This window comes from Miscanthus floridulus, chromosome 3 (assembly GCF_019320115.1).
Source record: "Miscanthus floridulus cultivar M001 chromosome 3, ASM1932011v1, whole genome shotgun sequence".
NCBI lineage: Eukaryota > Viridiplantae > Streptophyta > Magnoliopsida > Poales > Poaceae > Miscanthus > Miscanthus floridulus.
In genome coordinates this window covers 1,451,547-1,523,331 of record NC_089582.1, presented here as the reverse complement: position 1 = coordinate 1,523,331, position 71,785 = coordinate 1,451,547, and the positions used below count along the sequence as shown (strand labels likewise).

Genomic DNA, 71,785 nt, shown 5'->3' with positions numbered 1-71,785 from the left:
TCAACATCCGTCACACTTGATATTGTAAAAAAAATCATGAGCTAAGTCTTAGCTCTTCAATTTTGACCATCAACAGTGGTGGTTGTTTGTTTGAACCGTCGTTTTGCTTCGTTAGAGTAAGTCCAATAATAGAGTCAAAGTGTTTGGTTATTGATAAGTTGTAAGGGATAAGATATACAATAGTGGTTTTTTTAATTATTTATCTATAAGAAACTTTTTATTGTTACTTTTGCCCATGTTCTACTTTTTTTTTCTAATCCTCCTCATATTCACTTGATGTCGGGGCCCACCAATATATAGGTTCCCGTGCCCTGCTTGTGGCTTGTACGAGAGCTAAGCTCTTCTCTCTCTTTTGACTCTTCTCTCCTCTACATCGGTATTTGTTTTGCTATAAATCTATTATTATCCTTGTTCTTAGATAGGGTCCCGGGATCTATTGAATTTATTTATTCCAAAATAGTAATAAATGTTGCTAATTTTTTTATGGAAAAAGTCTACTTTACCCCCTCACCTTTCATACTTGGTCTACTTCACCCCCTCAACTATGAAATCGTCTGTTTTACCCCCCTCAACTTTCCAAAACCGTCTATTTTACCCCCTGGTTTGCTACAGTAACGGTGGGTTTGCTACAGTGACGTCAGTTTTGAATTTTCTTTTTTTTTATTTATTTTCGGTGAATTTTTGAAAAATCATAGTAAATTATAGAAAAATCATAAAATGAAAAATCTAATTTTATTGGACTCCACATGAGTATATCTACACAATGAATATATAATACAGTATGCTTTAGTACAATTTTTTTTTGTCGCTTTAGATTAATTGGAAAATCCAATTTTGTCTGTAATTAATTAGAATTTATCTATAACTAAGTTATACATAGTCTAATGAGTACGGAATTTTTACTATAGTTCAAGCATACAATAATTAGCGTAGCATAAAAATTTCACCACAATTGGACCATAGAAGCTGCAGCTATGAATTATTCCAATTAATTACAGACAAAATTGGATTTTCCAATTAATCTAAAGCGACAAAAAAAATTTGTACTAAAGCATACTGTATTATATATTCATTGTGTAGATCTACTCATGTGGAGTCCAATAAAATTAGATTTTTTAGTTTATGATTTTTCTATGATTTACTATGATTTTTCAAAAATTCACCGAAAATAAATAAGAAAAGGAAATTCAAAAGGACGACACTGCAGCAAACCCACATTACTGTAGCAAACCCGCTCTTACTGTAGTAAACCCGTCGCTGAAAAAACCGCCCAGGGGTAAAATAGACGGTTTTGGAAAGTTGAGAGGGGTAAAATAGACGGTTTCATAGTTGGGGTGAAGTAGACTAAATATAAAAGATGGGGATAAAATAGACTTTTTCCTTTTTTTTTATAAACCTAGTCAAACTTAAAACGCCGAGTCAATGACTTTTCTTTGTGGGAACGCTTTTTTTTATGGGACATAACGGGCAGATGCTCTGGGTTTTCGTTTCACGTGACAGCCTCAACGAGGCACCGCACATGGCGTTAGGCAGAGAGCTCGAGGCACCTGCCCTCGATCTAGTCGCCGCGGCCTTCGGTGCTCAAAGCAGGCGCCCGGCGGAGACATATGACAAGACACCAGGACAGGTGCGGGGGCCTTGACTTGCGAGTCCACGGCCAATGGTGCAAGTTGGATGCGAGCCAAACAGGCCTTTATTTGGTTCTTCAACCTCAACTGTCGCGCCGCCGCCGCCTCTGTCGGATTTCTGTCATCCCTCGCCGGCTAAACTCCACGGTAGTGGCCAGCCCTTCTCCGTCCGCCGCAGCATGTCGCGGGTGAGAGAAGGACACACGAGAAAGCCCTTTGATATTGCTTGTCTGACTCGCTTTGGTGGAAAAATCCAAGTCTCCGGCCGGCGTGTCTTGCTTTGATTTAGAATGAACGAACGCGATGAAGAGAAAGTTATTAAGCCGTGATTCGCTGAAGGAAAAGTTAGTGAATCCGGCTCCGAGTGGGAGAGGCTGGAGGGCATGGCTGCAGCGAAACACGTGCCGCGCTTTCCGTCGCCTCCGCCGTGTCAACGCGATTTTTTTTAAATATTTTTTTAAACTATTTTTAATTCTAACACTGTTTTTTTCTTCAAATCTAGCACTTTTGCCGCGTCTATTGCCACGGCGTGGACAAACAACGCTGCCGCACCATGCATGACGCCGTTGGCAGCGGCAATGACGTGGTACTTCCCCGGGCCATGGCCGCTAACGTGGCAGGAGGTGCCGTGTCACGCCACGGCCCACGGCACGTCCCTTCATCACATGTTGTGCGATGGCGCACAGTTGAGTTTTTCGTTTACACGTGTACTTGCATGTATGCGCAGCTGCGATGGTTATTTATTCGCCGAAAGTATGCATGGGCTCGCACCTCGCAATAGCTAGCAGTATCCTCCAAATCCAATCTTCTGCTGAGGGCTGAGGTGAGGTGAGGTGAGCCCGTGTGTTTAGTCCGTGAAATAAAAAATTTTTGGATATCACATTAGATGTTTCGGAGGATATTGAAAGGGGTTTTTGGATACTAATAAAAAAACTAATTACATAGCTCGTCTGGAAACTGCGAGACGAATTTATTAAGCCTAATTAATTCATCATTAGTCATGTTAGTTACTGTAGCACTTATGGCTAATCATGGTAAAATTAGGCTTAAAACATTCGTCTCGTGATTTCCAACCAAATTGTGTAATTAGTTTTTTTTCATCTATATTTAATACTTTCTGCATATACCGTAAAATTCGATGCGACACTTCGATGAAAATTTTTGGGCCTCATTTACGGTTTCGAGAGGTTGGTGGCCTGATCACTCACTGCTCCTTGGACGTCGGTGATGATGGCACGTCCGATCACTCACTTCACTTCTGCCTGACAGGCTTGAAATTGTCATAAACTCCGATCCCCGCCGGTTGTACTGACTGCTCAACATTACTGTTCTTAAATCTTGTTAACATTTTTTAAGATAAAAACATGGTTCAACAGTACATCATGACCATCTTTCCCTGACATATGGTACTCCGTACTCCGTATGGTCGATGGATCTGGGCTGAGGTACATTCGTACGGGGCTCAAATTGAAGCCTCAGCAGCCAGGACCTGTTTGTTCCTGCAGTGCCTTTTAACATTTCTGTCACATTAAATGTTTGATACATGCATAAAGTATTAAATATAGATTAATTATGAAACTAATTACACAACTTGTGACTAATTTGCGAGACGAATCTTTTAAGCCTAATTAGTCCATGATTTGACAGCATGATGCTACAGTAACATATGCTAATGACATATTAGTTAGACTTAAAAAAATCGTCTCACAAATTAGCCCTCCATCTATGTAATTAGTTTTGTAATTAATTTATATTTAATGCTCCTTATTAGTATTTAAACATTCGATGTGACATGAATTTTAGGAGCGACTAAAGAACCAAACACCCCGAATCATTCTTCGTGTGCCCTCCAATCCAATCGTGTCCTTGGCTGCTCCACTGCTACAGTATATATACAGACGCGGACACTGTTGCCTGCAGACCAAAGAAGGGGAGTTGGTGAAAGTTATTAGGACCGGACCAGAGATTGAACCGGTGAGATCATCGGTTCACTGGTTCACTAGTCTAACCGTTTAGAACCGGTTGAACCGTCGGTTCAATTGTTTTGGACCAGACAAATTGAACCGACCACAGTTACTTTGAACCGGTATATATATATATATATATATATATGCTATAATTAATAATTGACAGATGATAAATAAACAACACAAATTTAATTGCACAAGTTTTTAGATTCAAAACAAAAGTGCATGATAACTGATAAGAAGTGCAGCTCATCTGTTACTACTTTAGCCATGTCGTAGAAAACTTAGAAATCAATCCTAAATTAATCAAATCTGGAGAAAAGAGATGCCTAATAATTAATATACTCTAACATGAACACGAGCTTCATATATTTATGAATCTTCACATTGACAGATCATAGATGCATAATTTAATCTTAACTCAGGCTCACCATTAGCCATGTCGCGAAATTCTGGCATGGTCGTCTGGAACTGGAGAACAGCAGGGAAGTGCCTGGAGGCCTAGAGCGGTGGAGCCTAGAGCAATGCGTTGTTATGTGACATGATCATAAACAACAATGTAGCTCCAAACAATGCGTTGTTATGTGACACATAGATTAATTCTCTCAACAAATTATAAAAGAATATACTCTACTTCTAAGAACTAATTATAGCATCATATACTAACAATGATGATCTTGACTATCATGGAATAATTAGCTAGGAATTTAAATGTGTTCATAGACACCAACCTTTTGGATGATGGATTCACCATAATTTGAGCCTTACACAAATGTCTAATTGGAAAAGTGCTCTCTACAATGGAGAAAGAACTAGAATGAGAATCAAGCAATGTAGCCATCAAAACAAAGCTAATTAAGCAACAAAATCAAAGAAGTGGATGTTTGTTACTAACCTTAAAGCAAAAAGATCAAGCCATTCTTCAAAATCCAAACGCTAGCTTCATGGTGAAGAGCAGCCGCAACAATGGAGGGAAGGACGCAAACGCGCACCACTGTTCTCGGGATAGAATAGAGGAGAAAGGAGAGGACAGCTGCAGCCTTTTTGTGCTGTAGGCTTATCACCGTCGGTTCTTGGCTAGAACCAACAGTGATAGAGCCCAATCATTGTCGGCTCTTGGCTTGAACCGGCAGTGAAATATGGCTGTCAAGCCATTGCCGGTTAAAGACACAAACCGGCAGTGATAGTTGTCATCATTGCCGGTTCGGTCACATTCCAAATCAATTTTTGGTTTTTAGAGCCAAGAACCAGCAGTGAGGGGTCAACACTACCAGTTCTCCTAATTCCGGCAGTGATGAGGCCGACAGTAAAGTGCTATTCTGTAGTAGTGCTCGTTGGAACTGTTTACGCTTTTAGTAGTTTGTATTAGATGGCGTAGAATTGTGGGTGGCTGGTGATGTGCCTAGTCCACGCCGTAACCACCGTGTTGGTCTCCCCCGTCGTGATGTCACGCTGCGCATGCCCATGGTCAGCGATTCGGTAAAGCAGGAGATCATGGAGCTCGTCATGCGACGGGGTGGTCGGGCTTCAAGCCCGTGTATCCCTCTACGTAATGCAATGAAAAAGTCTAAGAAAAAGCTACGGTAGTTGCACATTACAAACTTGTTGTGTTCATCTAGTTTCGTGTGTGTGCGTTCCAGTGTTCGTGCTCTCGCTGCAGTGACCACGCTCAGTTGCTGCCGCTCCACCGTCGTTCCAGGGACCGACCACCATGGCTGGGTTCCAACAACTGGTATCGGAGCCAGTTGATGTTCTACGGTGGGTCGATCAGCCCACCGCGAGAACCTCCGAAGAAGAAATTGGTGATCCCACGATGGCAATAGAAGGAGGAGATGGGTGACGGTCCGAGCTCCGTCACCGGCGGCGTCAAGGAGAGCTCCCTAGTCTGGCCGATGCTCACTCGCTCCAATTATGTGGAGTGGGCAATGTTGATGCAAATCAACTATGAGGCGATGGAGATCTGGAAGGTAATTGACCCAAGGACCAACGTCAAGCGGTCACAGGACCGACCGACCTTGGGTGCTCTGATGAGATCCATTCCCAGGGAGATGTGGGGAACACTTGGCACGAAGAAGACGATGAAGGAGGCATGGGAGACGGTGCAGACGATGAGGGTTGGAGCAGATCAGGTGAAGGAGATCAGTGTCCAGAAGCTTCTCAAGGAATTCGAGAACATCGAGTTCAAAGAAGGAGAAAGCATGGAGGATTTCGGCATGCGGATCACCAACCTCGTTGCCACACTCAAATCCCTAGATGAGACCGTTGACGATCCTCATGTTATCAAGAATTTTTTGTGTGTGTTGTCGTCCTATTTCAATCAAGTTGCCGTATCCATCGAGATGTTCTGTGATATGAAAACCTTGTTGGTGGAGGATTTGGTGGGGCGGTTGCGCACTGCAGAAGATCGGTTTGAGGACAAGGTCGACCAGATCACTAATAAAGCCAGGCGGTTGCTGCTCGCTGAGGAAGATTGGCTGGAGAAGCACAAGCACCAATTTCAACAATCGGGATCGTCGGTGAAGAAGGAGAATGGAGGAGCAGGCGGTCAGGGCAAGGGCAAGTCCGTGGTGTGCTAGGAACCACAAAAGGGCGGTGTCAAGCTCACTTCAGAGGGCACTCTATGTCGTAAAGGGAGGTGCTGGAATTGTGGCATAAATGGCCACTGGGCGTAGGGCTGCAAGCTCCCAAAGAAGGAGAAACGTGAGGAGGCAAACCTTGCTAAGGCTAACGTTGATAAGGCGACGTTGGTTTTTGCCACAGTTCATGACGTCGGGCCAAAGCAGCCATAGATGGTGCATCTCCAAGAGAAGAAGGTGAATCCTGTTGAGTGCGAGGCTGGTGTTTGGCATCTTGATACATGAGCAAGCAATCACATGACTGGCATGTGGTCTCTGCTGACAGGCCTTGATATGTCAGTGCATGGCACAGTGCATTTTGGAGATGACTCTAGTGTCAATATTGAAGGCCTTGGCTAGATGATCATGACAGGTCGCGGAGGAGAGCACAAGGTATTAACAAATGTTTACTACATTCCTAAGTTACAGAGTAACATTGTTAGCCTTGGTCAGTTAGAGGAAGCTGGGTGCAAGGTAGTGCTGGAGAATGGTTTATTGTAGATTTTTGATCGAATTGATCAGGGAAGGAGACTGATTGTCAGTACTCCACGCACTGGCAATCGGTTGTACAAGTTGCAGATCAAACCAGCAACACCAGTATGCCAAATGCTGAGTATCACTGACACAGCTTGGCTTTGGCATGCTAGATATGGACATTTGAATTTCAGGGCTCTCCAAGAATTGGGTAGAAAGGGTATGGTCAATGGAGTGCTAGTGGTGGATCATGTTGAGTAGGTTTGTGAAGGATGCACTTTAGGAAAACAACATCGAGCACCGTTTCTAAGGGCATCATCCTACCGAGCTCAGAAAGGTTTGGATTTGTTTCATACTGATTTGTGTGGACATATTTCACCTCCAACACCAGGTGGCAAGGCCTACTTTCTACTAGTTGCTGATGATCATAGTAGATACATGTGGATTGAGCTCCTCAGATCAAAACATGAGGCTTTGGCTTACCTAAAGAAAATTAAGGCAAGGGCCAAAACTGAATTAGAAGGGAAGCTGAAAGCAGTTAGAACAGATCGAGGGGGTGAGTTCAACTCCAGTCAGTTCATATAGTTTTGTACTGAATTTGGAATCAAACATTACACTACTACACCATACACACCTCAACAAAATGGGGTAGTAGAAAGAAGGAACCAGACTATTGTAGAGATGGCAAGATGCATGATGAAAAGCAAAGGAGTGCTAGCTCAATTCTGGGGTGAAGCAGTCACCACAGTAGTCTATGTGCTTCATAGGGCTCCAACCAAGAGTTTAGAGGGAGTCACTCCCTATGAAGCCTGGCATGGCAAGAAACCCAGTGTTGGACACCTGAGGGTGTTTGGGTGTGTTGGACATGTGACGAACAATGGGCCTGGGGTAGGAAAACCGAGTGACAGATCAATGAAGATGGTGTTTCTCGGGTATGCAAAGGGAACCAAAGGCTATAGGATATATGATCCAGAGTCAAAGAAGCTGCACATAAGTAGAGATGTCATTTTTGAAGAGAACAAAGGCTGGGACTAGAGCAGTTACTGTAACAGTCAAGACAGACCTAAATTCTTCATCACTGAATTTCAGTCTACTATAGCCCAACCGACAACAGAGCAAGGAAGTCCATAGTCTAGGGGGCCTGAACCAGCATCGCCATCATCTGCACAAGTGTTTCTAGTGTTTGGGAGCCCCCAAGAGTCAGCCACACACACTGTATCAAGTTCACATTCACCTAGAGGAGCTGGAGCTCAGTGGGTAACACCACCTAGAGAGCAAAGCTCTGAAAGTGATGAATTGACACCCAGATTCAGGTCACTGTCCAACCTGTATGATACAACTGACGAAATTCAGAATTTTGAATATAGTGGGTTGTGTCTTCTTGCTGCTGATGAGCCTCCCAGTGTAGAAGAGGCTCTTGAGGAGGAGTGTTGGAGAAAAGCAACGGAAGCTGAACTTCAATCTATTGAAGAGAACAACACCTGGATGCTCTCTGATTTACCCAAAAATCATCAAACAATTGGTCTGAAGTGGGTTTTCAAACTTAAGAGGGATCCAGATGGGAGCATTGTCAAGTACAAAGCTAGGCTTGTTGCAAAGGGCTATGCACAGAATGAGGGGTGGATTATGAGGAGGTTTTTGCACCAGTAGCTAGAATGGAAACAGTAAAGGTACTATTGGCTTTAGCAGCACATGGCAACTGGGAAATTCATCATATGGATGTAAAATCACCCTCCTTAAATGGTGTGTTGCTTGAAGAAGTTTATGTTAAGCAGCACCCTGGTTTCATCAACAAGGAATGTGCAGGCAAAGTGTTCAAACTCAACAAGGCTTTGTATGGTCTTAAACAGGCACCCAGGGCTTGGAATGCCAAGCTGAATCATGAGCTAATCAGTTTGGGCTTTGTGAGGAGTAAGGTGGAGCATGTTGTGTACAAAAGAGGTGACGGTGATTCACTCTTGTTAGTTGGAGTGTATGTTGATGACTTGATAATTTGTGGTCCTGACAGTGGCAAGATTGCTGAATTCAAAAGACAGATGATGAAACTCTTCAATATGAGTGACCTTGGCTTGCTCAGTTATTACTTGGGGCTGGAAGTGAATCAACAGGGCTCTGAAATCACTATTAGTCAGAGTGCTTATGCCAAGAAAATAGTTGAGCAGTGCCAGATGAGGGGATGTAATCCAGTTGACACTCCTATGGAACAGCGTGTCAGACCTATGACAGCAAAGCCTAGAACTGAAAAAGATGTTACAAGGTACAGGAGCATTATAGGCAGTTTGAGGTACCTTGTGAATACAAGACCTGATATTTCATATGTTGTGGGAGTTGCTAGCAGGTTCATGGAAGCACCAGACAAGGAACACTGAGCTGTGGTAAAGACGACTGTCAGGTACATTGCAGGCACAATCCATCTTGGGCTCAGATACAAGGAAGAAGCTCAGAATTATCTCTACTGGGGTATATAAACAGTGACCATTTAGGTGATCTGGTACACCGCAAGAGCACATCTGGAATGGTATTTTACTTGGGTTCCAGTCTGGTGACTTGGGCTTCACAGAAACAGAAGGTGGTGACCTTGTCTACTTGTGAGGCAGAATATGTTGCAGCTGCTGCAGGAGCATGTCAGGGTGTTTGGCTCAGTATGTTGGTGGCCGATCTGACAGGCAATGAGGTTCAGAAGTTCAGACTTCTTGTTGATAACAAGTCAGCCATAGAGCTGAGTAAGAATCCAATGCACCATGACAGGAGTAAACACATTGATACTCGATTTCATTACATCAGAGAGTGCATTGAGAAAGGCGTGGTTGGTGTTGATCACGTGGGGACTGAAGATCAGATGGCAGACATCCTAACAAAGCCACTGGGCAGGATCAGATTTGTTGAGCTGAGATCAAGTCTGGGCGTCGTTCAAGTCCAACAAGATTAAGGGGGTGATTTGTTAGTTTGAATAAGTCTAGTGTCCTTGATGTAATCTCGTTGGAACTGTTTACGCTTTCAGTAATTTGTATTAGATGGTGTAGAATTGCGGGTGGCTGGTGCTGTGCCTAGTCCACGCCGTAACCGCCGTGTGGGTCTCCCCCGTCGTGATGTCACGCAGCGCATGCCCACGGTCAGCGATCCGGTAAAGCAGGAGATCGAGGAGCTCGTCGTGCGACGGGGTGGTCGGGCTTCAAGCCCGTGTATCCCTCTATGTAATGCAATGAAAAAGTCCAAGAAAAAGCTGCGGCAATTGCGCAGTGCAAACTTGTTGTGTTCATCCAGTTTCGCGTGTGTGCATTCCAGCGTTTCGTGCTCTCGCCGCGGTGACCGCGCTCAGTCGCCGCCGCTCCACCGTCATTCCAGGGACCGGCCGCCACGGCTGGGTTCCAACATTTATATACCGATGGGTGCTAGACGAGAAAGTTTAGCTAGGGTGGACCGAATTGTTGATTTTATATGTAGCAGCCCTTTTCTCTATGAACAGCAAAGATGACTAGACTAATCTATCATCCACAAATTAAATCCCGGGTAGTTCGTAGGCCTCGAGAGTCGTCTCTCGCCTTAGTAAATTTTATAAGCTTTCGTGCATCAATGCATATACTGGTTAACGCTAACAGACATAAAAGCAGTCAATCATATAACATACTCCTAGCTTAATAATACAGTAATATATACATGGCCGGCTCGCTCGAGTGGATTTTTTCTTGTTTTAATTTGGGCCCACAACGACCTGCTCCATGAATGAATTAAACCCATTTGCAGCCGTGACAATCCAACATATATACAGCTGTTCTGGCGGATTCCCGCGCCAAACACGCGATGCCATATATATGGACTTGTTAGGCGCTCTGATCTATGTATATACGTTAGCAAATGGTTTTATACTACATCTAGCTTGGAGAAGATCTATGATGAAGGACGATTTTAATATGTATGCACGCTTGACGCCTCTAATAAGGACGACAAATTTATTTTTCTTTAATTTACCTAAAGCAGGTCAGATGGAGCTTTCATTCACCAAATTAAGTTTCCATTTGAACAACTACTAGACACGCTACAACCAAACCGAGGATAACTATTCAAATTATAGTCTTTACTTTATGCATATGATGTCAGGATTGGTAAGAAAAATTTTCAGAGATGGTTCAACACCGTGCTGCATGCAAACAAGCTATTTAGAACATGAGAAGCGTTGGATCCATGTTCGAATGAAAGGAGTTAACTAGTAGGGATTGAATGGGCAACACTTCCAACCAAATCAACAAACTTACCTGCCTGGCCGGTTTCAGGCAGTTCGGGTCGCTTCTGTTGGTCCTCTGAGTAGCTAGTACAGCAGCTTGATGCTTTGCATGTAGCAAATTGCATCTTTGTAAATCACAGTCTCGTGTGCTGTTTGGGTCGCTGGTGTCGGTAATCGTGGGATTACCGTGAGCAGCTAAGGTGTAACAAACTCTGCTTTTGCTTAATGACAAACATGTCAAGGCACGGTCGTGAATGAAAAACAACACTTTATACCCAACCACCTCAGACAGTTTCTTAACCACCTCTAGGAGCTGATGTGAGGAGTCCAAGGAAGGCTCTGTGTATCCAAGGGTCTTCAGTGTTCCATCGTCACAGCAGCACCCATAAATAACTTTAAATTAAAAAAAAATATTATCAGAAAAAAATGTGGATCAGGTCGGTCACTACAACTTCGGTATTGACTATATGAACATTCAAAGTCGTTTAGAAATTCTAAATTTTGAATTTCAAAATATATGAACTAACGACACATATTTGGGACTTTAAACGACTTTTAATAGAAAAAATTTCAGCCACAAAGTTGCAGATTGTATTGAGAACTACAACTTTAGTATAAATGAGTTGGTTTGAAAATTTTAAATTTCAAAATTCGTGAACTTAAAACAATATTTTGGGACTATAAATAGTTTGAAATATAAAAACTTTTCAACTACAAAGTGTTAGATCGCTTGAGAACTACGTTTTGATCTAAAGTTCGTCTGCATCCTAATTTCAATAGAAAAGTTATGTGGAAGCAACTATTTATACATACAGGTTCATGCGCCTTGGTTTCTTCGCTCTCCTTTCTTCCTCCGATCCCTCATGCTGCATTCCACGTCTTTTGGTGCCTTAGTTTATTTTATATTTTGCCGCCGCCGACTTGGGTGGAGAATTGAAGATAGAGCCAACACGGTCTCTCGTGAATCCCTAGCCTCAAGGTGAACGCGGGCGATGGTAGAGGTGCGTACGGAACTCGGTGGATTTTTTCTTGTTTTTATTTGGGCCCAACGACCTCAACCTGCTCCATGAATGAATTAAACCCATTTGCAGACGTGACAGTCCAACATATATACAGCTGTTCTGGCCGTATTCCCGCGCCAAACACGCGTATATATCTATGCATTGGCCTAGTTAGGTTAGATGTCCGATTTTTTCTTGTTTTTATTTGGGCCCAACGACCTCAACCTGCTCCATGAATGAATTAAACCCATTTGCAGCCGTGACAGTCCAACATATATACAGCTGTTCTGGCCGTATTCCCGCGCCAAACACGCGTATATATCTATGCATTGGCCTAGTTAGGTTAGATGCCCAATGCAAGTTGTGCAACCAATGCCAAAATGATGCCCCATATATATATATATATATATATATATATATATATATATATATAATTTCCTACTCCCATGTGTATATCTCTAGATTTAGGACGTATATGGCCCGATGAAATGTATGTAGATGGAGTATATCATTGTACTAGACCATTTAGGGTACTACGTATGACAAGTATGTATGTATACTTATAGTATATGGTTATACTTATTTTATATATTACTATCATAGTATTATATAATATATTAAAAAATATGTGGTCTTTTAAAAACAAATTCACATAGTAAAGATCTGGAGTATCTTAATATTAATATGTCAACATACTCAAACTGATAAATGAGTATGTACACATACGCAACGTGATTTATTGATTATGGGAGTAACTACTCCTGGGAGTATATAAAATGCACCCTATATATTATAGCAAACACCGGGAAACTAACTCGGATTCAGAATTCAATTTTAAAATTCTCGAGTTACTGATCATAGCACTATTCAAATTCAGTGGTTACTATTCAAACTTATGGCACTATTCAAAATACTCGCTACTATTTAAATTCGAAATATGAACAGTGCACGAGCACTCACCGGGGAGAGGCTTAGTCACCCAACTTTCTCACTATTCAAGCACTAACTTTCTCACTATGCAGGCACTATGCGGCGTAACTATTTGGAGCACTTGTTTTGCTTTATGGATGGTGGATGCAGGATGCGTGTGTGATTAGTGAATATGCATGAATATGCGTATGCGAATTATACTTCTTAGGATCTTTTGCAGGCTGGCGAGACCAATATTTCAGCCGGTCGTGCGACTATGCTTGTGTCTGTCCTACTCGGTACTCACCGTATGCATCACTAGCTCGCTTCTAAATCAGACTAACCCGGTCTTCTCCCTCGCTATCCCTAGCCACGCACACACAGGACTCAGGCTCTATTGTCTCCCCAGGCAGTTTCACCTGAAGGGAACACTTATCTGCGCAAATAGGGTTCTCTACAAACGCCGCTACCAGGGCTAACACAAGAACAACACACACAGAGGTTTCTCCTCTAGGGTCCCTAGCATAGAGACATCGCCCCATATGAACGAGCTTAAAGGAAGGCAGAGATTAAAATAGGAAAGCCTAGTTCATTTTCACAGAGCAAGCTTACATACGGCTTTCCCTTTCGAAAAACCCCAAGCACTTAGCACAAACCTTAGGGATTACCTTACAAGCGCAGGAAGATCACATGGATTTCCTTTACTCTCTAATTTACAACGGTGGAGTGGCTACTAAGTAAGTGGAGTATTAGTATTAAAGGTGGATGAACTCAGAGGACTCCTGAGATTGTAGTCTTCATGGTGTATGTGTGAGTGGAGAGATGGTGGAGTGGTGGTGTGGAGTTGAGTCTTTAGTGGATGAGTTCCTGGTGATGGTGCTGGTGGTCTTCGGTCCGATTGGTGGTCTTCGGTCCGATGCTGCATGAATGCTCCCAGCATCTCTCTTTATAGCGTGAAGGGAGCCTTCTAGATTGTCCTTCATGCTTATCTTCTGGAGTTACTTCGTTCTTAAGTCTTTTGGTGTCTTCAATTATTCTCCTTTACTGTTGCCTGGACAGCTGGATAGAGCTGCGTGCTTCAATAATTGTCCTGGCTACAGTAGAGTGACTGTATATTCCTTTTGAGCTGTCTTCTAACACACTCGGTCTTATCCTTCTGGATATTATTTTAGTATGGTCTACCATGCCTGAATGATTGATGTTGCAAACATCAAATCAAGGATTCTAACATGTAGTATTATCTTTCCCCGGCCGAATTGTTGATAACACCTTATCAACATAGGGAGTATATTTCTTATATAGAACATATATATTGATATTGAACTGAGTCTGTATTGACTCTTCTTATAACTCCTCAATATTTTCTTCGTTGTCCATTTCTTCAGGTTGCCATATTTCATACCAGGACAACAATTCACGATATTCTATTCATAATTGACATTCTTTGCCATAACTAGGCTTTATTAGTCTTCCAACTTCTATTTGTATTATACTATAGCTTCCATAGTATTCTCGTAAGAATACTTTTATTATTTTATTTTGGTACATCATATAATATTCAGGAGCAAATTTGGTATTTCCTTCTAATTCTTTTGCTTCACTGAAAATTCTCCAATTATCATGATTCGTGTCTTTTATGAACAGCTCTTCATAATTTTGCCATGAATCTGAAGTCCATGTAGTAGGAAATTTGTATGATCCCTTTGTGATATATATATCGTGGCATGCTGGTCTTATTGGTTGTGTAAATTTTGGTGGATTGGAACAAAACTTAATTTTGTATCTCCCTTGAATATATGCTAATTTCTTACAAGCTTCTTTTCAAGTGTACCATATATATCATGGACTAACCCATGATCAATAATAGTTTGTAGAGAGATATCATCTCCAATATTTCTTTGTATGCTTCTGAAATATTTTAAATTTATATCAGCCCTCAATATCAAGAATATTTGATGAGGCTTAACAATTAATTTATCATCAAGATGAAGTAAAGGAAAAATATTTGCATTCGCAATTATTCCTAGATGCCTTTCTTTTCCTTGGTATAATTTCATAAAATAGTTTTGTATATCATGAAAGGTTTTGTAATCCTTTTAGCATATTTCTTCCAAATTAGATCTATAATATCTCGAGTAAAGTATGACAAAATTTGTTCAGTCTAAAAACTTAATCTAGGAATGAAGAACTCTTGTGGAGTATTGTTTAAATATTTGTTTCCTTTTTCCTCTAGAATTACTTCTTCTTCTAATTGCACTTTATTTTCCTCATATATTATTTTAGCTTCTGACTCATTTTTCATATCATTCTGCTATTTTAGACATGACATACATGCTTGTCTTCAACATAACCTACATGTTGCTCTTTTTGCTGGATCTTAATAATATAAGCAAAATACACATTTTATAATAGAATCACCTTTTTTATGATTCCACTTGTGTTCGCAGTTTATTTGATCCATCATTTGTATCTTTATTCCTGCTAACTCATCAATTAAGCCTAACTCTTCTTCACTTGATTCTTTTTCTTCGTCATATTCTATTTCATCTATCTCTATAATTGAGTATATCGATTCATCATCCATTATATCATCATCACACACAAAAATATTTTCATTCACACTATCTATTATTAGAAACTTTTCTTGTTCTTCTTGCTTATTGGAATACATTTTCTTGTCTTTATTAGGACATGTTTTGCTTAAGTGATCTGGCGAGTTGCAAATAAAGCATCTACATATACTATCATATTTTTTTCTCGGATTATATCTTCTTACATTTCTTTTATGGAGGAATGGAGCTCTATTGTCTGATCTTCTTAGAAAATAACGTCTCTTTGTCCTTATATTTCCTTTCTTATAATTCTTAAGATATTTCTTGTTTCTAGATCTCTCTTCTCCATATGTCAATGGTATTTGAACTATTTTATTGCAAAAATTATAATCTGATTGTTTCATTGATCTTTGGGCTTGTATGTTCGTGCATATTTTTCTTAACTGTATGAAAACGAATGTTATAGCATGAGAGATATTATATTCTTTACCATTAGTTTCTTTTTTATATTCTTCAAATATCATAGAACCTAATGGATCTGGCAATTTATTAAAATATCTTTCAACTATACCTTGGTTATAGCCTTGCTTGGTAGTTGTAGCATTATACAAATAGTGTTGAGAAAATTCTTTTATTCCTTTCCAGCTTGTTAGTGACAATTTTTCTATTTCTTTTAATCTTTCATTCGGTAAAACAGTAAATCCTAATTCCGAATCTTCACCTATTACAATACTTGATATAATATTTGCAAAATTATATGGGTTACTACCAGCTATTTTTAATTGGGCATAATGATTAGGGAAAGCTTCTACCCATTGTTCCCATAAAACTTTGACTGATTCTCCTAAAAATGTTTCTAAATATGTAATCATATCTTCTACTCTATTTCCAATATTATGCTAATTTTGTATATACTTTTGGACTATCAATCCTTTCCATATGCTAATTATATTTGACCAATCTTTAGGATCATGTGCTGCTAAATTTAATATAGCACCATCACTTCTATAATTCTAGAATTGTACCGTCTTTTCAAATTCTCTTCTTTTTGAACCCATATGCTTATATTGTCCAGGTATATATCTATATGCAGGTTCTTCTTTTTTCGGTGGCCAAGTTCTTGGTTTTCTAGTTGGTCTCTCTTTTTCTCCTTCTATCTTTATTTCTGGACCTCATCTACTTTTTGATGAACTTGGATCTATTTCCATTGCTTCTATAGCATTATTTTTATGCAACTCTTTATTTTCTAAGGAGTTTATGAGAGTTACTGAGTTATTTCTACAGATCTCAATTGTATCTTCATCCTCTTCTTCATAGCTTTCTAGTAAAAACTTATTATTAATTTCCCATTGCTCTTCTTCGCTTATATCATTATCTTTTATGTATTTTATCTTATCTTTGCTATATTCTAATTCTTTTTGGCTTCCTTTACCCTATTTTCTATTTGTTTTGACACAAATTCATTTTTCTTTATTGGAATGCTAAATTTCTTATTATTTAACTCTCTATCTTTCTTGATGTTATTAAGTCTATATAACTCTCGTCTAAAGTAGAGTTCCTTTTCTCTTATAGCCGCCCATTGGCATATCATAGAGGTTTTGTATTCATCATGAATTTTGCTTAACTTTTGCTCATAATGTTTTATTTCATTATCTATATCTAATTTTTTCCATAAATTCACATATGCTATGCCTTCTAGTTTCTTCTAATTTTGCCTCTGAAATGGATGCTTCTAAATCATCTAAACTTTGTTCTTTATAATCTACAAACTTAATACTAGTCATCCCTCTATTATTTTCATAGCTTATGTAATCTTTGGGTTGTTTTAAAATTTTTGGTTCTATTAACGAGCTTATATTCCATTCTTCTCATGCTCTTTCTTTAGAACTTATTTTTAGAGGACTCATAAATTTTATTCCTTTAGATTGCATACTTTCTATAACATTGTTCATATTTACCTTATATTTGGTTTCACTTCTGTTGGTTAACCTTCCAATAAATTCTATGCTTACTAATAGATTTGTTCCTTCAAAGTCTTCATAGCCTTTGATCTGAAATCCAAAAACCATCTTATCTATAAATTCTTTTACTGCCATTATTAAATCTGGGGCTATATATGTTATTAACATGTTTTCATTCATATCACCTTCTAAAAATCCTAATGCTGCTTTGTTTATTGAGTCCCATCTTTTATCTAATAAAGCTATTAAAACCTTGGTTCCTAATTTTTTTCCTTGTCATTCCTTTAATTCCAATGATATACGTTCCCTGATGTATATATTTATACCCTGAATATTTTAAAGGATTCTCAAATTGTTTGCTAACAATTCTTAACTGAACAGGTTCTGTTAATACACTTAATTATACTTCTCTAGATATTCTATATAATCTATTTTTATTTTTAAACCAACCCATTTGATATATTTGTTGAAGTCTTATTTTTCTTAAAGTATCTTTCAAGATCTCTTTCTGCGTCTATCATTTATTCTAAGGTTTCAATATCATCACATCCTCCCTTCAGTTTATCTATAAAACCTAGAGGTCTTACGTCTCTATTTACTAGCTGGAGTGACTTGTCTCTTCTAGAGAGGCTCTTAGATACTTCCATTTTTTTGAGTTTAAAGATATGGTAGACTCAACTATTCCTGCTGATGATAACACAATCTCTTTGTTATGCTCAACAATATTAATATTATCAATCTTCTTATATAGATAAGTTAACTCATTTTTAATATAATCACTATTTTGGTTGATTCTTCCTAGGGAAACTTTACTTTCTTCTAAAGTCTGTAATGCTAATTCTAATTTATTATTGATAGCTGAATATTACTCTTCAAGGTGCTTATGTTCCTTGTGTAGTCTGTCAAATTTTAGTTCTAGATCGTCTTGCCTCTTTCCCCAAGATATGTAAAAGTTATGTATCAAATCACCTATTAAGTTTATCTGTCCGTGAGAGATATGCCAAGTATGTTCTTCAGAGCTATTTAGTCTACACCTTATATTTATATTCTCTTTAGTATTGGCTGTATTTTCTATATTAACTTCTAAATTTAAATAATGTAACTTTTCAATCCTCAACAGATTATAGTAAATCCCTCAAATTCAAAATCTAATAACTAGGCTCCGATACCACTATTACACGATTACGCTAAACTGCTGCAACAGACTCGAACTCAAAATTCAAATTTAAAATTCTTGAGTTACTATTCACAACACTATTTAAATTCAGCGGTTACTATTCAATTTCGTGGCACTATTCAAAATACTTATTACTATGCAAATTCGGGATACCTCAGTGGCGTCGCCCCCATTTTTTAGTGCTACTTGGTGCATCCGATATCATCATAGTAGGGATTGCCCTCGAAGCCTTGCTTGCATCTGCAGAGGTAACCAGGCACGTTGAGGGAGTCGACGCACTCGGTGTTGGGATTCTCGGAGGCGTACTCCCGTCGGCCCATGGCCCAGTCCAGCCACACGGGCATGCTGCTCCGGCTGACGTCCATGCGCAGGTCGGACGCCCCGAACTCGTAGCTGTCCTTGCCGACGAGGAAGGCGATGTCGCAGGGGCTGTGCTCCATGCCGTCGTGCGGCCAGCTCTCGAAGTGGACGGCGTTGTCGGTGAGGCCGGGCGGGATGTCTACAAAGCCTGTCAGCGTCACTTTGAGTTAATTACCCCCTGTTAATTAAACCCGTGCTTTTGGCATTGTATGTCCCCTTTATTTGGTTAGTACAAGCGGCGTGCCGCACAATGTTGGATTGATCGTATGGCCAATTTGCCGGCTGGCCGACTGGGACAAATTGCACTATCGTTCATTCGTTTGACGAACTCCCGTTTCCAAATGTATCGCTGTGAAATTATGTCCATAAACAAAAAGGGCAGAGGTTATCCAAAGGGACTACTCCGACACATATATAGTACTGTACAATAGTTATGTTGATGTCCAAAATTATAAGCAGGTACACCCAGAGGGGAAAAAATTCTGTGCCCTCGTGATGCACACTACCTCTATCGCGTGCAGCACTACTCAGGAGTCTTTGAGAGACTGAACACCACTACTCAGGCCCGGCCCTGGGGGGTGCGAGCTGTGCACTGGCACAGGGCCCTCGAAGCCAAGGAGCCTAATCCCAGGTATGTACACACTATAAGCTATAGCTGGTATACTCTGGTCCAATAGAAAATCATATATGTGGCCCAAAAATACTGGAGCATGTGTCGATTTCCCTTCCGCCGCGGCCGCTCTCTTCGTCGCTTCATAGCTGCGTCTTCGCGTCCGGCGTCATTCTTGCGCGTTGTCGTAAATGAAGGGCCCATTTTTCTGGCCAAGCTCCAGGCCCATAAATTGACAGGACCGGGCCTGCCACTACTCCTCGAGCGTCCAGACCAGCAGCATAATAAATCTCTCCCCAACCCCAACTGAACCGACGGCTGTGCGGCACTCTGCTTCTCTGCTGAGCGCTTCTTCTCTCTTCTTGTTACATTACACGGACACGGGGAGAGAGAGGGCTATGGAGGGCGCCCAAACCTTGCTGAGCAACGCCGGGCAGCTGCTGAGTTCAGAGTACCAGCAGCTCAGTGGCGTCGGCGGCCAAGTTGTTGAGCTGCGGGACGAGCTAGACGCCATCAATGCTCTCCTCATCATGCAGTCCGAGGCAGAGGATGGGGCCGTGGACCGCTTCCTGCAGGTGTGCATGAGGCAGCTGGGCGAGGTTGCCTACGACGCGGAGGACTGCATCGACCTTTACACCCTGCGCATCAGGTCCCGGCCCACCGACGGCGTGCGCGCCTGGCTGGGACGCCTGCTCGGGACGCTCCCGTCTCGCCGCCGCCTCGCCTGTGAGATCAGAGCCCTTCGCGCCCGCACCCTCGCCATCAGCGAGCGCCAGGCGCGGTTCGGCGTCAACCGTGACGCGCTGCGCCGCTCCCCTCCACTGCTACCCGCCCCCATGACAGTGTCCGCTCCAGCTAACGACGCCGACCGCCGCCACCGACTGGTCGGCATCGCGGAGAAGGCTGATAAACTGGCTGCACGGCTGAAGGCGCCGGTTGGCGACGAGGGTGAACGCAAGGCCGTTTTCTCCATCGTGGGGTTCGGCGGCCTTGGCAAGACGACGCTGGCCATGGAGGTGTGCCGGCGGCTAGAAGCGGAGTTCCCGTGGCAGGGGATGGTGTCCGTGTCTCAGGCGTTCGAGCCGAGCAGGGACCTCAAGGTGTTGCTCACGAACCTTCTTCGGCAGGTCGTGAAGCCCGAAACAGCTGACGACAGGGGCATCAAGGAAGAGGCTGCCCTGGGTGCAATCGACGACCTGGATGACAACGGGCTAGCCAAAAGACTGGAGGAGCTTCTCGTGGACAAAAGGTACTACTGTACTCCTCTTGCTCCAAATTATACGATGTTTTGGCTTTCTAGATACTCCCTCCGTTTCAAATTATAAGTCACTTTTATTTTTTTGGCTCATCCATTTTGCTATGTATCTAGATATGTACAAAAAAAAATCAAAACGACTTATAATTTGGAACGGAGGAAACACGTAGTTTTTGTTATGTGCGCCTCTAAATTAAAGGACCTTCCAATTTATACTATCTAATGATAAAAGTGACTTCCCACGGATCATGGTAGTTCTAATGATACCATATTTACACTATCTATTGCTATTATAGTCTTCCTTTGAAAAGTTCACATTAACCCTAATTAGAAGTACAACGCCTGTAATGATTGTCACTTCTGGATCTTTTCTGTTTTTCTAATTACCACATCTGACATTGTGAAAATAATATAAGGCAAGCCCTTAATCTTCATCCTAACTAACCATGCATCTATGCCACTATGAAAGTATAGGCTCATAAATTTGCATTTAAATCACCGGCCCAACCATTGTTGTAAATAACCTAAAGTAACCTATAGCAATGTCATTACACTAGTAGAGAACAAACTTTTCGTTTGGATCGGTTTTGGCTTTAGTCTCGGCCATATTTGGGCCTGGGACCAAAGAGAGGATTAGTCCCGATTGGGGCAACCAATCGGGACTAAAGTCACCTGCCCAATGGCCAGAGCCGTAGGCTTTTGCATGAGGGAACCTCTAGTCCAGGTTATAAAAAATAACATAAAGTAATTGTCTAAATTTGCATCTACCTACATCTATCATTTATAAAATACCAAAGTACTAATATATGTGCTTATACAATATCCACCTCTGACTTCTTAAATATAGAAACAAACTAACTTAATTAATACAATCATGATGTCAGTCACCATTGGCACCAAGGTCCCATTTGGTGGAGCTCTGGCCGGCTTGGCTCTAGCACCTCCTTGGGCCGTGTAGCAAAAAGTTATTTTATCTTTCTTATCAAAATAAACTAAAAACCGCATTTTTTGCTTCACCAGTTCTGGTTTCTCCACGCACTATAGCAAGGAGTTGAAGTCGTGACAAACATGACCTTGTATACATATTTGTATAAGAAACAATGGTCACATATCTATTTCTAGGTCAAGCATATTAGTTGAAACTAAGGGTTTAGCTAAGTATATGTCAAATACACATAGAGACGTGTGGCAATCACTACTATAGAAAACTTGCTAGAGGCGGGCGGAATCGATTAACGGAGACGGGCATTGCAACTGCTGCCAATCAAACGCCTCTGTTAATGCAGATTAATCTTGTTAAGTACTATAACTTTGGTGTGGGATGTATCTCCATCAAAGATAGTTTGAAATTTTTTAAAAATTAAGTCTCAAAACATGTGAATTTCAAAAACACATATTTGAGACTCTAGATGACTTTAAATTAGAAACTTATCAATATCAAACATGTAGATTGGGTCGGCCACTAGAACTTTGGTATTAACTATGTGAACATTTGTGATCGTTTAGGAATTCTAAATTTTAAATTTCAAAATCTATAACATTCGAACACGTATTTGGGACTCTAAATATCTTCAAATTAAAAACTTTTCAACTACAAAGTTGTAGATTCTATTAGAACTTTAACTTTTGTATAGACCATGTCTACATCCAAGATCGTTTGATAATTTTAAATTTCAAATTTCAAAATCTGTGCATTTACAACAATATTTTGGGACCCTAAACAGTTTCAATTCAAAAACTTTTCAACTACAAAGTTGTAGATCTCGTCGAGAGCTACAATTTTGATATAAAGTTTGCCTTCATCCGATTTCATATGAAAAAGTTATGAATTATTTTTTGTTGCAATCATGAATTGAGGCATACATCTTAAGGCACCCGCCTCTGTAAATCAATTTATGGAGGCGGACCCTTAGAACGACCGCCTCCGAAAATAAACGATTAACGGAGAAAGACGTCCGTCTTAAGTTGCCCGCTTGGGTTAATGGATTAACAGAGGCGGATGCTTAATGCTGCTCGCCTCTGTTGAGCATTAACCGAGAGGCGGGTGCTCGGCCAGCGGCCCTGCCACCTATTAATGGAGGCGACCGTCCAGCCCGTCCGTCCCAGATAATAAAATGGCACTGTCTCGCAAAATCTTTTCTATAGTAGTGAATGTGGAAAACAATGAATGGGTATTAAAAAGTATATAGTAAGTATAATTGGAAACTAAAATCTATCACAACTAGAAAAAGATAAGAAAATATCTATAGAAATACCGTGTTAGAACACGAAGAATTAGAGGGGAAAAATGCAAGTACTTTGAATAGATGCGGCCTAAACTTATCTATGAATTTCTAACACTTCCCACTCTTCTAATATGTATAGAGCATGAGTTGACATACTAGTATAAGAAATAATAATAATTGCACTTCCCACTCTTGTAACCTTGTTCTGCAAAAATAAAGAGACTGCACATAAACATTTTCATACATTTTGCACATGAGGGGTCATAAATTGCCTTCTGGATATATGGCTAAACTAACTATATTACATATGCTTAAACCAGGTACCTCATAGTGATTGACGATGTTTGGAGTGTGGGAGCATGGGAGGCAATCCAATCCAAGCTACCAGAGAACAACAAGGGCAGTAGAATCATCTTGACCACTCGAATAGAAACAGTGGCCAATGCATGCAGTCCTGCTAGTTTTAGTGGCCTTTGCATTCATAAAATGGAACCCCTTAAGCTTGAAGATTCCAAGAAGTTGTTCGTCAGTAGAGTGTTTGGCTCCATGGATGTCGCTTACCCAAATGAGTTTGAAGATGTAATGAGCGACATCTTGAAAAAATGCGGTGGGCTGCCATTGGCCATTATCAGCATTGCTAGTGTTTTGGTAGGGTACAAATCACCAGGAGTCAAAGATAAGTGGGATAGAGTCTGCAAATCACTTGGTTCTCAAATGGAGATCCACCCTAACCTTGAGGGGATGAAGCATATAGTCACACTTAGCTACAATCACCTCCCACATGAGCTCAAGGGTTGCATGATGTACTTTAGCATTTTTCCAGAGGACTATGTGATCTGCAAGCGCCGACTATTGAATAGATGGATGGCCGAAGGATTGGTTCATCAAAAGCGGGGGTTGACTATGTGGGAGGTTGCAGAGTCTTACTTGGACGAACTCTTGAGTAGGAACATGATTGAAGAAGCAGGCCATTCGGGTGGTTATGCCTGGACAGAGCAAACATACAGGGTGCATGACATGCTTCTTGAGGTCATGGTGTCCAAGTCCTTGGAAGCTAACTTTCTTAGCCTGCATGGAGGGCAGTATAAGGGGATGTTGTATGACAAGATCCGTCGCCTCTCCATCCATGCTGACGTGGAAAGTGTAGATTCTGTAGCAAAGAGAAATGTTGAAGGCCGCCGAGGCGAGGATAATTTGAACATACAACATGTTCGATCACTAAGCATGTTCCAGCTCCATGGGCAACACAAGCTCCTAAAAACGCTAAGCAACATCGTCCTCTTGAGGGTGCTTGACCTAGAAGGCTGTGAGGGAGTAACAAACAAGCATGTAAGGTACGCCTGCAATCTGTACCTACTTAGGTTCCTAAGCTTGAGGGGCACAAACATAAGCAAGGTGCCTAAGCAGATCGGGAATCTAGAGCTTTTACAGACGCTTGATCTAGCTTACACACTTCTTACTGAGCTGCCAGAAACAATCACAAAGCTGGAGAAACTCGAGGACATACGGTTCTCCAACAAGGATAATCTTTGGGAAACTTATTGGACTATGCCCTGAGGAATAAACAAAATGAAGGCTCTACATGTGCTGCGTAGGGTATCTCTTGGGAAGGACTCTAAAGTTGCCCAAGAGGTAGGTGAACTTGAGGAACTAGAAGAGTTAGACTTATCCATCGACATCAACAAGGCCATTGATGAGGAGGTTCTCAAAGAACTTGCTCTGTCCATAAGTAAGATGCACTCCCTGCGGTGGCTCTATATCGGACAACATGGAAGTAGTGATGATGGTGTTAAGATACTAAACTTTCTCCATCACCTACCAACACCACCACGACTCCTCCAAACCCTTTCGATCATAGGTGACATTGCCAATGGATTGCCCAGCTGGATCGGGTCACTCACATATCTTGTTAGTTTTACTGTGCTACTTACAACACTTACTAATGTTGAGCTCTTTGGCGTCCTGTGTATGCTGCCCAACCTGAAGACATTGGGCATGGATTGGCACTGCTATACGGGTGATGAGCTGGCTGCATGCACCAGCCACAAATTTCCGGTGCTCAGGGACCTGATGCTCGGAGGTTGTCTACCCAAAGTTATTCGGTTTGAGGAAGAATCGATGGAAATGCTTGAGATTATTGAACTTAGCTTTGACGGCAAACACGTGGCGGAGAGGAGCATCGTTGGCATTGAACACTTGACCAACCTGAAAAAGGTTATGCTCGACTGTCCAGGTGACTATCCTGCACTAGTCTACACAGTACTTGAGCAGATGAAGGCTGAGAATGATAGGCGCTCGAGGTCCAACCAATTCGATATTGCAGTTAGATATTGGTGATTGTTGTATCGTCTTAATTACTACTGTTGAGAACATCAAAGCTGGTTCTCCGGCCATGTCTCTTTTGTACCCTTTATAGTACTGCTGCTTTTCCTCCTAATGTTATGTAGTCTTCCCAAAAAAAAAAGAGTTCCCTTGTCTTTATGGAAAACGTACTAGTTTGTGTGTACACTGTTGTGCACTTGTGATTTCAGGTGAGCCTTCCACAGACTTGTGTTTGTGTTGGACATTACACGCGCTACTTGATGTTTGTTGGTACATCTCGCAGTGCGAATTAAGGGACCCGACTACCAGAGCCCTACTTCCCAAATCTCAGTTCCCCTTCCTGCTGACGCCTGCCGCGCCCACGGTAGTGCCTATCCCGCCTAATTTGGCAGTTGGCAGTTGGCTTTGTGGCTTCACGTCGAAACGAACGACTACCAGGCTGCAGCGCAAGGGACCGTCCCCCTATGGTTATGTGTCTCTGCCCTCGTCCCGCGCACCGCCAAGCCAAAGGTTAAGAACGAGGGGCCTCCTCTGTCCTCTGCTTGGCGACCAAAGGATGGCGGAAGGTTGGTTTTTCTAGTCTCTTAATTCATTTTGGGATGCCATAGTATTGTTTTGTTGTGTGACGAGACTTAAATTTCAAAAAATAGAAAACCCTTCGATACGATGTCGGATGAAGATAATTTTTATATATAAATTGTAGACCTCGATGAGATCTATAACTTTATAGTTTTAATTTTTTCATTTGAGGACAGTAAGATGCTCGAAAAAATAATATAAAATTTCAGTACCATAATAATCGTCTACTAACGCTTGCCGCATTAGAGCACTAATATATTATTTGTATAGAGTTAAATGAAAATACTTTTTATACCAAAGTTGTAGCTCTCAATGAGATTTACAACTTTGTAGTTTTGAGTTTTTTTATTTGAGGATGTTAAGATGCTCAAAAAAAATAATATAAAATTTCGGTGTCTCCCGAAAATAGAAAACCGCTTTTGAAACCAGCCGACCACCAAATTTGTCCGGTTTTGATAGTTGGAGAGTGTTTCTTAATCGATTTCATAGTTAAAGGTTGAAAATCGAACTTCGGCACGAATTGAGAGTTGGAAAATGTACTTTACCAAAAAAAAAAATGCCCAACTAATCTCATAACAGGTAGGTCTTCAAAAAAATCTCGTAACAGGAACCTACGAGACCCGGTTAAAAAAAAGAAACCTACGACAGATTTCCTTCTGAGTTACGCACGCCAAAAAAAAAAAGCCCAACGAATCGTAACAGCTAGGAGACCCGGTCAAGAAAAACCTACGAGAGGTTTGCCTTCTGAGTTCCGCACGCCGCTGCCGCTCCTCTCCATCGATCGGACGTTCGGTGATTTTGGTGGTTCAATTGTTTCTCGCCGAGTCGCTCCATTGCGGTGATCCGATCGCCGCTCCATTGCGCGGTCGTCGGCCGCTGCGACGTCGCCGGCGGCCGGCAGCTCAACTCACGTAGCCACGTACGTGACTCCTACGCAAGCGACGAGTCCACGTCAGGTGTTCCAGGTACGGTTCGTTTGGCCAGTTGCTCCTACTTCCCTTTGTTGATCTATGAAAAATAATCAATGTTTAATTTACCTCCAATTTTTTTCTCTCCTTTGGCGCTGCTTGCTGCCTTTGTATATAGGTAGTTCCCTAGCTTCCTGCCTTCCTTGATCAATCGGCTATTGGGCATTGGCCATCGCCAATCGTTGCCGGCGTGCTGTGTACTGCGCTGCGCTCAGGCCTCCGCCGTCCTGGCCTCCTGCGCTGCGCGCCCTGCTGCTTGCCTGCTCGTGCCAACTGCCAAGAACCAGGGACGTGCTGCTTGCCTGATTGGCTGATTGCCTCTCTCTGTCCAATTCCATCAGGCATCATCCGATCCAGGTAATTTAATTTATTCTATATTTATATTTTTTTTGTTTGTATATTTCATGCTTTAGAGGACAATGCTCTGTATTTTGGTCCCTTCAGTTTTAATAAAATAGCTGGGGAGCAATGCTCCACAGTTTTCAGTTCAAAGAGAATTTACCTCCAATCATATATTAATTTACCTCCAATTTGTATTCTTCAGAGGACAAGATTTGGCAATCCCATAAGACATACGGTTCAAAGTGCATACGTGCAGTTAGGGCATTCTGATCTAAGAGTTGAGACTATTTAGTGGATAATCATTATCTCAAGTTGTCAACTAGGTAATTTACTAACTTTTGATACCTTTGTATATATTTAGTGGATATATATATATATATATATATATATATATATATATACACAGAATTCACCCAGGCCAACCGGTGCGCCTAGTCCGTGCAACCGGCCGAATCAGCCCACTATCCGAGCGTGCCTCCCGCACGTGAACTGTCACCCCGAAAAATGTCATGCGTGCGTCCTAGTTAATTTGTATCATCCACCTACCATGCACAGCCACGTTGCATACAAATCCCACCAGACTGCATGCATGCGTGGATGGAATCTTTTATGGGTTAGATTCTTTGAAATAAATTTTCTCTTAAACCGTAACCCCAATTAACAAACCGTTTGCTGCATCTTACCCAAAAAATGTGTTTAACAAAACTAGATCCAATATGGATATATTTTATTATTTTTACAACGAGTTGCATCTCTGTGTGTTACTGATTGCAACTCCATATACTACCGAGTTGCAACTAGTTATAACTTTGTGTACCTTTTGCATCTGGTCTTCATAACCAGATTCAGTTGTAATTCAGAGTTGGTATCATATCTGATTGTAACTAGAGTAGCAATGGGTTGCAACTGTGTAGTAACTGGTTATATGTACAACTATGTAGTAACCGGCTCTGTACAGAATGCACCCAGGCCGGTAAGCGAGTCAGAGCGAACCAACCAGTATGCCCACCGGGGGGTGGTAGCTGCCGTCGCTGCTGGATGTTGGACACGTGTCTTAGTAGCGCAATCTGATGGACGATGTTGGTTCAATACAAATGGCATAGCAGTACGATGTCAGCCCCTCCTCTGCCGTTTGCTCAGTTCGCTTTTGGGGCAGACGCATACAATTGGGACCATCGCTGCGTGTCTAGAGTTCAGAATCATATCTGAAAGGACAAAGAGGCCATGCATGGGTGCGCCAAATTTTCATGTACTTTTGGCCAAAAAAAATGACGTGCATTATAGGGTCGGACTAGGACCACTACACTATGTAGCGATGCAGAGTTTCATGGGATGACCCACTGACCCGGTACCCAAAACGTTTCTTCTTCCTCCTCACGCGTCTTCGTTTCTTGTCCTGCACTCGTAGTGTTCTTTGGTGGAACAAGTACTCAAGGACAGAGTGCGTTGGGTTGATCCAAAACCCATAAAGAATTTGGTGGGTTGATAGGAGGGTTAGTGTTTGGGTCTAGTAACTCTGACCCATTTGCATGCCTAACACTATGGCATGCACGCACAGGGTTGGCCGGTCTTGTATGCTACAGCCTGCTATCCAGAGGTAGTCGATATGAAGTAGCCTGTCATTACGCGCCGTGCTGCTGCTGCCTGTATGCTTCATTCGCCATCCAGACTTTGCAGTGACCGCAGTCTGCAACCCCTCGAAGGACTGCTGCATGCAGTCTACCACGGCACATCATCCTGATTCCCCCCACAACCACAAGCATCCTGAATTATGGCTAATGATTTGAGTAATGCAGACTGCTAAATACTGTTCAAACGTGTAGTAAGATCAAACAAACATGAAAGGTGTTGCTGCATGTTCACAGGTTCTGGCGTCTACTTAGATTTTCTTTATTTTGAAGGCACTTGTTGGGTCTCTAGACTTCAGAATCATATCTTCAAAGGACAAAGAGGCCATGGGTGGATTGCTGAACAAATGTGATGAAGGTCCCTGACAACCACGTGGCTTTGCAGCTTTTAGATGTCCTCGTCTTTCTCACATTTTGTTTGCACAAAGAGTTCAAAATTCTTTAAGCTTCAAATGCTAATATCTACTTAACCACATGTCCGATTTGTAATTTGTTTTCATCATAATTTTTTTTATGATTTTATCTACAAAATAAGATCCCATATAACCATATTTCAACGAAGAAAACAACAATTACCAGAGAAAAAATGTCCCCCCCCCCCCCCCCCCCCCCCCCCCAACCAAAGAAACGTTTTGGGAAAAATTATGTACCCTACTGAACAAGATTTGCTGCAGCTTAATTTAGAAAAAATTGCTTTAGAAACAAGTACGATGTCACACTGTAATGAACTTGATTGGATGAAAATCAGGCTCGTGACCCTGGTTCAGAATCACCGCTGAAAAGGCTGCTCGGAGTTCAAAAATTTTAGATAATCAAGCTTCAACTGCTAATATTTTTTTTAACCATATATCCTATTTGTAATATGTTTTCACCTCAATATTTCTTATGATTTTATCTACAAAATAAGATCCCACATGACCATTTTTCATTTGAAGAAAAAAATGATAATACAGCCACCAAAAACTCAGTACTCGTAGCTGAATAAAAAAGGCCATGGGTCCATGATACAAAATCGGAACGCACAGCCTCCAAAAACATCTGAACAAATTCGAAGGCCAGCGAAAATTTTCAATTTCGGCTAGACACGACCAAGCATTCTGCATGTTCCTGATTCGACCACACCATAAAGGCCTGGGCTGCGTTTCGTCCATTATAAAGGCCTGGTGCAAGTGCGGATGGAAATTTTGTGCTACTCTGCAGGGTGTCAGTGGAAAGGTATACCGCGCCTGGATGGGTGTGCAGAGAAGCAACCGATTTTATCTGCTAGCAAAGGACGAAACGACGTGGTCCTGCATTTTCCCAAATGAGAAAAAAGCTCGGAAGGAAGACCGGAGCCAGAGCTGTCTGAACATTATAGTGGATGGGTAGCTACCGCACCCAGGGTGGTGGTTACCCTCCGTTTCATCTGAGTATTTCTGATTATATATATATATATATATATATATATATATATATATATATATATATATATATATATATATATATATATAGAACTACTATTCTGTAGTTGGCCATAGAATAACTTATTCTGTAGCCACTTTGAGTTACGATAATTACTATGTTAATTTACAGTAACTCCTTACTAAGTGGTTTACTATAACATTATGGTAAATATTCTCATGTGTTATAGTAACCCAACTATTGTAAATATGTATTGACATTATGGTAAATTAGTATATAAAATTATGGTAAATAGAGGTGGCTACAGAATAACTTATTTTGTAGCCGGCTGCTGAATAGCCTCTCCCTATATATATATATATATATATATATATATATATATATATATGCATGCTAGCTGATACATCTGTATATATGTACTTTTATTTTTAACATATTTGATAGAATTCTAATTTGTTTTTGTTTGATGTGATCATCATCATGCGAAATAATGTCACATGATGATACGAGTTGGATGCGCTTGCCTCGTTCTTCACCTGAGTGGATGGAGAAACTCCAACAATTTATGGACATCACATTTGGTGGCACATGAAGAGGTGGAACTGCTGCGTGTCCATGTCCTAGATGTGTATGCATGGCGCACAGATCACGGTCTGTGGTCCAGATTCATTTGCTTGCTGGAGGGTTTGCTGAAAGCTTTATCAGGGAAGGGGAAGGTTCAGATGTGGGATTACACAATGAGGACACACGACCAGCTGATGTAGATTCATTACTCGGCGTGCTGCTGCTGCCTGTATGCTTCATTCGCCATCCAAACTTTGCAGTGGCCGCAGTCTGCAACCCCTCGAAGGACTGCTGCATGCAGTCTACCACGGCACATCATCCTGATCCCACCCCCCCCCCCCCCCCCCCCCCCCCCCACAACCACAAGCATCCTGAATTATGGCTAATGATTTGAGTAATGCGGACTGTTAAATACTGTTCAAACGTGTAGTAAGATCAAAGAAACATGAAAGGTGTTGCTGCATGTTCACAGGTTCTGGCGTCTACTTAGATTTTCTTTATTTTGAAGGCACCTGTTTGGTCTCTAGACTTCAGAATCATTTCCTCAAAGGACAAAGAGGCCATGGGTGGATTGCTGAACAAATGTGATGAAGGTCCCTGACAACCACGTGGCTTTGCAGCTTTTAGGCTTCGTTTGGAAGCCGCGAACCGCGTGGATACCCCGGCCTTTTCCCTGGGCGAGAAGCCCCGCCTGGAACTCAGCCACGGGCCAGATTCCCCTGCATTTGGAAGCCCACGCTGAGGGGGAGCTCAGCCCGAGCCCTGTCTTTTCCCCGGGGCGGCTCCTCCCGCACGCCTGGGTCCGGGCGGCTTTTCCCCGAGCAAGGCGACGCGCGCGACGAAAGCACCCCGCTGCCGCAAGCTGTCCTCGTCCCGACACCGCCTCCGCCGTCGCCGTCCTCAGCCCATCGACGCTGTGCTCGCCCCGCCGTGGTCGACTCCGTCCTCGCTTCCTGCCGCTGCAGCCATCCTCGAGCCCCGCCGTCGCCGTCGCCGTCACCGTCACCTCGCCGCCGCCTCCACGGCCTTCCTCACCTCATCTCCGCTGCCTCTCCCTCGATACGCGACTGCCGTGGTCCCCCTCGCCGTCAACACGTGACCGCCGCCACCTCCATCTCAGCATCAATATCCATCCAGGTCAGCTCCAAGATCCAGATCTAATGTATGGTGTGCAGTGTGCTGCTTCTTGATTCCTTGCATGCAAAATACTACCTATGCTGGTACATTCAGAAGTTATAAGTTTATTCGGTTTTGTTGGAACTAGCTAGTTCTGGGGTTTTGATCTAGGGCTGTTGGATGTTGGTGTCAGATTAAGAGATTCTTACACTGCCGAAAGTTACTATTACAGCGCCGTAGTAATTAGCTGACTTACTTTGTTTCGTTTCATATGCCTAACAGTTTTTAGTAACATTATTCTTAGTCTAGCTGTTAATTCAGTAGCTTGTAAGAATAATAATTCTACTGGCAGATTGGAAACGATCAATAATAAGCTAGGAGTAGACTGCATTTCATCTCTTTCATATTTTTGTAGATGAAATAATAAAAACAAATTGTAGCCGCTAGATCTACCAAGGACACACAAAGTCAACTCACCAAAAGATTGTGAGGGCATCATTCTTTACTTTGATCAAATTCAGCCATGGTACTTTCTCCTAAAATACATTATTTTTATGAAAAATACATGTTGTCTCTGGTGGAAAGATTGATGTTAGGAAGCTCTGTAATGCTGATGTTAGTGACACGATTGAATAATCAATTATTTTAAAAAAGGATGTACAGAGTGTGCACGCTGCTAAATAATTTCCAGTGTGCAAGCTGCTAAATTTCTGAGAATATAATAGTGGTATGAAGAGTTATGTGTTCCTGATTTTTTTAGTATAATTTTGTTCCCAAGGATGTTTGTCCCTTGCTCTCCAAAGAACCACTGGGAGCAGGAACTCCAACCTTGGTGAACTTGTGCATGATGTCCTAGTGCCCGATTCGCACTTTAGGTTGCTGGGTATCTTTCTTCCATACATGGTGCATCATCCATGGATTGGTCCGTCTGACAGACTGAGTGTATATATCTGCAAAAGTGCAAATGCATATGTTCTATCAATCTATATAATATAAATATAAATGGCTCCTCTTCTTTCTTGCTAGCTAGCTAAGAAACATGTTTTTTATGTATTGCAGTTCATACCACTATTATACTTACTGAAAAATAAATCCTGGTTACTAACTTACTATACTTACTGAGTTGGACTAACCTAGCCAAGACCTTACATATTTGCCCCATTTAATTAACTGGAGTAAGATCAGCCTAGATCCTGAACTTTAGGAGTTGACTGAGTAATAGGTTCTTGCAAATCTCGTTTCGATCTACTTGAAAATTGTATTGTAGCTCAGAGAACTCTTCTGTTATGCTTGGCAATTCAGGGAACTCTTCTTTTATGTATTGCAGTTCATAGAACTCTTCTTTTATGTTTGGCACATCAGTTATAATTCTTGTTTTTAGTTATATTATATCCTATTTAATAATATTATCCCTATATAATAGATAATGGGTTCTTGGGAGGAGGATGTTAGGCAGTTCATGTTAGATGAGGAAGAATTGGACGATGAACTTTTCTTTGTTATTGTCCCTGCTGTCATGTCATGTCTCTATGATGAAAAGATGCCAGAACACACGTCATCTCTTCCTGGTGCCACAAAGGTCAAAGAAATCCGAGAAGGCCACGAAAATTGGTGCAAGTCAGAGTTTAGAATGGAGGTTGAGATCTTTAGAGCTATAGCAAATCTTCTCAGAGCAGAAAACTTATTACGCGACACACGCGATGTTAAGATTGAGGAGCAATTAGGAATGTTTTTGTTCATGCTCTCCCATAATGCTAGCATTGAAACGCTGAAGAAAGCATTCCAACACAGCGGTGAGACAATTCATAGGAAAGTCAATGAGGTCTTTGATATAATTCCAACATTGACTCATAGATTCATCAAGCTTCCAAATCCAAACCAAACACATGCCAAGATTTTATCAAACCCTCGGTTCATGCCGTTCTTCCAAGTTAGTCATATATGCTGCTTGCCCTTGTATCATTCTAAACACACTATTCCAACAATCTTAGGTTCCTTTTTACGTGCAGAACTGCATTGGCGCCATTGATGGGACACATATCCCTATTACTATCAATGAAGATAAGCCCCCCCCCTTTTAGAAACAGAAAAGGGACATTGTCCCAGAATGTTATGTTCGCTTGTGACTTTGATCTCAAATTCACTTTCATCTCTTGTGGGTGGGAAGGATCTGCGTCTGATGCAGGAGTCCTACGTTCTGCTCTTACGAAGGGTTTTCATGTACCGCCAGGGAAATTCTACCTTGTAGATGGCAGATATGCTAACACTCCATCATTCATAGCACCGTACCGAGGAGTTAGGTACCACCTTGGTGAGTTTAGAAGGCGTGGATCATCGCAGAGAAATGAGTATGCAAACTACAAGGAGTTGTTTAATCATCGGCATGCACAACTTCGGAATCATATTGAAAGGGCATTTGGGGTGTTGAAAAAACGGTTTCCAATTCTGAAAGTGGGAACACACTATCCAATTGAGACTCAGATCAAGATTCCTGCAGCAGCAACGGTATTTCACAATATAATTAGAGCGCACAATGGGCAAGATAATTGGCTAGATCACCAACCACAATATATCAATCCAATAACTTTTGTTGATATGCCGGAGGGGTATAACAGTTATCCAAGCGAGATAGAATCGAGTGATGGTAACACATTACGAGATCAAATCGCGCAAGCGATGTGGGCTACCTATAATAATTAGATGGTAATTTGGAGCATTGTTCATCATTTTCAGCATTTTACCTTACATTTATATTTCTATAATTTTAGCTTATATTTATCTTTCACCATTTTTCAGCAATGTCAACGTCCCAGGGTACAAGGGCTGCATGGAGCTACACGTATGAGAAAGGGCTGGTGGATGTAATGAAAGAGCATGTCAATATCCCAATGTACAGGGCACAAAATGGCTGGATAGCAGATGGTTGGAGAAATATTGCTAAACGGTTCAATGAAACCTTCCCTTTAGCTCATTTTTCAAAACAACAAATGCAAGAGAAGGAGGAGTTGAAAGGAAACTATAGGACAGTTAGAGATGCCAGAAAAGAGAGTGGTGTTGGTTGGAATGAGACATTAAGCATGATAATTGCCGAACCAAAGAAATGGGAAGACCTAATTGAGGTTAGTCACTTTCTATCAATTATATAGTACTGTGTTTTCACTATTTTAAGAAGCTAACCAAAATGTTGCTTTGTTGCATTTAATAGAAGTATCCCAAAGTAAGTAAGTTCCAAAAGAAGCCACTTCCTCTTTATGAACACCTGGCATCATTGTATGCAGGTAATTTTCCTTTGTTTGCTCATGAATACAGTTTTTGTGGTGCTGTATTCATGAGCTAGCTGTATCGTAAATCTGAATTTTTGTACAAGTGTGTTCTTTATTTTATTCAGCTCATCTGTGTTGCAGTAAGAGTATTCAGAACTGTCATGAATTTTTGTACAAGTGTGCTCGTTATTTTATTTAGCTCATGAGTCTAAAAGAACAACTATGTTTATTTGGTGGTCTGAGTTCAGGGAACCACAATTTTGTCTATCATTATGGCCTTACCATTTGTTTGCTCTATTTCTTAAATGAACATGTGCCTATGGTGCTGAATAACTTTGAATAATACCTAAGAGTGTATCTGTGATGTGTATTAATAGGAAGTATAGCCACTGGAGATTTGAATTTTACATCAACCGAGCCACCAAACATGACAGCACGACCTCCAATTGAAAGAAGTCACTCTAAGCAAAGTACGCAGAACACGGCTGCTGGCTCTGATTCTGTTGGCATCAATTTTGGTACAAATCCTTTTTCTCAAATTGAGGGCCCAGAAGTGCAATCTGCACCACCCTATCTCAATCTAGAGGAGGGAGCAAGTGCTAGTGGAAAAAACGCAAGCAAAGTCAAATGGCAGCTAAACTCGGCGAATTCATAGACTTGAGAAAGATCCAGATGGAGAAAAATCAGGAAAAACTAGATGAGAAGAAGAAAAAAGAAGATGACTATTCTATAGAAAAGTGCATTGCTGTTGTGGATAGCATAGAAGACCTAACTATTGAGCAGAAGGCAGATGCTAATGAGCTCTTTCAATCTGAGATGAATCGACAGATATTTATGATGACTAAAAATCCAGCTGTTCGACTAGTTTGGCTAAAGAAAAAAAATTCACAGGTATGTTTGCTTGTCTTAGTTTTCTCCTCTTCTTCTAGCATCAAAGATTGCTGTAGTGTTCATCTGATGTTGTGGATATTTATGATGACCTAAATGTTTATCTGAATGGATGCCTCTAATTTGATCATTGGAGACTGTTGTAGTGTTCTTCTACTGTAGTGTTAGAACATGTGTGAATGTTTATCTGCTGAATGAATGAATGTTTATCTACTGTAGTGTTCATCTGCTGAATGACCTACTGAACCTGTATGAATGCATATCTAAATGTGACCTGTTGTAGTGTTAGAACATGACCTGGAGTGTTAGAGAGAGTATGGCAAGAGTATACGGAAATGCAGTGGTAAATAAATTCAGAGTTTAGATAAGTTGCACTATGTGAAAAAGAAATCCCAAGTACTTTTCATCAGTCGTCCTGCTTTGTTTGGTTTTTTTCTCTGTTCATCTCATTGCTAAGTTACTAATTCCACTAATTCCACTGATGTTACATGTTTTTTTTGCTGTAGAATTAGACCTGAAATGTCTACCTCCCTCGTCTTGTGTGTTCATCTCTTTGCTGCTAGCACTGGACACAAAGGAGTAGAGGGTAGCTAGCTAAGATTGAAGTTTTAATTTGTGTTCGTGTTCCATGATGGATAGAACTGTATTATTTCAACTTTGGAGCTGTACTTTGACAATAGGTGCAGATTCAAGCTTCTTTGAGAACTATCTCACTTTGTGCTAAATTACCTATGCAATTATGCTGTAATTTTGGAGCCATAATCTCTATTGGAGCTGTAATTTTGGAGCCGTAATCTCTATTGGAACTGTATTATTACTGGTTGAATTTTTTTCTATATTTGAGCTATACTTGTTCACAAATCAATCATGATTTGTATTATTTATGTAGATCTCTTATTTTCCATGTTATCTGACTTTCCTTGATTTTATTTTAAAAAAATAATGATTTTTGAGGTTATTTCTGATTTGATGATTACTACTAATGTCTATTATTTTCCTGATTTGTTGTTGATTTTTTCTGAGTTTTTATCCGATTCTAACAATTCTTGAAGCACCAGCCTGCACCAATAGCCTCAGGCGCACAGCACCAGGCAGCAGAGGCGGAGGGGAGTGAAGCAGGCAGCAGAGGCAGAGGGGGAGTGAAGCCCTGGGAGGGAAAACCAAATGGAAAAGGGGTTAGGGGTGGGAAACAACAGGGTTTGATAAGTCCAGTGAAATCCCCCTCGGGGCTTCCTTTCCCTGGGCGTGGCTTCCCTCTGCATCCAAAGGAGGCCTTAGTGTTAGTTGATCTCTACTCCCTGATCGGGGGAGCCCAACCCTAATATGGTTGGTGGGCCCCTGTCGCACAGCACATATAAAAGAGAGGTGGGGATCACGGCTCGCACTACGAGGTTCAATGGAGCAGCCGCCATCCCACCCACAGTAAACCTAAACTGATCTAAAGCGTGCTGTCAGCAATGGGATGCCCCACCACCGTCGTCGCCTCTGTAGGGTCACCACGATCACCACTGGACTTCGCGGCATCCCCACCACGATGCCTACAACGCCACGGTACCGGTGTCCTACGCTGCTGTGGTGCTACTGTCCAAGGGCGAGTAGAGAAACCCTAAAGGAGAGGTCTACCTGGATCTACGGTTACACACAGAGGTACACCCACACAATCCTAACATTGGTATCAGAGCTAGGTTGCCACTGTGTAACCCTAACCCTAACCGAGTAAAAGCAAAGAGAAAGAGAGACCAGGGTGGCGGACGTCACTGTCTATCGGTAACCACCGCCACCGCGCGGGGAAAAAGTGCCACACCGCCGTCCTCACTGGCGCGCGGCAAGAAAATAAGAGAAGAACATCCATGTTTGGATCAGAGAAGAGAAAGGGGAAAGGATCTCAAGAACCTAACCCGCGCAAACAACTCGGGGAAAAAGAATAGGAAGGGTTAAAGAAAGGAGGAAAAGAAAAGGTTTCGGCCTTAAGATGAACAGAGCCGAACCCTAAATCCAAAAAGAAAAGAAATCAATTGAAAAGTAAAACCCTAACCCTAGAACAAATCCCCATCCCTAATCGGTTGAATCCGAGAAGAAAGAAAGGAAAACTAAAGAAAGAAGAAGAACAGGGGTTGGAACCCAAACCCTAACCCTAGATCTTGATTCGGATGAACTCCAAAAAGAAAAGAAATCAAAGAAGAGAAAAACCGAATCGGTCGAATCGAATTAGAAAAGGAACCCAAAACCCTAGATCTAAACCCTAATCCCCACCTCAGGTTCAGATAAGAGAAGAGAAATCCAAATCGGAGAAGGGGGAAAAAAGGAATGGACCTACCTCGCCATGCGTCGGGATGGCCCTTCGCCGGCGCGGGAGAAGAAGAGCCAAGCTGGGGGCGGCTGCTCGCCAGGCTCGGCCAAGGGCGCGTCGCGGCCAAGCCGCTCGACGGCGGCATGCTCACCCATTGGGGAGCACGCGCGCCGGCGAGGTGGCCGGCGACGGCGCCATGGTCGCTCCATCGCCTTGCTCGCTCTCGGTTCGCCGCTCAGTGCTCGCTGCGCTGAGAAGAAAGAACGAGGCGAAGAGAGAGAAGAGGTGAAAGGTCCTTGTGTGGTTTTGGTAATTGAGTGACAACCTAGGTGGACTAATTGTGTTTATGTGAGATACACAGGTGATTAGTCCACAGGTACATGTGTGTGAGCAACATATGCCATGAAGGTGAAAATGGCTTGGAGATGTTGCAAAGCTCACACATGTGATGATGAAGGAGCTCACTACACATGAGACATGACATTGAGTCATGTGATCAAAGGTGGAGAAGATCAAGACATGACTTGGCTTGATGGACCGGTTGCAAGCGTGAAGGGCAAGTCAGAGGCTTTGGAGCGATGGACCGCGTGGCGGTGAAGCTTGAGCAAGACTAGGCACCGATGGACGAAGGCAACGGTGAAAAGCAAGTGAAGTCAAGATCGATGAACCAATATGATCACGTGATGATATGAAGTGGATCATATCATTGTTGATCGTGTTGGTGCATGTGTTGCATCAACATTGGAGGAGATGGAATGGAATATGCAAGGCAAAGGTATAACCTAGCGCATTTCATTTCACCGGTCATAGGTGTGTAGAGAAGTTTGTGACCGGGTTTAGGATAGATGGTCGTACTATCAAGAGGGGCAAACTTATTTGCATATCGGTCATCTAGTACCACTCGAGTGATCTAACTTTGCATCGTCGCTAGGATCGAGTGGCGTGGCAAGTTGAGTGGCTAACACCCTTGAAAATGTTTGTGAAAATATGCTAACACATGTGCACAAGGTGATACACTTGGTGGTTGGCATATTTGAGCAAGGGTGAAGAAGTTAAAGGTGAAAAGAAGTTAGTCGCGCTGGTCACAGAGTGACCGGACGCGTCCGGTATTTGGCGATGAACTCCACGACTGGACATGTTCGGTCGCCACACCGGACGCCTCCGGTGTGAATCAGCAAAGACGGTGTTCAGTAGATCTGTTGATCGGACGCTGGCAGCGTTCGGTCCGGAGTGACCAGACGCATTCGGTCGAGCATGGGTGCTTACTGTACTCGACCAGACACTGAGGCTCAGTGTCCAATCAGCTTCTAACATACACGTCCAGTCGGCCCTGGTGGCTTACTAGACTCGACCGAACACAGCGGCTAAGCGTCCGGTCATTTCAGTGCTGAGCGTCCGGTCGTTTCGGTACTGTGCATCTGGTCATCTTATTAGAGAGCCATTGGAGGCAACAGTGGGACACGTGGCTATCTGGCAGCTACCGGACACGTCCGATATAGCGATCGGACATGTCCGGTATTCATAATCGGTGCGTCCGGTGCTGCGTCCGGTCGACCCAAAAAACGCCCAGTGAAGGGGTAACGGCTAGTTTAGCCCATGGGGCTATAAATAGAAGTGGTGGTCGGCCTTTGGCCGAGAGTCGAGCACACTAGAGCCTTGGTGGCTTGTGTGGTAGTGCTTGGGAGCCCTCCATCTCACACATACTTGATAGTGATCATCCGATTGTGTGAGTGAGCGATTCTAGTGCGATTGCATAATGAGGTTGCATCGAGTGGCACTAGGTGATCGAGTTGCAAGCCGGTGGTGCTTGTTACTCTTGGAGGTTGCCACCTCCTAGACGGCTTGGTGGTGGTCTCCGTCGAAGCCCGCAAGAAGCTTGTGCGATGCTCTGGAGAAGTGCTTTGTGAGGGGCATTGTGCTCGCCCCGCGGGAGCCGTGAAGAGCAACTTTAGTAAAGCGTGTCATTGAGCTACCCTCACTTCCGGGGTAGGTTCTTGCGGCGCCCGACGTGCGGGCTTGGTGGGTGATGCCAATTAGCCGCCGAACTACCAAGTGAGCGGTCGACACAACGGGGACTAGCGTGTTGGCAAACACGTGAACCTCGGGAGAAAAATCATCGTGTCAACCTTGTTCTTCCCGTTGGTTTGCATCCCCGTTACACAAGCTTGCGATTACTTTCATATACATTGAGCTTGTGTTGTTGCTTTTGTAATTAGTTAGCTTGTGTAGCTTGCTAGTTACCTTCTTGCTTGTGTAGCATAGAAGTAGCTCCCTTACGTGGCTAATTTAGTTTGTGTAACCTTGTTAGTCACATTGCTTAGTTTGTGTAGCTAAGTAATTGCGCTCTCTAATTTGGCATTGGTTGCCTTGTTATTGAGCATTGCTAGTGAGCTTAGGTGGCTTTGTGCTTTTGCTTACTAGCATGTGTAGGAGCTCTCTTGTTGCTTAAAGTACTAGTGGCATAGGTTTGTGTGACCTTGCTCCTAGAATTGGTTAGGAGAGCTCTAGCTAGCCCTGCACCTTAGTTGATTAATTAGTATCTTTGAAAGGTGCTAGAGAACATAGATAAAGGGGTGTAGTCTTGGCTAGACCGATAGTTTTAATTCCGCACTTATTTTGGTTAGCCGACACGATTAATTTTAAAAGGACTATTCACCCCCCCTCTAGTCGCCATCTCGACCCTTTCAAGGGGGAGGGGCGAATGAGATAGGGTTTCAGGAGAGAGGCACCGGTCGCCGTTTTTGTTCGCCTGAGAACCACGAGCAGCCGTCAGATCTGATCCCACGGCGCCAGTTGAATGGACCGCCGTTTGGCCCAGGCGGGCGAGCACGCCGCGGCACTTTGCCGGCCCAGGCCCAGGTTGCGGCCTGGGTGTGGCCTACGCGCGCGCGGAGAGGTGGGCTGAGCCGGCCTTTTGTCGGTTTTGGGCCGAGAGTAAAGAATGAGCCCGTTTCGCATTTTTCTTTTTCCTGGAAAATTGAAAATGCAAATTGGCTCAAAAGAAAAATAGAAAAAGGTATTTTACCTGTGGGTAAAATTCAAGAAATTGAGTTAGAGGTTTTCCGCTGCTAAAGAAAAAAGTATATTCTCCAGTGATTTTGAACCGACGTGATATTTAACTGGAGAAAAGGAAAGTTTTTCCAGTAAATGTTTATTTCCTGGAAATTGATTAATGGATTAAAAAAGCAATTTTCCCTGTGGGTAAAATTCAAGAAAAGAGTGTTTTTCCACTGTCAAAGAAAAGTTGTTTATACTCTAGTTATTTTGAACTAATGTGGTATTTAATTGGAGAAAAAGAGGTTTTTCCACTGCTAAAGAAAATGTTGATTCTCTAGTTATTTTGAACCAATGTGGTATTTAATTGGAGAAAAAGAGATTTGACATGATTATGATGTTGTTATTTTTTTATCAACGTTGTTAATAACAATATCATAATTTTATTGATTTATGCATTAATTCTATTTCTGCCCAAAGGTGATGTAGAATTAGTGTATAAGAACAGTTGTAAAATTTAATGATTTATGCATTAATTCTATTTCTGCCCAATGGTGATGTAGAATTAGTGTATAAGAACAGTTGTAAATTTCAATGATTTATGCATTAATTCTATTTCTGCCAACGGTGATGTAGAATTAGTGTGTAAGAACAGTTGTGAATTTTAATGATTTTATACGTTAATTCTATTTCTGCCCAACGGTGATGTAGAATTAGTGTATATGAACAGTTGTATGTTTTGATTTTGATCAACGTTGGAATCAAGGCATGCAAATGGTGTTATTTTTATGTTAAGAAAAGTCTTCATCTGGTTTTCATCTTGTCTAAGGTAGACTGGGTAGTCACCTCACCATGTTCCACTGATCATGTGGCACCAGTGAGGGAGACAAAAGAGAATGATGCCGATTAGGCAACTAAAGAAAGGGATTTTGAATCCGAAAAGATGTCATATGACTTTAAGCATAGGAAGTGGGAGCCTACAATTGTGGGCTCAATCCCAGAGTGTGACACGGTCACCGAATACCTCGATAGAATAAAGAGTCAGTTCACTGGCTCTTCAAAGACATATGCTACCCAGCTGATAAAGCAGCTGGTGACAGAGAGTCACTCTGAAAATGGTGGCATAAGAGAGCTCACGATGCGTCGTTGAAATATGGCCTAATTATGGCACTGTCATTTAGGCCATATTTCGAGGGGGAGAATAGAAAGACAAGTTAAGAATGATATTCGTCCTCCATTAGAGCTCTCAGATTTAGAACAATACAGAAAATGCATAAAAGGAAAGTGAAGCGCGGGAATTTTACAGATTATTCACACAGACATATGTGGTCAGTTTCCTGTAAAGAGTGTGGATGGTAATGATTCATTCATAACATTCACAGATGATTACTCCCGTTATGTCTATATTTATCCAATCAAAGAAAGAACAGAAGCATTGGATAAATGTAGATATTTAAGGCAAAAGTTGAAATCCAAAGCAATTTAAAGATAAAGATAATCAGGTCTGACCGTGGGGGAGTACTACGGTCGGCATACCCCATATGGTCAAGTTCCTAGACCTTATGCAAGATTCTTATAGGAGAATGGCAAAGTAGCCTAGTATTCTACCGGGTGAACCTCAGCAGAATGGAGTAGCTGAAAGACGTAATCGTAAAATGAATGGATATGATGCGCAGTATGATAAGTTACTCCACCTTACAGTTAAGCCTGTGAATGGAGGCGTTAAAACCACCATTCATATTCTCAATAGAGGATCAAGAAAGTCGGTGCCCAAAACATCGTATGAGTTGTGGACAAAAAGAGTACCCTCACTAAACCACTTGCGTGTGTGTGGGGGAGCCCTGCTGAGGCTAAAGTATTTAACCCAAACATTGGGAAGCTAGATCCCAAAATAGTAAGTTGCCATTTCATTGGCTACCCACAAAAGTCAAAAGGTTTTCATTTCTACTGTCCAGAGAGACATACAAAGTTTGTAGAAACAAGACACACTGTTTTCCTAGAGGATGAAAAGATGAGGGGGAGCATGGTAGCTCGAGAAATTGACCTTGAAGTGAAGTGGGTGTATGCGCCCACTCCAATGATTCATGAGCCAATTTTCTCACTACATGCTGTCGCTGCACCGACAGTGCAAGATACTATAGTGTCAGCACCTGTTGTTATTCCACCTGTGGCAACAATGAATGAAAATGAGGAACCTGTTCTTCAAGATCCTATAGAACCTATTGCCACACATGAGGGGGAGCAACAATAGCCTCAAACAGAAGATGTGCCAAATGTGGAGGCCTCTAGAAGGTCTCAAAGAGTTACTAAATCAGCTATACCTGCTGATTATGAAGTGTACAACACTAAGGAATTTCAAATGGAGGATGATCCCACCTCATTTGAATAAGCCATGAAAAGTAATCATTCATCAAAGTGGCTTGAGGCCATGGAAGACGAAATGAAATCAATGAATGCCAATATAGTTTGGGACTTGGAAATAATTCCTAAAAGAGCCAAAACAGTAGGCTGTAAATAGGCCTATAAAACAAAACTTGACTCTCAAGGGAATATAGAGAGATATAAAGCACGACTTGTGGCAAAAGGCTTTATGCAAAGAGAATGGATTGATTACAATGAGACCTTTTCTCCAGTCTCATGTAAAGATTCCTTCAGAATCATAATGGCATTAGTGGCACATTACAATTTAGAATTACATCAGATGGATGTAAAGACAGTATTTCTCAACTTGGACTTAGAGGAAAATGTTTACATGGCATAACTGAAAGGTTTTTTTATGGAAGGAAAAGAACACATGGGATGCCGCCTAAAGAAATCCATTTATGGATTAAAACAAGCTTCAAGACAGTGGTAATTGAAGTTTGATCAGACAATAAAGAATTTTGGGTTTAAAGAGAATGTAGAGAACAATTGTGTCTATGCAAAGTTTAAGAATGGGAAGTTTATCTTCCTTGTCCTGTATGTGGATGATATCTTACTTGCTAGTAGTGATGTCAGTCTACTACAGGAGACAAAGAAGTTTTGTCCTCAAAACTTGATATGAAAGATCTTGGTGAAGTCTCATTCGTTCTAGGGATCGAGATTCACCGAGATAGAAGAAAAGGGATAACAGGACTGTCACAAAAGGCATACATAAGAAAGAATCTCAAAAAAATTAAGTATGCACAAATATAGTCTCTCACCTGCTCCTATAGTCAATGGCGACATATGGGGATTTTTTATGCCCCAGGAACCAATATAAGCTCAAACAAATGAAAGTGGTTCCATATGCTTCAGCTGTCGGAAGCTTGCAACATGCTCAAGTATGTACGCGCCCTAACTTGGCATTTGTTATCGGGTTTTACTTGGCAGATTCTAGAGTAATTCTGGAATATAACACTGAAATTAGTAAAGAAAGTCTTGCGTTATTCGCAAGGAACGAAAGGCCTCATGATGACATATAGAAGATCTGATTCACTCCACATAGTGGGATATTCAGATTCTGATTATGCGAGAGATGATAGAAAAATAAGAAAGGATATCTATTCACTCTCGCAAAAGGGGGAGCTATTTCATGGAAAAGCTCAAAGCAAACCGTCACTACATCGTCCACAATGTATGACAATTTGTAGCGTGTTATGAGGCAACGGGCAGGTGAACTGACTAAAGAAGTTCATAGCTAGTTTGAAGGTGGTTGACGATATCTATAGACCACTTAAGTGATACTACGATAATAATCAGGCAATACAGTATACTCACAACATAAGTCAAGTGGTGCTGCCAAACACATTGACATAGAGTATTATGTTGTGAAAGATAAAGTCTAGGATCAAGTCATAAGTCTTGAGCATATAAGTACAGAAAAGATGCTTGCGGATCTGCTTACAAAAGGCTTACCACCCAACATGTTCAGAGAACATGTAGCTAGCATGAGTTTAAGGGAAAGCCTAAAATTCCAGGACAAAAGAAGGCCCAAAGATAAATATCTATTTCAGAACAGAGTAGTGTGTTGTAGCTGTTAAGTCTATCGGCAATGGACCGTGACGATGAGACATGCTCTATGCGCTAATCTGTAATGGAATGAACAAAAGTAAATGAAATTGAAAGATGGTAGTGAGATAAGGGGGAGAATGTTAGTTGATCTCCACCAATAGGCCCAACGGCCTATTGGGCCCTTGTCTATGCTCCCTGATCAGGGGAGCCCAACCCTAATATGGTTGGTGGGCCCCTGTCGCACAGCACATATAAAAGAGAGGTGGGGATCACGGCTCGCACTACGAGGTTCAATGGAGCAGCCGCCATCCCACCCACTGTAAACCTAAACCGATCTAAAGTGTGCTGCCAGCGACGGGATGCCCCACCACCGCCGTCGCCTCTGCAGGGTCACCACGGTCGCCACTGGACTTCGCGGCATCGCCACCACGACGCCTACAACGCCGCGGTACCGGCGTCCTACGCTGCTGCGGTGCTACTGTCCAAGGGCGAGTAGAGAAACCCTAAAGAAGAGATCTACTCGGATCTACGGTTACACACAGAGGTACACCCACACGATCCTAACATTTAGATGTCCTTGTGTGGTGCTCAGACACTCCATTCTCGTCTTTCTCACATTTTGTTTGCACAAAGAGTTCAAAATTCTTTAAGCTTCAAATGCTAATATCTACATAACCACATGTCCGATTTGTAATTTGTTTTCATCATAAAATTTTTTATGATTTTATCTACAAAATAAGATCCCACATAACCATATTTCAATGAAGAAAAGAACAATTACCAGAGAAAAAAATGTCCCCCCACAACCAAAGAAACGTTTTGGGAAAAAAATATGTACCCTACTGAACAAGATTTGCTGCAGCTTAATTTAGAAAAAATTGCTTTAGAAACAAGTACGATGTCACACTGTAATGAACTTGATTGGATGAAAATCAAGTAACTAGAACAAAAGGGACTGCGACAACGCCACAGCCGTCTTTGCACTTTTCTCAGCTCCCCTTCACCCATGCAGGTCGTGACCCTTGTTCAGAATCACCGCTGAAAAGGCTGCTCGGAGTTCAAAATTTTTAGATAATCAAGCTTCAACTGCTAATATTTTTTTAACCATATATCCTATTTGTAATCTGTTTTCACCTCAATATTTCTTATGATTTTATCTACAAAATAAGATCCCACATGACCATTTTTCATTTGAAGAAAAAAATGATAATACAGCCGCCAAAAACTTGGTACTCGTAGCTGAATAAAAAAGGCCATGAGTCCATGATACAAAATCAGAACGCACAGCCTCCAAAAACATCTGAACAAATTCGAAGGCCAGCGAAAATTTTCAATTTCGGCTAGACACGACCAAGCATTCTGCATGTTCCTGATTCGACCACACCATAAAGGCCTGGGCTGCGTTTCGTCCATTATAAAAAAAAAATGAATACTCTGCTAGCAAATCCAGAAATCCTAAAACGCACCCCCAGTGTGGTGCCAGGGGGAGGGCATCCGCTAGGTGGCTGTGCATGCATGCTGGGAGCCTGGGACCAAAATAAACAAACCATCTATATGTCCATTGAATTGGTCTCGCTTCCATTGAATTGGTGCAAGTGCGGATGGAAATTTTGTGCTACTCTGCAGGGTGTCAGTGGAAAGGTATACCGCGCCTGGATGGGTGTGCAGAGAAGCAACCGATTTTATCTGGTAGCAAAGGACGAAACGACGTGGTCCTGCATTTTCCCAAATGAGAAAAAAGCTCGGAAGGAAGACCGGAGCCAGAGCTGTCTGAACATTATAGTGGATGGGTAGCTACCGCACCCAGGGTGGTGGTTACCCTCCGTTTCATCTGAGTATTTCTGATTTTATATATATATATATATATATAAATATATATATATATATATGCATGCTAGCTGATACATCTGTATATATGTACTTTTATTTTTAACATATTTGATAGAATTCTAATTTGTTTTTGTTTGATGTGATCATCATCATGCGAAATAATGTCACGTGATGATACGAGTTGGATGCGCTTGCCTCGTTCTTCACCTGAGTGGATGGAGAAACTCCAACAATTTATGGACATCACATTTGGTGGCACATGAAGAGGTGGAACTGCTGCGTGTCCATGTCCTAGATGTGTATGCATGGCGCACAGATCACGGTCTGTGGTCCAGATTCATTTGCTTGCTAGAGGGTTTGCTGAAAGCTTTATCAGGGAAGGGGAAGGTTCAGATGTGGGATTACACAATGAGGACGCACGACCAGCTGATGTAGAAGTACACAATGATGCACCACCAACAGCTGATGTAGAAGTAGACAACGAAATAGCACCACATGAAGTTGGAGTAGACAATGAAGAAGGCGCACCGAGTGACGACCGTGGTGCCACTAATTTGGTTAGATCCCTAATCAGAGGCGCTATACATGGAGAGATCAGAGATACTGATGACAATGAACAGCCGAATGAACATGCGAAGATCTTCTTCAAATTATTACAGGCGGCAGAAAAGGAATTGTATCCAGGTTGCTAAGGTCTCTTTTATTGTGGAACTTTTTCAGGTCAAGTGCTTGCACGGTATTAGTAACAAAGCATTGGAGGGGGTACTTAATATGTTCTCAAGGTTTCTCCCTAAAGGCCACTGTGTCCCAAACACAATGGAGAAAGTGCAAAGGGTGGTTCGAGATCTAGGCTTGGACTATGTAAAGATGTCCCTATGAGAAGGATTGTGTGTTTTTTGGAAGAAAACGCAAATCTGGATACATGTCCCAAATGTGGTGAGTCTAGGTGGAAAACGCCCGACGACGGTGCTCATGATCAGTGGGGCGATGCGGAATCTGGATACATGTCCCAAATGTGGTGAGTCTAGGTGGAAAACGCCCGACGACGGTGCTCATGATCAGTGGGGCGATGCGGATGGTGGTGCTAATACAACAAATAAGAAGCGTGTCCCACATAACTTCCTACGGTACTTTCCTCTTACTCCTTGGCTGCGAAGATTATATATGAACGAGAGCACATCATCACAAATGCGATGGCATAAGGAAGAATTGGTCAATGATGGCAAAATGTGTCACCCTGCTGACTCGAAGGCATGGAAGCACGTGGATAGGAAGTATGAATGGTTTGAAAAGGATGCTCGTAATATTAGGCTGGGTCTTGCTTCTGATGGCTTCAACCCCTTTGGCATGCAAAATGTTACATACACCACATGGCCTGTTATCCTAATCCCTTACAATTTGCCTTCTTGGTTGTTTGAGAAACAACCTTATTCGATGATGTCGATGTTGATACTCGGTAAAAAATCTCCTGGAATGAATATTGATGTATATTTGAGGCCCCTCATTGATGAGCTAAAGGAGCTTTGGGAAAAGGGTATTGACACATGGGATGATAAGGTAAAGAAGAATTTTAAACTACATGTTATTCTGCTTTGGACAATCAATGACTTTCCAGCATATGCGATGCTTTCTGGTTGCAGCACAAAAGGCAAATTTGCATGTCCATACTGCCACAAGGATACAGATTATTTGTGGTTGAAATTTGGGAACAAGCACTGCTACATGGGACATCGTCGTTTTTTGCCCTCAGACCATCCATGGCGCATGAACAAGATCAGCTTCAACAATGAGGTGGAAACTAGGGAGGCTCCAGTACCACTGTCTAGTCAGCACGTATTGGAGCAGTATGAAACTTTTGATCAAGTGAGTTTTGGAAAGGCGACATCAAAAAAGAGGAAGCATGATGAAGATAAAAGATGGCACAATTGGAGGAAGAAGAGTATTTTCTTTGAGCTCCCTTACTGGTCTTCTTTGCTCATAAGGTATAATTTGGACGTGATGCACATTGAGAAAAACATATGCGAGAGCATATTGGGTACTTTGCTTGAAATGGAAGGTAAATGTAAGGACAACGAGAAGGCCCGGCTTGACATGGAACAGCTAGGGATAAGGCAAGATCAGCACCCTGTTATTGACGAAGATAATTATACCTTACCACCAGCCTTGTACTTTTTAGATAAGGATGATAAGAAAAGTTTGTGCCAATTTCTACAGGGAGCGAAGATATGTGTTGACTAGACAGTAAATGCATGCAAGGTTTCTGGACTCAAAACTCATGACTACCATATTATTCTACAGAAACTGGTACCCTTAGTCATCAGAAAGATGTTGCCAGAAGATGTTGTCACACCATTGATTCACCTTAGTAGGTTCTTCACTGCACTTTGTTCGAAGGAGCTGGTGGAAGAAGATCTTGACAAACGTAGTAGTTCAATTAAAGAGACTCTTTGCCGCCTTGAGATGGTATTCCCACCTGCGTTTTTTTTTATATCATGATTCATTTGCTGGTTCATCTAGCTGAAGAGGCTAAACTTGGAGGGCCCGTGTGTTATAGATGGATGTATCCAGTTGAGAGGTATCTACGTACTGTTAAAGGCTATGTGAGGAACAAGGCGCACCCAGAAGGTTCAATAGCTGAGGCATACATAGCGAGGAGTACCTTACATTTTGTTCTAGATTCTTGGACGTCGACACCAAGCTGAATCGCACTGATCGTCATGAAAATACAGCTGTGAATGAGCCGCCGTCTGGTCTGAGCATATTTGGTGAAATGGATTACAAGAGGAGAGGACATACTATCGAGATATTTGGTGGAGATGAGCTTCGGAAGATGAGGCACTGCATAATTAGTAACTGCGATGAAGCCAGACCAGGGGTCGAGTAAGTTGCAATATACCAACATTAATTAATGTACTATTTGTTTGTGGCATCAACTAATTAATTGGCTATTTCGATGTAGGGAGCATATGAAAGAACTAAAAAAATAGTATAAAGAATGTTAATAGAGGAGCACTTTGTAAGGTGGTTTGAGGACAAGGTTAGTTCTATTTCTTTATTTTTTTATTCCATGTAATGGTTAGAACGATGTACTAATTAACAGAGACATTTGTTTTCAAACTAGGTTTGCAGATCACCAAACTATATGAGAAAGGGGAAGCAAGTGAACTGATGTATGCCCTTTCTCAAGGACCGTACCATCGAGCTCGTGTGTTCAATAGATGCTACATCAATAACTGGCTATTTCGAACGACTGCCATTGAGAGAAACCTCGTCACACAAAACAGTGGTGTGCTTGTGAGGGGTGATGGTACTATTGGCAACATGACTTGGTATGGAGTGATTAGAAGAACTATCTCACTCGAATTCCCTACACTAAAAGAAGTTGTATTGTTTCAGTGTGATTGGTATGATGTGCCGGCTGCCAGTACCAGCAGAAGTAGAGGATACAGTAGGGATAAATATGATGTTATCCATATCGATACTTCCAGGTTTCGATATTCAAATGAACCTTACATTTTGGCGACACAGGCTGAACTGGTGTTTTTTGTCAACCTCGTGAACAAGCCAGGATGGTCCAGTGTTGTTGTGGTGAGACCAAGAAATTTGTTTGCCATGCGAGAAGCAGAAAATGAGGGTGACATGGAAGTCGATCTACTTGATGTGGGAATCCAAGACATGAATTTAGTAGGCTCAAATGAGGATTTGTCTCATTGGACAAGAGCAGACAAGGAAGGCACAACTGGTGATGCCTCTGTTATTAATCAGGTGCGTGGCGAAGCAGTTCCCGAACCAGATGATGCAGTCTTACTTGATGAGGATGACGACGACGAAGATGACACCTACATTGACGATGGAGTTGTTGCACCAGTTGTGGTAGAAAGCCTAGAAGATGATTTCTTTGTTTAAATACTTATTTTTTGTTACTTTAGTTGATTATCTCTGTATTCCTGCTGATTATTGCTATGTCCAGACCCCAGAATTAAAATAAAATACAATGCACTATTCAGAGGTGTGACTTGCAAGCTTGAATTTTTTTGCTTTCTTCTGTATAATTTTTGGATAAACAAGAGCACACATTCGGCATCTGAAAATAAAAATAGCATTATGCTTCTATTTGGTATGCAAATGCAACTGTGCAAGTGCGCGGCAAACGCGAATGTGTGCGTTTGAAGCTTTCAAATAACTCTTGTTTTCCATGAAAGGCCACGGCTGGACTCTTTCAGTGTTTGCAAAAGGTAACTGCAGGCCGATTGGTTCCTGTCATAAGCACAAATATCAGCAAGTTGGAATTTTTTGTTGTTTTCTGAAATGCTTACAGCATGTCTTTTATATTGCTCCTTCCAGACATATCTTACTCCAATTCCCTTCTTATCGTCTTCTCAAATTTCTCACTGAGTTTCGTGTTTTTTTAAGTAAAATACCAGGAGCTTTCTCTTTCAATTAAGACAGGAAAGAGAGCTTTCAGAGAAAATACAATTTACAGCCCAGGCTGCAGCAGCACAGCAAACCAGAGGACGAAGATAAGGCTTAGACAGGCCTCAAACACAACCAAAGCAAACAAAGTAGTGTTATCATCTTCATCCTAGATAACCTTGTATACAAGTTTCAGATCAAAAATTACAATGTGCATACAACATCTTATAGCATATCTATGATCAACTCTTACAGATCAATTTCAGAACAAAAGCCATTGTCTCAAGTAGGCTAAAAAAATTGTACGATAGTCTATTTGGGTCCTTTGCAACCTCTGTGAGTTATCCATCAACTTAAGTTCACAACAGGCTGATGCTTCTTCCAAATGGCATGCGAAGCTCACTCGGGCACATCTGTCCACACTTCAGCAAATTATTGTTGCCTTCAGTACCTCTGCTGGTGTTCAGTTTTTCTATCGATCTTACATATCTGAACTGACTGCAACATAAAAGAAAAAATAAACATCATCAATATGTACTGAACGGCAAGACCTTAAAGGCTCAGAGGGTGTACTGTAACAGTAGTTTACATTAACATGATATCCTGTTAATGGAAATTGCTTTCACATGTGAATAAACGAATTACAGAAACAGGAGAGGGAGAGGGATTGGGCTTCAACCACGGTGAGGAGGAATTCATGATTGGCGTTCAACCAAATTGTGTCATCTTGTGTCATCAAATCCATGTGTGCCTGACCAAGCAATTTCAGAATCGGTCCATGTGTGCCTGATCAAGCAATTTTAAAAACAGTCACAGGCTGCCTTGATAGGCAAAAAGGGGGTGTGCACCACTACAGTTGCATACCGAAGAACTTTTGCCGGCGTTGGTGGCGGAGGGAAGGGCGCCGGCGGAGGTTGCGGATCTGAGAGGGTCGAACCGCCCGGGCCGTCAGCGGGGCCGGCTTCCTCGACTCCGGTGTGGAGTCCTGCTCCTCGACGCCTTGGACGACGGTCGCCTCCGCGCCTTGGACGAGTAACAGATGAAAGCCCAAGCCCGTGAAAGCCCGGAGCCAAGCGCTAGCGGACTCACCTGCGAGTGAGCCGACAAATATGAGAGTCGCCCGTGACGAGGATGGGTGTGGCGCACGCTTTACATACCCCTCGCCCGCCGCAGCCGATCCACTTAAGAAAATCATCACCGCATCTGTACAAGTAAAATAAACGCCGCTTAGTATCAGACAAACCTCAGTAACCCGGTGGTAGATGAGCCTTTGTGTGAACTCTAGGTCCTGGGTTTGAAGCGCGCGTGGAGCAATTTTTAATCTACTACTTTTCCAAAATCCTTTCTAACATTGTTGCTTTTTGCTACTTTGACTTTGATTGATAAAAAATATTTTTTTTGGTGTTTTCTTACTGTTTTTTCCTCCTTATGAAACTTATGTTAAGAAACCTTTCACTATTACTACTACTACCTGTAGAATTTATTCACCGTGGAACTATCTCCACTCACATTAAACAAGTATCACTACTACTGCTACTACCACCGGAGCTGCTGCGATTGCAAAGGCGCGTGTCCTCCCCCTCTCGCCCTCGCCATCCTTCTCGCTGGAGCGGCCGCGATTCGCTGGTTGGTGGTCGGTGGTCGGCACCGATTCCCTCGGCGCTAGGGCAAGCCTCGCGAGAGGCAGAGTGAGGCGGCGGGGAGGGCGTCGAGGACGTCGGCGAGCTCGGCAATAGGTGTAGAGAAGAGGAATCACCGAAGTCGATGCACTGGGCGGAGTCCCACGAGAGGTAGAGCGAGGCGGGTACTAGGCGGCGTCCCATGAGAGGCAGAGCGAGGCGGCAGGGAGGACGTCGAGGACGACGGTGAGCTCGGCGATAGGTGTAGAGAAGAGGAATCACCATCGGGTGTCACGAGCGGGTACTCATCGGCGTCGAGGTGCACAAACCAGTCTCAGCCCTGGTCGACCCTCAGCAGCAACGAGGCGCCGTGCCGCGGACGAGGCCGCGCGGGAGAGCGTCGCCATGCCGGGACGAGATAAGCAGGGGCTACCTTCTTGTGCGTCGGTACCACGCTATACTACTGCTGCTGCTGCTGCTGCTGCTACTAAAATCTTGAAATACAAATTTTAAATTGTCCTAGTATAAAGTTTATGATTTTTTTAAAAAAGTTTGAAATTACAAAGTTTTAAATCTTATAAAGTATAAAGTTTTAAAGGTGCTAGTATAAGTTTTTTTAATTTAAAATGTGTACCAAGTTTTTTTTAAATTACCAAGTTTTTTGAAATTACCAAGTTTTTATTTAAAATTCATCTGTTGTCCGGTAACAGCATAAAAAAATAGATATGTCGTAGGGCTCTTCGCGCACCTTTTTTTTTGGAACCGAGCTAACTCTTTGTTTATTGGAATCTTAGTAAAACTTGTTCAAATATCATTAAATCGTTAGTGGACCTGGACCATCAACGTGATGAGACGACAACCAACTTATAAATTTGAAAATTTGGGAAGCCTACACCGCTGTCACAGATCCCACCAAATTTTCCAAATGAAACTCAGTGGCGCCATTCTTTGCAGCGAAATTTCTTGTGCCAAAACACCCGCGCCCACCACTGCTCCCACGTTTTTCCCTCCCCACATTACGTGAAGTGACTATTCATCTCCATTCCTAATACTCGCTAATCTAATCGGGTGGGAGAGCATATAGCCGCAGCCGCCAGGCGCCAGTTAGGGTTTTGGGCCTCGACCAAGGGGAAGAAGATGGCGACCCGTGCGGAGGGACCGGCGAGAGCGGCAACAGGGACACCTTCGTCGTCGTCGATGCCCACACCTGCAGCGGCGACGGCCCCTGCGTGCAACACGCCAACAGCTGCGTCGGTGCGCGCACCTGCCTCCACGATGTCCAGACACAAGGCGACGATGTCGCTTTTTTGGACACCTTCGTCCAGGACGGCGACACCTTCTGCCGATGAAGATGGAGGTGACGGCAGCCAAGGACGAGAAAGCCGCCGGCATTCCTCTCAGACCGACGACGGGTAAGGGCACAAAATATCCCCTCCCCTCCATAAGCGCCCCTGGTCGGACGGCCGCTGCGCCGCGCGTGCCCCCTGGCCGTGCAACTGTGCGTGCCGCTGGCCGCAGGGTGCTGGCGGAGTACACCGTGGTCATCCCGGACGGCCGCTGCGCCACCCGTTGCCGCTGCTGTCGATGGCTAGTAGAATAACATCGTCCTGGAAAGCCGACTCCATCTTCCACACAGAATATTTAGATGGAATTTTCAATTTTATATGTTGCATATGACTTGACTTCAGCCAGGCTCCGTATCTCAGGTGAAATTAACTCTGGATATATTCATGACAAACCTCCAATCCTGCTAGCTTTTCGTATTCTCTTGCTTTCGGTTGACTGTTGATTGGCAGAATCACTACAGGAAAACTGTACTTTGCCGAGTGCTTTTTATCGGAGCACTCGGTAAAGAAATATTTTGCCGAGTGCCGCACTCGGCAAAATAAAGCACTCGGCAAAGGTGGCACTCGGCAAAGCCTGGCTCTCGGCAAATCTGGGCTTTGCCGAGTGCCGCGGCACTCGGCAAAAGTCCCACTCGGCAAAAGGTGGCCGGCCGTGACGGCGACAACCTGCCGTCAGATTTTGCCGAGTGCCTAACGGATGGCACTCGGCAAATTTTTTTTATTATTTTTAAAAACTTATTTTGCCGAGTGTAAGCGTTGGGCACTCGGCAAATTTTTTTTTTAATTTTTTAAAACTTATTTTGCCGAGTGCTAGCGTCAGGCACTCGACAAATTTTTTTTTTTGAAAATCAACTTTGCCGAGTGCCCCCTAGGCCGGCACTCGGCAAAGCCCACTTTGCGAGTGCCCCCATGGCACTCGGCAAATTTTTTTTTTGATTTTGGGCCCAAATTTTTTTCTGTGGCATTGTGACAGTATTTCAAACTCTATTTTAAAATTTGGGGCAATTTTGACTTTTTTGATATATTTTATTAGTTTATTTCGTTTCGTCTAATTTTTTGGGATATTTCAAATTTGAACTGCAGGTACATGGAATAATGGACTTTGGTCATCTAAAAATTGATACTCATGATATTTAGGGTATGTTTAGGCCGTATCCAGGAAGTCACATGAAATCTTGAGCATCTCGTTGACGTAACATGTCGAGGTACTTGCTGGAAATGTGATTTTAAATTATATAAAATGCAAACGAAGTCCGAAAATCATGAAACTTGTCGAGGCGTCGTGTTATCACATGTGGAGGCTGTGGTAAAAAATTGTAAAGGTTTATAAATTGCTCGAAACCTCAGCCTTCACATGTGATAACACGACGCCTTGACAAGTTTCATGATTTTTGGACTTCGTTTGCATTTTATATAATTTAAAATCACATTTTCGGCAAGTACCTCGACATGTTACGTCAACGAGATGCTCGAGATTTCATGTGACTTTCTGGATACGGCCTAAACATACCCTAAATATCATGAGTATTAATTTTTGGATGACCAAAGTCCATTATTCCATGTACCTGCAGTTCAAATTTGAAATATCCCAAAAAAATTAGACGAAACGAAATAAACTAATGAAATATATAAAAAAAAGTCAAAATTGCCCCAAATTTTAAAACAGAGTTTGAAATACTGTCATAAGGCCACAGAAAAAATTTTGGGCCCAAAATCAAAAAAAAAAATTGCCGAGTGCCATGGGGGGCACTTGGCAAAGTGGGCTTTGCCGAGTGCCGGCCCAGGGGGCACTCGGCAAAGTTGATTTTCAAAAATTAAAAAAATTTGCTGAGTGCTTGACGCTGGCACTCGGCAAAATAAGTTTTAAAAAATTAAAAAAAAATTGCCGAGTGCCCAACGCTTACACTCGGCAAAATAAGTTTTTTTAAAAAACCGCCGGCCCAAAATCCCCCCACCCCCAGAACCCTATCTGCCCGCTCTGCTCTGTCCCGACGCCCGTCGCGCATCCCGGCCGGCCAGCGCCGCCACCGCCGCTCCGCCGCACCGGCGCGCCCACGCCGGTGAGCCCCCGCCACCACGCGCCCCCCGCCCCCGAGCACTCCCTAGCCCGGTCGCGCGGCTCCCCGGCGCGCCCACGCCGGCGAGACCCCCGCCACCGCGCAACCCCGCCCCCCGAGCACCCCCAGCCCCGCCGCGCCGCCCCGGCCGCGTGGCTCCCCGGTGCGCCCACGCCGGCAAGCCCCCGCCACCGCGCGCCCCCGCCCCCGAGCACTCCCCAGCTCAGTCGCGTGGCTCCCCGACGCGCCCACGCCGGTGAGACCCCGCCACCGCGCAACCCCGCCCCCCGAGCACCCCCCAGCCCCGCCGCGCCGCCCGGTCGCGCGGCTCCCTGGTGCGCCCACGCCGGCGAGCCCCCGCCACCGCGTGGCCCCGCCCCCGAGCACCGCCCAGCCCGGCCGCGCGGCTCCCCGCCGCGCCCACGCCAGTGAGACCCCACCACCGCGCACCCCCGCCCCTGAGCACCCCTAGCCCCGCCGCGCCGTCCGGCCGCGCGGCTCCCCGCCGCGCCCACGCCGGTGAGCCACCGCCACCGCGCGCCCCCTCCCCTGCATCACCCGCCCCCGAGCACCCCCAGCCTGGCCGCGCGGCTCCACGGTGCACCCACGCCGGCGAGCCCCCGCCACCGTGCGCCCCCACCCCCGAGCACCCCCCAGCCCGGCTGCACCGCCGCCGTCAGCTCTGCCCGCCGCCGTCAGCGCGGCCCGTCGCCGCTGTCCACGCGTGCTGCCACCCATCGGCGCGCGCGGCCGTCCTGCCCTACACACGCCGGCCCCGTGTGCCCCTGTGCTCCCCTGCTCTTGCCACCGGCTTGGAAGAAGGAGGAGGAAGCAGCAGTAAGAAGAAGAAGGGAGGAGAAGAAGGAAGAAGAAGGAAGAAAAAAGAGGAGAAAGAAAGAGAAGGAAAAGGAAGAAGAAGGAGATGGAAAAAAGAGAAGAAAAAGGATTAAGGAGGAGGAGAAGGGGAGAGGGGGAGAGGGGGAGGAAGCCGAGGTGGAGGGGAGGAGGAGGTGCCTTAGCCGTCTTCTCCGCGTGCCCGTCCTACCGATGCCCCTACCGTCACCGAACCGCCTACGAGCGTGGGCAAGGTATATCCACCCTTTCTCCGTTTGTCGGCCTTCGTGCCGTTGTGATGTCGGCCTTCGTGCCGCTATTCTTATCTGCCTTCGTGCTGTTTGTGATTATCGGCCTTCGTGCCGTTGTTTTTTTGCAGGTTTTGGAAACCTCCCCGTGCAGGGGAGGTGCTACCAAAATTTTGAACTTATAGTGTCGTGTTTCTTCTTTTGCAGAGCAGGACCTGTCGGAGGTGACCCGGAGGTCCCCGATCGTCTTCGTCGGCGTCGCGGGTCTGCCTGCACTGCGTCGCCTCGCCACTGCGTCGACTCGCCACTGCCTCGCTAGCTTGACTTCACCAACACCCTAGGTATAAATCATTTCTCTTTCCACTTGTCTGTCGTCATAGATCGGTGTAGCCTAGTTAGGTGTCTCCCGTCCGAAAGAGATATCTTTGGAGATAAGCAGATCTTTGCATATCTGTGAGCATTTCTGTTTCGGATTGTCCACGTTTTTGGACAGCCCATGGATGCGTAGATGGGTTAGTTTCCATGGTCCGCTCCGGTCCGAGACGGTGTTTTGGCATCACCCCCTGTTGTTCTCCGGATACACACTCTCCCTTGCGAGACGTGTATCGGGAGAACAACAGGGAGGTGCTGCCAAAATTTTGTCTCGGACAGGAGCGGAGCATGGAAACTAACCTCATCTTCGGATCCACGGGTGGGATTAGGACCTATCCTCACCTATTAGAGAGTAGGGACACCGCGTAGATGCAATTGATGGTGACTCATATGTGCTGGATACGTCTGTTAAAGGATGGAGGACCGTGAGTGGATGTACATGCTCCGGAGAGACGAGCACGATTACGACTTGCTGTTTATAGTCAAGGTTGAATAATTCTTACAGCATGCATTTAGTGAGAGTGCTGGAGGCCATTCTCTAGTGGTTTGTCCGTGCAGCGGTTGTGACAACAGAAGAAGGAAAGATAGGTTAACCATGGGTAAACATATTGTGAAGTTTGGATTTACTCCGGGCTACCACCGGTGGATCCACCATGGTGAAGCCGATTGTATCAGGGAGGAGGTGGTGAGACCACGGCTCGAGGCTTTCGATGATGATGCTGGGGTAGCAGACTTGCTGGCTAACACGCACCAAGCTCAGTTCACTGAAGGACGTGATAAGGAGGAGATGGAGGCTGCCGCAGATGCCTTCTACCTGATGTTGGACTCGGCACAGAGACCCCTTCATGGCCGAGTTAAACCTAAGTCGAGAAGGCTTCGACAAGATGGTGGCCGTGTGGAGCAATATGCTACCAAAGACACACATTATGCCGAAGAACTTGTATGAGTCAGAGAAGCTCCTTCTTGCACTTAAGATGTCGTATGACAAGATACGTGTGTGTCCGAAGGGGTGCGTCCTATTTAGGAAAGAACACGCAGATGCAAAGTACTGCCCGAAGTGTAAATCCTCTAGGTACATGGAGGTAGACTCAGGCGATGGCCAGAAGTGGTAGCTTAAGATCCCCATGAGAGTCCTACGACACCTTCTGTTCCTGCCAAGGCTCCAACGGCTATTCATGACCGAGGAATCCGCGAAATAGATGACATGGCACAAAAATGGCACAAGATACAATCCTGAGAAGATGGTACATCCATCCGATGCTGATGCATGGAAGTACTTCAATTCGTGGCATCCTCTCAAAGCAGAGGAGGCTCATAATGTACGTGTCGCGCTGGCAACAGATGGGTTCAATCCATATGGCATGATGGCTGCACCATACACATGTTGGCCCGTGTTCGTCATCCCCCTGAATCTCCCCCAGCGTCTCCTTTCAATGGCATATCGTGTTCCTATCATTGATAATCCTGGACACCTGAGGAGTAATATGGGTGTCTTCATGTAGCCTATGATAGATGAGTTGATTGATGCTTGGGTCAAAGGGGTGTGGACTTACGACCGAGCTACGAAGACTAGCTTCAAAATGCACGTTTGGTACCACTACTCCCTGCACAACTTCCTAGGGTATGGGTTAATGTGCGCCTGGTGTGTTCAGGGGAAGTTCCCATGCCCAATATGCAAGAAAGCTGTGAGGTTCATATGGTTGAAGAAGGGTGGCAAGTATTCGTCGTTTGACAAACATCGTCAATTCCTCCCTCTTGACCATCCATTCAGAGAAGACATCAAGAGCTTTACAAAAGGTGTCAAAGCGATGGACCCTAGACCGCACTTGAGGACTGGGGCAGAGGTTTGTGCTCAAATAGATGCTCTCATGCCCAACGAAGATGGTGGTTTCGTGGGATATGGTGAGCAACATATGTGGACTCATAAGTCCGGCTTGATGAGGCTCCCCTATTTCGATGACCTCCTACTGCCCCATAACATTGATGTCATGCACACTGAAAAGAATATCACCGAGACACTTTGGGCAACGCTCATGGACACTGACAAGTCTAAGGACAACCCTAAGGCCAGAGTGGACCTGGCGACGTTGTGTGATAGGCCAAACCTAGAGATGCGGCCTCCTGCAACAGGAAAGCAGTGGAGAAGGCCTAGGGCCCCCTATGTCTTGAAAATCGATCAAAGGAGGGAAGTACTTTGATGGATCAAGAATTTAATGTACCTTGATGGGTATGCAGCGAATCTGAGCAGGGGAGTGAACTTAGAGACTCTGCGAGTCAACGGGATGAAGAGTCATACTACCACATATGGATTGAGCGCATACTTCCATCGATGGTTTGAGGCTATGTCTCTAAGCATGTCTGGCTAGTGTTGGCAAAGTTGAGCTACTTCTTTCGCCAGCTTTGTGCCAAGGAGCTATCTTCGACCGTCATTATAGAATTGGAAACTATGGCACCTGAGTTGGTCTATGAGCTTGAGAAGATCTTTCCACCCGGCTTCTTCTTGCTGATGCAGATCTGATTGTGCACCTCCCGATCAAGGCACGGTTGGGGGGGCCCATGTAGGCCTGTTGGTGCTATCCAATCGAGCGATGTCTAAAGACTCTTCGCAAGAAATGTACAAATAAAGCCAGAATTGAGGCTTCCATTGCAGAGGCAAGCATTTGGGAGGAGGTTGCAAACTTCACGACATCCTACTACAAGTCGAACCTTCCTAGCAAGCATAATCCACCCCCTCGTTACAATGCTGGCGAAGTTGAATCGACCCTCAGCCTTTTCAAATGCCAACTAGGCAGCGCAAGTGGATCGACCCCCAAGAGATTGGATCCAGAAGAGGGGCGCAGAATCACGCTATATGTGTTCACCAACCTTGTCGAGGTTGCGCCATTCATTAAGTAAGTTCTCAACGAACTTGTTTCAATACGACATCACTATTTTGTATCGAACCCCATTGATTCTCTTTGGTACAGGGAATTTGTTTGTCAAGAGTGGCATCAATCAAGGGATCCTACCCCGCACGAACATGATACCCTTCTTTTAGAGGGTGCAGGAGCTAGGAGGCCTGGTTTCATTTCTTGATTCAAACAAAAGGTCATACGTTCGTCGATATTCCTTAGTAGCTTGTACGTTCCAATAGTATAACGATGTATCATGCTTGAGCTTGCAGGCGCAAACCAATGCGTCCATGAGTGATGAGTTGAGACAGGTTGCAAATGGCTTCAAGTTAAGGGTGAAGTCATATACCGGTTATGACATGAACGGATATCGCTTCCACATGTCAAGACACAAGCAAACTCGGCCCGGTCGAAAAACCACCAACAACCAAGTTTTTATGTCGGGCACTAATGGCGTCGAATACTACGGAATAATTGAGGAGATCTATGAACTTGAATATGAGGGCTGGGTACCTCTTACTCCTGTCATATTCAAGTGCCACTGGTTTGATCCTACACGAACGAGATGGACCCCTCATCTTGGGCTAGTCGAGATTAGGCATGATTCCATCTATAAAGGAAAAGATGTCTATATTGTGGCTCAACAAGCCTTGCAAGTGTATCATACACCATACGCGTGCCAAGACAAAGACCATCTTAAGGGTTGGTCTATTGTGCACCAAGTATCTTCGCACGGTAAACTACATGTTCCAAACGATGAAGATTACACCTTCGACACAAACATATATGATGGAGAGTTCTATCAAGCAGATGGGCTACAAGGGAGCTTTGAGATAGTCTTACCCGGTGTGATGACCGCCATGGAAGTAGACAATGAAACGGTTGATGACAAGGACCCTGGAGATGTAGTGCTAAATCCGAAGGACATTCAAATGCTTGAGCGATTCCATTTAGGCAAAGACAATGAAGAAGACACAGAACCTTCGAATAGTGTTGCCCATTTGGACAATTTTGACAGTGATGATGAGACCTATGACCCCAATTATGAAGATTATTCCTAAACAATGTAATACTATGTTTTTTATTAAATTTTGTTATGTTTATTCATTTTGAACTATTTGACGTGTATGTACTAATGCTTGTTGTTCATTCTTTGTACATTGCAGGTGACAGAACAAAGATGGTGGGCAACCGTTCACCGAGGCAGGTGCTCTCGGTGTACCAGAGGCTATGCCCTCCTGATGGAGGCAAGGGGACGTCTTTGCCCCTAGCGGCGAGAGCAGGCCCGGGTCGCCCCAGCATGGGGAGGGGGAGGGGGGAGGGGGAGGGGTCGAGGTTGCCCTAGGAGGGACCCGCCTCCTCCCCCGGCTCTCGACCAGCCGAAGGACCCGTCTCCTACCCCGAAGGACCACGTGGCGGCCACGGGCACGACCACAGACACTCCGTCGGGGGATGAGGGGACTCAGTAGACGGAGGATAGTTCTGCTTTCTCAGCTCCCTACCTATGAGGTCCCACAAGCCTTCCTCTGGTTCCGCTTCCTGACCGACGCCCACTGGTTCATCCTGTGGGAAGAAGGTAAGTAACTATACATGTTATCACTAGTACTTCATATGATACGTTGAAAATCAAAAGAGAAACTGATAATTTTTCATAATCACTTATGCAGGGGCTGGCTAGTTCTGTCGGGTGCTCTTGACCCCCCACGCACCCCCGCAACCGTCCTGGGATGTCTATGCAGGAAACACTTCCCCGGCCTTGTGGACTTGAAAGAGGGAGGTGGGAGCCGGCCTGGTCATGGGACAGGTACAAGCTCGGCTCGGATGACGAGCAGGACAACAAGCAGGAGTGGGTTGTGGCGGACTTTTGGGTAAGTGTCTCACAACATAGCTCAATACATCTCCTCTATTGCTTAAGTCTTTTATTGAAATAATGAACGGATACATCGTGTTTGTATGTAGAGGTACTTCAAGGCCGAAGAAGGTAGAGAGACCCTGGTGGATCAGACGGCACACAAAGCCTGTAAGAAGTACGTCGGCGACATGATTCACGAGGCGCGACTCTAGGCCCACGTCGACTACTATAGGTCCATCAAGAAAGAGCCCCTCAACAAAACCAGTGCAAGAAATGTGGCGCTGACCAAGGAGCAGTACCTTCAGGTAGGTGAATAATATTAATTCGTTTTGAGATTTAGTAGGTCCAGAATTGATCTTCTTATATGTCAAACACTTGATGATGTGTAGGTGCCAACCTCGTGGTGCATGTCGCATAGATCAGCATGGTCGAGGATCATGGACAGGTACCTTGACCCGGCATACATCACAAAGCACGAGCAAGGCAAGCGGAAGCGGGCACTGAGGACCGCTCCAACTCACCACCAAGGCAGCCGCAACCTCCCCGCATTCAAGCGGGCACTTGTACGAGATGTCATTTATCTATTCTAACACTCAATTTTGCCTAATTTCTAATCATCTTGCCGTCTTTCTCGCAGGAGGTGGCACACTCGGACGTGTCGGTGTCGGAGTTTGGGGCATGGGCTATGTCCCACATGGGCCTGGTGAAATCCAGTGTCGTCTTCAACCCGAATGCCCCTGCCCAAGCTTACTCTGACTCGAGCGTCCACGCTAAGGTCAGAGACTACACGGAGGCGGTTAGGGCGCTCCGTGGCTCAGATCACAATCTAAGCACTGAGCCCCTTGAGACAGAGGTGATCATGAGGCTGGGGCAAGGCAGGAAGCACGGGTGGTTGTGGATTGCAGATGGCATCGACTCCTCGAGCTCTGCACCCTCTCTCTCCGACGTGAGGGCACGGAGCATGGCCAGAAGCCTTCCCATACGTGCACGACCTACTCCAACACTGTCGTGGGTCGACAAACTTCATGTAATTCCGATTTCACTCGTCGTACATTGAACATTACACACATTGATCAAATTTGCAATACTGAAACATGTGATTGAAACACTGCAGGCCGAGCTGGCAGAGACAAGGGAGACGCAAGCGCACCTGACCGCAGAGCTGGAGGCCACGTAGAAGCAGATGGCGGACATGTATCAAATCATGCAAACCATCGGGCAAGCAACGGGTGTCCAAGTGCAGTTGCCAGCTCCAGCTCCGGTTCGACACTTCACTCCTATGAGTATGAAAGTTTAATGCGTTCGTGCCGTTGGGATTGTCGGCCTTTGTGCCATTGTGATTTTCGGCCTTTGTGCTGTTGGGATTGTCGGCCTTCGTGCCATTGTGATTGTCGGCCTTCGTGTCATTGTTTCTTGCAGGTTGGAAACCTCCCCATGCAGGGGAGGTGCTGCCGAAATTTTCAATTTTGAGTCTAACACATACAATCCTGCTAGCGTGTCAACGACGGCTGATCACGTCAACCCTTCGCCGTAGTCCGGTCCTTCACCGCTGTCCAGGGGGCCACACCTGCAGTTTCCGTCGCCGCAGTAGAGATGTTGAACTTTGTGATGTTGAATTTGTAAAAATAAACTTGTGATGTTGAACTTTGGTGCATTGGTGATGGATTTTCGATGGATTTATTAAATATGCGTGTGCTTGCGATATATAATGCATGTTGGTGATATAGATGCGATATATATATATTGTCTGTTACAATGGAATGTAAAAAAAAATTGCAATTCTCGGGGTCTTTGCCGAGTGCCATGGGCAAGGCACTCGGCAAAGTTTTTCCAAAAAAAATCCAGAAATTCTTTGCCGAGTGCCTGGGCTGGGGCACTCGGCAAAGTATTTAAAAAAAAATAAAAAAAAAACTTTGCCGAGTGCCTAGGCAGGGGCACTCGGCAAAGTATTTTTTTAAAAAAAACTTTGCCGAGTGCCTAGGCAGGGGCACTCGGCAAAGTATTTTTTTAAAAAAATCCAGAAATTCTTTGCCGAGTGCCTAAACAGGGACACTCGACAAAGAAATTATTTAAAAAAAATAAAAAAAACTTTGCCGAGTGTCTGGGTTGGGGCACTCGGCAAAGTATTTTTTAAAAAAAAATAAAAAAACTTTGCCGAGTGTCTGGGCAGGGGCACTCGGCAAAGTATTTTTTTTAAAAAAAATCTAGAAAAAACTTTGCCGAGTGCCTGGACTTGGGCACTCGACAAAGTAATTTTTTAAAAAAATAATTTTTTTTGCCGAGTGCTGGGTCAGACCCTCGGCAAAATAAACGTTAACGGCCGACGAGCAACGGCCAAAAATATTTTGCCGAGTGCCGCCCCAAGCACTCGGTAAAATTGTTTTTTATTTTGCCGAGTACCCCGATAAAAAGCACTCGGCAAAGACCCTTTGCCGAGAAAAATTTTGCCGAGCGGACTTTGCCAAGTGCTATACTCGGTAAAGCCTTTGCCGAGTGCAAAGGGCTCTTTGCCGAGTGTAAAAACACTCGGCAAAGCCGCGGCCTCCAGTAGTGAATATTCTTCTTTGATCTAGCAACTAGTTTAAGTTCTGAAAAATACTGATTACCTTTATGTAGCAACCAGTTTAGGAAATGATTAACTTTAGCTGCATATGTTTGCATCCATTAAACATGATATTTGGATTGGAAGCTGGGACACGTGTCTATCAACTGGGCAGTGTCACACCAGGCGCAGGTACGACACCGTCCCAGAATTTTTTTCCCATGTAGTTGAGCCGAGGGTGTTGGATTTCCAGAAATTTATGATAGTTATTTCTGAATTAAATTTCTTTTTGCAGTGAGGCAGCGTGGGTGCATGTGCACCAACTATGATATACTAAATCCGTCTCAAATTATAAGACGTCTTGGAACGGAGGGAGGAATAGGTAGTTTCACCCATGACACTCCTGGTTCACAGCACCTTCGTGCAGCACGGCTCTGTTGCCATTTCATTCATCCTCGTATCCATGCATGCAACATGCAGGGCTTGGCCTATCTTTCAGCCTAATGTTTTCACGGCACACAGCACAGCCCATCAACTTATCGACGGCTCCTGAGTGGTGCTGCACAGGATAGAGGTGGTGTGCATTACGGGCGCATAGAATCCCCCCCCCCCCCCGGTGTACCTGTTTATAATTTTATTAAGACATCAACATAGTCATGGTACGGTAGTACTAAATCTGTTCCAAATTATAATTCGTTTGACTTTTTGTTACTCCAAGTTTGATCACTCGTCTTATTCAAAATTTTATGCTAAATATCACTTTTTTTTGTTGTTGCTTGCTTTATTAACAAAAGTTCTTCAAGAATGACTTAAATTTGACTATGTTTGTACAAATTTTTTGAATAAGACGAGCGGTCAAACTTGAGGCTAAAAAAATCAAACGAATTATAATTTAGAACGGAGAGAGTACTAGATATGTGTCGGAGTAGTCCCTTTGAAAAACCTCTGCCCTTTTTGTTTATGGGCATAATTTCACAGCGATACATTTGGAAACGGGAGTTACTTTTTATCGTCAAACGAATGAACGATAGTGCCATTTGCCCCAGCCGGCCAGCCGGCAAATTGGCCATACGATCAATCCAACATTGTGCTGCACGCCGCTTGTACGAACCAAATAAAGGGGACGTACGTACAATGCCAAAAGCACGGGTTTAATTAGCAGGGTAGTTAACTCACAGCGACGCTGACAGGCTTTGTAGACATCGTTTTGGAATTAAGAAACGGATTTCATCGATATGTAGCAAAAATTCCTTTTACTGCTGGCTAGCTATATATTTAAACGAGGGATATATGCCCATGGCATTGGTGGTTCGTGCAAACTAGAGCCAGATCTCATCAGCTCATTGAGCACTGAACAAGCCAAGTAATTAACCAATGTCGCCGCCGGCGAAGTCGTCGTCCCTGCTGCCTGCTCTGGTAATTCTGGCGGCAATAGCAGCCACGGCCGAGCCCGAATGCCCTACCAAATGCGGCGACGTCGACATCCCCTACCCGTTCGGCATCGGCGGCGTCTGCTCCCACGGGAAGGACTTTGAGATCTCAACGGGCCTGGTTACCTCTGCAGATGCAAGCAAGGCTTCGAGGGCAATCCCTACGATGATGACATCGGATGCACCAGTAAGTAGCTTTTCCATTTATTCTTGTGTCTGTTTAGATCTTTTAGCACTAAAAATTAGCTAGCTAATAGTTGCTAATTTTAGAGCTAGCTATTTTTTAGGTAGGCTGATTGGACCCACATGCTAATAGGTGGTTGGATAATGAGTTGAAGGTGCATATGAATTGGCTATTAGCACTTATTAATGACTCCAAAGCTACTAATGAAACTAATAGTTAGTAGCCTTCTAGCTAATATTTAACAGGTCTATTTAAATTTTAGCTGCTAATTTTTAATGCTAATAGATCAAATAGGCCCTTAATTTTAGGCCTGTTCCTACCCCCTCAATCTTCCGCTAGGCTGACAAGCATGGTGAGATATAGCTTTTTTTTTAAGCAGCCCCTTATAGTGGGCATAGCTAGGTGGTAGCCTCGTGAGAACCCAGGGCTCTGTTTAGTTCCACCAAATTCTCAACTTTAACACTATGTAAAAAGAAGATTTCCCGTCACATCAAATTTGCGGTACATGCATGGAGTACTAAATATTGACGAAATCAAAAACTAATTGCACAGTTTGGTTGTACTTTGCGAGATGAACGTTTTGAGCCTAATTAGTCAACGATTGGACAATTATTACCAAATAAAAACAAAACGACACTGTAGCCGATTCGGCCGAACTAAACGTGGCCCAGCTGTGAAATATCTATAGCCGACTATTTATTACTCTGTCAATGAGCAATCATACTGAATAGGCGAATAGCTCAAATACCACTACCACAGAGATCAGCTCTAGAGACGGGTGAAACATATGAACTGAGGCAGTTAGGGCCTGTTTGGATCATTAGTAGTTAAAATTAGTACTAATGGATCCAAATAGACCTGCTAAGTATTAGTTGGAGGACTGCTATAACTATTTTTTGACAACAACTTAAATATGTAACGTTAAAGCACAGTACACCAGTGTGGGAAAAAAAATCCCATATTACATAACATAGATAAGTAAAAGCTATTATTGATTTGCTTACGTAGACATAGCTGATGCTTCCATCGGAGGCACGGGCTCCGTCGGGGCCACAGGGCCCACGAGAAAAGTGCCCACAATAGAAGCATCGACGGTCCTCGTTCTCGCACTCCGATAGCACAGCCGGCGCTTCCCTCTATCTGATTGGCTTGTGTCTTAAAGGATAAATATTCTTGAACCGTAGATGAGGAGTAGGCTTCACCGGACTTAAAAAAATGATTCCGCGGCCATCAGTGTTAAATCTGAGGACCTGCATCAACGATTGTTGGTGGTCAATCAGAACACAATAATTACTTTCCCACTCCCATATCCGCAGAAAGACTGAAAAGCAGGACAATGAACATAAAATAAAATTGCTTGGTATGCGCAACATGGCAACCAAAAAAAAGGCAGAGGGACTGAACACCATTGGAGGGCTCACTTATTAAATAAAATCTACAGTATTTTTCTCTCACAGCATATCAGTTTGAGCCGGCTTATCTGAGAACATGTGGAGGGGCCCATGATGTGTACGTGGAGGAGCTCCAAGGCCTTGATTGCGTGTGCAACATGCAGAACGGACACGCAAGGCCATGGAGGGTCCCGCTGATGCTGGAGGCGGTTGTGCAGGAGCACCGCAACACCGCAAATGTTGACCAAGCAAGGCCACTGCTGGTCCCGCACGTATTGAATGCTCTTCCGAAGAAGCTCCCGTGTGCACTTGCCGGCGATGCAAGCTCCGCGTGTCGGAGCGACGACCACGACGACCACCAGGATAACCAGGCGGCCGCCAGGAACGCGAACCCCGCGAAGCCGAGCCTGGGCCTGACCGTGACGATGGATCGCGCGCACTGAGGCCACGGACAGTCGCGGCAAGACTCCAGGAAGCACAAGGACCACCAAGCAGGAGATCGCCCCTGCAGCCACCTCGGCGCCGGCAAGAAGCACTGCGTGTGCCTGGGCATCCAGGCCAGATGCCGTGGACACCTGCGCCAAGCTCGAGCAGACAGGACATGACCGACGAATCCGGGAGTTGGAGTTGGAGTTGGAGTCGCGCTGCACCGGCATTCCCAGCAGTTGGAGTTGGAGTTGCGCTGCGCCGCGCCGCACACAAGGACGACGCCGTGCCGCCCCGGCATACACTGAGCACAGAAGGATGATGATATGGGAAGATAATGGGCTTTTATTCTGGCACTCGCCTCGTCAGACCAGAGGAAGCCACTGCCGGACACCACGCCGGCGAGAGACCCGCCCGCCGCCAGCAAGACAAGGGAGGGGGGATGACCATCCTCGACAAAGTCCATCCGGACAGACTAACAAAACAAACTAGATCTTAACTACTAGTCGCCCTGTTCAACGGTTTAACAAAACCGAGTGTCAGCCCGTAACCAATCCCACGAAAACCACCATCGCGGTTACAGAGCGGTCTGGGTTGCAACCCGTATACCCAGCGTCGTTGGGATTTTTTTTTAGCTTTAGGCCTTGTACTAGTTGTGCAATTGCATGGATTCAAAATTGTTAAGCAATGTTATTAAGGTGCACTTGTTCCTCATATGACATTTTCATGGTTTTCTTTGGATCAATACTAACTCATTTGTCCTTTTAATATTATGATGATTAAATTATTTATGCTCGATGCACAAATTCAGGCTTGTAACTTTCATACTCAAATTTACCATTCATATCCTTCAGTATATTTGTGTGGAGTAAATCTTCCATGAATATTCATCCTCATGTAGCTTTAATACAAAAACTTCAGGTGAGGAGCAAGTCTCTAGTTACTTTCACCCTGCTGAATGAGGTGCTCGTGATGCTTACAGATACACATACTACACTTTCCCCTATTAAGATGCAATATGGGTAAATGACCCCGGTGGTCGTTTGGTTATTTTGAGAAATGTTCTGTTGGGTTGTGTTCGTAGTTTGCTTAGCTGTTGGACCATATAAAATAATTTGTGGAGCTCCTGAATCTTGTTGTAAATAATATTTGAGCTCATACTTAAATTCAGGGTTAATATGTATCACTTATGAGAAACAGTATGATGTGATGGTGATGCCATACAATATGTGTTTTTGCCAATGCTTTTCATGAGAATTATTACAATACATATTGAGGAATCCGAAATATGATATCCATTTTGAATGAATTAACCTAGCAATCATCTCTTTATGGTTTTATTTAGCCTAAGTTACCTTTGTTATGAACAGATACTACAGTTGTACCTAGATAAGAGAGACGCAAAAAAAAAAAGTTACCTTTGTTGTACTGTCTAGTAGTTTTAGGTTGATAATTAAAAGGCTAGTAATTAATATCATGCTTACATAACAATAATAAACATGCACTCACACTCATAGTGGTGGAACCAAGATTTTAGTGTTGGGTATTCCCAAACCAAAACCGTTTACCATTTGTTGCACACCACCATGCCATCATACATGCACCCACTCTCGGTGTGCCTAGCAGTCAACCTTGGGCTTATGTGGGGATTGGGATTTAAAGAGACAGGTGGTTAGGGGTAGGCAAGGGGTGATAGATGGATGCAAGTGATGCTGATGCGCCCATGTGGGTCTGAGGACATAGGAAGGTATTAGTTGATGTGTTGGCGATTGACAATATGGACGGGCCTAAGGAAGCCTTGGTGGAGTTTAGTGGGAGGAGGCTAGTAAACTGAATTTTTTTATAAGTGAATGACAAGTAAATGAATTGCAACTAATATATCCATAATGTTTTGGCAAAATTGTTAGGTATTCTCAGAAATAAATGGGCACCCATACCTGCTAGATTTCCCATGCCCCATCACCTATAGATAACATTGCAACCTTCTCCCCATGGGATGCCTAGAGGATTCTAACAACATTTAGCTATATATGCTCCCAGTTCATGTATAGTGTATAACATATAGTAGACAGCCAAGTGAGAACAACCAAATTCTTTAGCATACTATCATATTTTATTGGTGGTTATTTCATTGCTATTATGGAGACCAGGAAAAAAGACATGTCAAAGAAGATTCTTCCATGCCTCTCGGTTGGTGCAGATTTCGTTTGGCACTATATACCCCCTCTCGGAGATTTAGCAGAATCCTCATAGGAAATAACAGTTAGTCATAGATTTGTTGTTGAATGTGGAAGCGCACTTTTAAAGTTTTACACACTTTAGAAAGGGATGTTTTCGACCACACACTACTCCTAGGTATGGGTACAGCGGCTTTCATGAGAAATGCAAAATGATTCAAATTTGAACTTAGTTGGTTCACTCATGATGATTTTCATGATTGTGTTACAGAAATCTGGAATAAGACAGTGGAGTGATGAAACTCGGTCCGATGTAGGAACAATAAATTGAGTGCCCTATGACAACACCACCATGTGTGGGTAGGTCATAAATGGAGGTGTGTATAGACAAAAAAAAGGCCAAGCTCCAATCCACTTTATTGATGTAGACACTGTCGCTAAAATTAGGGATTTGACTAATTTTGGGAGAGATCAACTTGCTCAAAAGAGAGGAGGAAATTAAAAACTATCAGTAAATTAAGGTGAAAAATGTTTTTATTGGGAGATTGCAATACTAAATACTTCCAAATGCTAGCCAATGGCAAGCATAGGAAAGAAAGGATTTTCTCGCTCGATCAAGAGAATGGTAACTTGAGGGATAACGGAAGCTCAAAGAGTACATAACAAGGTTTTACAAAAGTTTTTTGGGCACCAGAAGAGAATGCCTTTACTCTAGTGAGTCAAGGAATTATGAAAATGATTTCCTTATATCCCCTTATATTGAGAATGAGGTCAAGGATGCAGTGTTTGGTATGGAACATAACAAAGCACTTGGTACACATGGCTTTCTAGCTATTTTTTACCAACATTTTTGGGAAACTATTAAGTGGGACTTGTTGTGAATGTTTGAG

At 43.6% G+C, this 71,785-nt stretch overlaps 4 protein-coding genes, 1 long non-coding RNA gene and 1 pseudogene across 5 annotated transcripts; 5 read left to right on the top strand and 1 right to left on the bottom strand.

The window, feature by feature from the left end:
• The first annotated feature begins 5,427 nt into the window (after positions 1-5,427).
• LOC136542963 (uncharacterized) lies at positions 5,428-8,334 on the top strand. The gene is made up of 2 exons (XM_066535565.1): positions 5,428-6,155; positions 7,998-8,334. The coding sequence occupies exons 1-2, from the start codon at positions 5,428-5,430 to the stop codon at positions 8,332-8,334; spliced, it is 1,065 nt and encodes a 354-aa protein (XP_066391662.1).
• Positions 8,335-19,771: 11,437 nt separating this feature from the next.
• Positions 19,772-24,513, top strand: LOC136542962 (disease resistance protein Pik-2-like). The gene is made up of 2 exons (XM_066535563.1): positions 19,772-20,725; positions 23,277-24,513. Exons 1-2 carry the CDS (start codon positions 19,875-19,877, stop codon positions 24,511-24,513), a joined length of 2,088 nt encoding a protein of 695 aa, XP_066391660.1. The 5' UTR covers positions 19,772-19,874.
• Positions 24,514-24,525: 12 nt separating this feature from the next.
• On the top strand, positions 24,526-25,293 carry LOC136542961 (disease resistance protein PIK6-NP-like). Its single transcript, XM_066535562.1, has one exon. The coding sequence runs from the start codon at positions 24,526-24,528 to the stop codon at positions 25,291-25,293; it is 768 nt and encodes a 255-aa protein (XP_066391659.1).
• A 6,224-nt stretch (positions 25,294-31,517) lies between these two features.
• Positions 31,518-36,264, top strand: LOC136542960 (L10-interacting MYB domain-containing protein-like; annotated as a pseudogene).
• Positions 36,265-51,668: 15,404 nt separating this feature from the next.
• On the bottom strand, positions 51,669-52,619 carry LOC136544746 (uncharacterized). Its single transcript, XR_010780820.1, has 2 exons — positions 52,391-52,619; positions 51,669-52,312 (listed from the first exon to the last, which is right to left on the bottom strand). It is a non-coding gene; the product is annotated as an uncharacterized lncRNA (long non-coding RNA).
• Positions 52,620-54,490: 1,871 nt separating this feature from the next.
• Positions 54,491-62,571, top strand: LOC136542958 (vegetative cell wall protein gp1-like). Its single transcript, XM_066535561.1, has 7 exons — positions 54,491-54,736; positions 56,453-56,725; positions 56,851-57,385; positions 57,838-57,894; positions 62,060-62,140; positions 62,413-62,469; positions 62,561-62,571. The coding sequence occupies exons 1-7, from the start codon at positions 54,491-54,493 to the stop codon at positions 62,569-62,571; spliced, it is 1,260 nt and encodes a 419-aa protein (XP_066391658.1).
• The last annotated feature ends 9,214 nt before the right edge of the window (positions 62,572-71,785 follow it).

What these genes read in the sequence shown, in the direction of transcription:
- LOC136542961 (XM_066535562.1), top strand. Translation starts at nt 24,526, where the DNA reads ATGAAGGCTCTACATGTGCTGCGTAGGGTATCTCTTGGGAAGGACTCT.
- LOC136542958 (XM_066535561.1), top strand. Translation starts at nt 54,491, where the DNA reads ATGAAGATGGAGGTGACGGCAGCCAAGGACGAGAAAGCCGCCGGCATT. An exon ending in CGTCTTCGTCGGCGTCGCGG is followed by an intron (nt 57,895 to 62,059) that starts GTCTGCCTGCAC and finishes TGTACATTGCAG; the next exon opens with GTGACAGAACAAAGATGGTG. An exon ending in GCTATGCCCTCCTGATGGAG is followed by an intron (nt 62,141 to 62,412) that starts GCAAGGGGACGT and finishes AGGTCCCACAAG; the next exon opens with CCTTCCTCTGGTTCCGCTTC.
- LOC136542963 (XM_066535565.1), top strand. Translation starts at nt 5,428, where the DNA reads ATGGGTGACGGTCCGAGCTCCGTCACCGGCGGCGTCAAGGAGAGCTCC. An exon ending in GGCGGTCAGGGCAAGGGCAA is followed by an intron (nt 6,156 to 7,997) that starts GTCCGTGGTGTG and finishes ACCCAGATTCAG; the next exon opens with GTCACTGTCCAACCTGTATG.
- LOC136542962 (XM_066535563.1), top strand. Translation starts at nt 19,875, where the DNA reads ATGGAGGGCGCCCAAACCTTGCTGAGCAACGCCGGGCAGCTGCTGAGT. An exon ending in GAGCTTCTCGTGGACAAAAG is followed by an intron (nt 20,726 to 23,276) that starts GTACTACTGTAC and finishes TGCTTAAACCAG; the next exon opens with GTACCTCATAGTGATTGACG.